This window comes from Neolamprologus brichardi, chromosome 16 (assembly GCF_056152115.1).
Source record: "Neolamprologus brichardi isolate AB-2024 chromosome 16, ASM5615211v1, whole genome shotgun sequence".
NCBI lineage: Eukaryota > Metazoa > Chordata > Actinopteri > Cichliformes > Cichlidae > Neolamprologus > Neolamprologus brichardi.
Window position 1 is genome coordinate 11,646,398 of NC_142119.1, and position 72,089 is coordinate 11,718,486.

The following is a 72,089-nucleotide window of genomic DNA, read 5'->3' on the forward strand; positions in this document are numbered from 1 at the left end:
CAATGACATGGTACAGAAGCAGCTCCCTGATCTTGATCCAATTCCAGGCATTCCCACTGAAAAGAAAGAAAATAGGCCCAGCAAATTTTGAATTTCTTTTGGCATTAACAAGAAAGTGTCAATCACTGTCATCAGTGACCCTGTGACAGACCAATGCAAGCAATAAACCAGTGATTTACAGATGCAACCTTCAGATTCTATCCAGCATGATTTCCTCCCACAATAATTACTCGAACTTTCCCCCAGACAATGTTCAGTTTCCAAACCAGTCTAATTATAGACTGGTTCTCAAAAAGCACCAAGGAAGAACTGGTTCTGCAGAGGCGCCAGTGTTCTGAATCCGACCCTGGCTGTGCCCACTCAAGGCAATACTTGAGATTCTGCATCTCAGAGGCAGGGTGCTAAGAATAGTGTTGGGCTATATTTTTAAGAATACCGCAAAAAGCTGCACAGAGCAGATGAGGGGAGCTAGAAGTCAGACATAGGAAGAGAATCTAGTAAAAGAACCCACACAGAATAATCTGTCTTCACAATGAAGACTGTGGGAGAACTCTCAAATTAAATACACACACCAAGGGCGATGGATTGTAAGGTCCAGGTGAATCAGGAAAATAATGGGGATGGGGAAAAGGAACAAAAGTGGGAAGTAAAAACACAGAAGGCTGCAGGAGAAGTTAACGTTAACTACAAGATGGTCTAAGAACAGATCCAGACACATGATACAGACAACAACAGGAAAAGACTATGGAACTGATGGCAATACCAAAAACACTGGCAACCATCAGTGCTACAACAAAGTCATCTAGTAGATCCTTCTCTCACCCCATCCGGTCACGGCAGATAGCCGCCCCTCCATGAGCCTGGTTCTGCCAAGGTTTCTTCCTGTTAAAAGGGAGTTTTTCCTTCACACTGTCCCAGAGTGCTTGTTCTTAGGGGGTCATATGATTCAATTCAATTCAATTTTATTTATACTTTATACAGCACCAAATCACAACCACAGTCACATCAAGGCTATTGTAGGGTCTACCTTACAACAACAGTGAATAAAACTGAAATGAGTTGAATAGATGCACTAATGGTATAAATGTGAAAATCCTACGTGACTTTCTTCTTGATTTCACAAGAGTCACAAGATACTAGACCTCTGACCTTAACCATGATTTAAATCGTCTGAGACTTTTTGTAGATGCACCTATAATTTGAAAATCCAACATCACCTTTGTCTCGAGTATCATGTTCAAAAAGTTGGGTATCCACACCACCCACCTGGCAGGGTGATGACAAAAGCCTATCAGCCTTTCATGGCTGATGGGTAAAAAGTAAAGTTTAATTTCTTCAGTCATTTTCCTATGAAGTCCTTACGAAATTGAGTTCTGTGCTTTGGCTGTAGTCCTTTATTACCTCGTAAACCTCGCAGTGGATGAAATGTGATGCCGCGATTAGATCTGTGAGAGATGTTTTCCATCAGAGAATTGTTGTTTACCCCTCATTGCCCTGCGGTTCTCACATTATTCATCTCCTGGATATTGCAGAGTTGTAGCATTAGCACATTGATAAATATATTTTCTGTTTGCTGACGATATAATAATTCGTCTCGACGTCTTTCGATCATTGGCTCCATCTCCCCCTTGCACACACACAAAGGTTGCCATGGAGATTTGCGTCTTGCGCTCTGGAGGTTGCCATGGCACCAATGTTTACCGGTGTTTTGTTGGCACGGTGATGTCTCTGCCTCTGCCAGAATGAAACAGTTTAAGTTTATGCCTGTTGAACACTGCTGGATGTTTACCGACTCCTGAAATGGATCGCAATGACTGACATCGAAAGAGAGGAGGATGCGGGTGAGACTGATAGTGAGGGGAGAAAGGCGTGGGTTTATGGATATGATCTGCCTGTTGAAAGCGTCATTGAAGTGGCTATGAGCGCCAATGAGGATACTCAATGGAAAAGAGCAGCATTGTGCTGAGCTATAGCTGTGCATAATAAGGAATATATGATTTTTCAGTTTTATCATAGCATCTTACCATTGGTCTCCCTTTTCAAAGCTGTACACATATTAAAAATCCTGCCCTCTGTGGTGCACATTAAAGGAGAGTCTGAAGAAGGGACACAGAGAACAGACTAGCCATCCGAATCTATTTTAACACTCAACATGACTTCACATTTTTAGATAATAGCACCAAAAGATTTCCTCCCTGTTCAAAGACAGTGTCATAGTTTATTCTGTTTGCAGAGAGCCTGACTGTTCTTCATCCTGGTTTAAATACAAACAATCAGATACTAGAAACACACTCCCGACTCAAAGACTGGAGGGAAAAATAAGGTTAATATATGAAGACTGTGAAATGTTCAGCTCAGTTGCTGTCTGCTGATAAAAGGCAGTTTCTTGAACCTGGTCTCCGGTGCAATGTGATGAAATGCCTTTATCTCTGGCAAACGTATCCTCCTTGAAACCAAGTAGGTTTTTACACAGATGAGGTTTCCTAGGAGACGAGAAAAGAGAAAGTAAATGGCGAGAGGGAAAAAGGCAGCCTCCACTGAGCTGCTATAGTACACTGTCTGACACAGAGGTGATGCCTGTAACGAGTGATATTCTGACCATTATGGCAGAACTTTGACCTCTTTTACATTTTACCCTCACAAGTTTGAACAGCAAATCCTCCCCCAAAAACAACAAGGGTTCAAACCTGTGGGTGAGACCTCCATCCAGTCAATACCCTCCAGCTCTGTAAAGCATTTCATGGACATAATTATCAGAAGTGATGTCAGTGTGATTTAATTAACGTGCTAAAGGAGAGAAGGAATAATAGGAAGAAAAGGCATGTAAAAAAATACAAACTTAACTCATTTTGTATTCAGTTTAATTCAATTTTTCTATATACTGTAGCAGCAAATTACAACAGAGCCTTCAGTAATTGAGAGAAAACCCAAAGAATCAGACAAAGCCCTATAAGCAAGCATTTGGTGACAGAGGGAAAGAAAAACTCCCTTTTAACGAGAAGAATTTATTCAACAGAGCCAGGCTCAGCGAGAGGCAGCCATCTAAGGTGGGAGGGAGACAAGATAGACTGAAATGAGGTGAATGAAGAAGAAACGCTCAGTGCATTGTGGGAATCTTCCAGCATTGTATCGAGGAGAGGCTAGCTGGCTCCACAGAAGAGGTGTCTGAAAGCTGAAGGCTCTGCCTCCCATTCTACCGTTAAACGTTCCCAGGATGTTTAAAAGTAGAATGGGAGGCTGCACTTCACTTTCAGCCAGCAGTCTGAGTGAAGTGCTGTATTGGGGTGATACGGTACTATGAGTTGTTTAAGATAAAGCCGATGAGTTGAAGGTGGTGTGACTTTCATTTGGGTGGGATCCCTTTCTGCAAGCTGCACTACATGAGGGATATCTCCATTACGAGGCAAGATAAAGATCACTATTTTACATGTTTATAGTGAAATAAATGTATATTAAAAAATACTTGTATGTGCATGAATATGTTAAGAAGCATATTTGATTGTTTGTTCTACTTTTTAAAATTTATTTATACAGTAAAACTGTTCATTTTCATTAGTTGCCTCAAAGCAACACTGCGTTGTTAGCCCAATTTTTTTCAGGCAATATAATGCATTTGCATATGAGTCTAGAGATGTGTTTGTGTGCATTTATATGATCATAGTCAATGTTTTTTTACTTTATAATCTACTCATAATTACAGGACATGGATGTAAATACCTTTTATGGAAGGAAACCAAGGAAATGTGCACTTTCTGTCCTCACTTTCTGTCCTCAGAAAGTGAGGACAATGAGCTTTCAGGGGGTGACATTGAAGTAGAGGAGTGGATTCCTGAATGAGGTTTGTGGGACACTTAGGAGCTCAGGGGTCAGTTGGTAAAGTAACTGTGTCTGTGTGTGTGTTAGTGCCCACATAGCAAGCAGGTCTGGCCAGGATCTGGTATCAAGTCGGCACTGCTGGCCGACTTCTGGCATGATAAGACGTATGTCATCCAGATATGGGCCAGGCCTGGCATAGATGGCACTGTCTATGTGATGGCATGCCGATCTGGCTTGATTGTGGCTTGGTTTATGTGGCCCAGGCCTACAGAAAACAGGTCTGGCCCAGATCTGGCATCAAGCTGGCACTTCTGACTGACTGGTGTTTTGGCAGAGTGTATGTCAACCAGATGTGTGCCAGGTCTGGCAATGACGCCATTGTTTATGCGATGGCATGCCATATCTCAGGTGGTAGAACAGGTTACAAACTGATCGGAAGGTTAGTGGTAGTTAGGAAGCACTCAGTTAAGCAAAAGTGGCATGTTGTATAGAGCAGTTTGAGTCATCTGGGAGAGTACAAAAGCGCTATATAAAAATCAGTCCATTCACTGTCTGAACAGAGTTTCGGCATGTTACTTTTGCACTGTTTTGCATGTTCTGGCACATGTTGTTATTGCATGGCTTGATTAAGGTACACATTAGGCTGACATATGGGGCCAGAGCTGAAACCGTTCTGGGCCAGCACAGGGCCCGCAGTGTGTCTACAACTGGCCCGTGGCTGCACACCACCTACACATGGCCCACATACCGCAATGAATGACGGCCCTTTGGTGGCCCAGATCAGGTTTGCCAGAGGTAATCCACACATGGGCCAGCACAGGACCACCAGTGTGTCTGAAACTGGCCTTGTCCTGGCCCATGTGTGGGCCACCACTGGCAAACTAGGTCTGGGCCACCAAAGGGCCGTCATTCTTTGGGGTATGTGGGCCATGTGTAAGCACATTGTGTGGGCCAGATCCGTGCCATACCAATTTTGCTGTGTGTGTGTGTGTGGACGTGTATTACTTATTGTTGTGGGGACACAAATTTGTTTACACACTCCCATTGTGAGGTCTCGCCTATTTATGGGGACAAATTGCAAGGTAAATCATTTAATTTTAGGGTGAAGGCTTGAGTTAGGGTTAGGGTAAGGTTCAGGCAGGGACTTGTGATGGGCAGAGTCAGGATAAGTCTCCAGGAAATGAATGTAAGTTAATGTAATGTCCCCAAAAGTGATGGAAACACAACACACGTGCATGGGGTTATCGTCAAATGTTGGATGTATTTTGGTGTTCTATTGTTCTGTGAAATGTTTACATTGTTTATTTGTTGTTTATTTATTTGTTCATCCTTGTTGTACTAATACAACTTATTATAGAATAACTTGGCATTTTACTACCCTTGTCGCACAGTGTTGTCTTGAAGCAACAAACCAATATCTGTTTTGGGAAGGGGGTGGGGGGGGGGGTGGGGGGGTGTCAGATTTTATGATTGATATATTATTAGAGACCCTAAAGCTCCCCCAAAATAGGGAGAAATATTTTTTTCCCAAAAAATTCAAAAGTCATGCAGTAGAGGGTTAACAAAGACCCCGCAATAACAGTAGTATATTCAGGGAAGACATTGCTTGGGTTTTGACCTCTGATAAGTAGCAGAGATAGTCACATGAAATCTGAGGGTTGAAGAGCCCATTTAAATTGTTTTAAAACGGCAAACAAATCAATTTGAGATGTTTCTTGCTTTTGTCCAGCATAATAATTTTCTATAACAGTACCAGTATTGCACGGATAGTTATATCATAGCCATTAATTCTAAACTCTGATGCAGTCCAATCTGTCAGCATCTTTCTCTTTGCTCTCTTCCCTGTTTGTTGCTGCTCCCAATCTCCCTTCAAACTATAAAACCTGATTGTGTTTAGCGAGCACACACACACACACACACACACACACACATAAAGGATTGGGAGTAAACAGAAGAGGTTTTGGTTTGTGGAGGGGGCTGACGGGTGCCGAGCAAACAGAGCCTCGGCCTCCCTTCCAGGTTTCGATCTTACTCACCTTTCTCATCAGAGAGCTGCTATGAGAACAAACAGACTTCTGTTCTGTTCCTGCTGGCAAAGACACAAACTCCTGCTGCGGTACCGACGCTTGTGAACATGCTGGCCAACCTTTTATTTACGTATGAACCCTGAAATCTCCACCAAAAAAACGTGGAAAAGTAGAGCAGGAAAAAGCAGTCCATGAGTGCACAACTTCAAGTCACATTTTGAAATCAGAATACTTTATTAATCCCTAAGGAAGTTATGTAATGTAATTTAGTAAATGATTTTTCAGCTGTACTGGATTGTACCACCACGGTTTACAGGCCAGTGCTAATAAAAAGGAAAAATGACTTTTATTTTCCTAAAAAAGCCTTCATCCCTATCTGAGTGATATAAAGGCAGATCATTAGGTCTCTGAAGTCAGAAATGATTTTCTCTACTTCAAGTTTGTTATCATAATAATAATAACAATCTAACTATAATGATCATAAAATATATCTGAATGGCTTTTCCCTAAATCCTCCTAGACAAATTAATCTGGATGAAACTTAATTATATAAACTATTTTGGGTACCCGGACAACATCTGTATAGCTTTTAGGAAATATTTTTATAACACTGAAATCCTTTCTTATTAAATATATTATGTCTGGTAAGTGATGTCAGAACGAACAGTGACGTTACATCTAAGTTACGTGTACGTGTTTGTGTGTAAAGAACAAGTCAGGGTGACTACATGTGTAAAAATCACAGTATACTAAATTATTTTTTCTTCTCAGTTTTTCACGTCCAGATAACCAAAATAGTCCTGACAACATCATAAATTATAGGGTTTATCCTTATATTATCCTGGTTTACAGAAGTCAAACCACATAGCATGTCTAAGCTTCTGTGGCATCAAATGTGTTTTCAAATGCTTTTAGATGGAAACCATTTTTTTGTTTTGTTTTGTTTTGTTTGAAGGAAAAGAAAATGGATTCATCCTCAGGGCTAAAACGTGGGTACTGAACTGGTTGTGCAGATTTTAGTACTTCTTGCATGTATTTTTTTCAGTGATGGCAGCACGTGAGGAGGAAAAACAGGAGGCCATCGTTATAGTTAGATGTAACTTAACTAAGCTGACAATTAAAGCCTAATTCATTGAATCTATTAAGACCTTGCATAGGCAAACAACCTAAATTTTCAGTAAACATACCTTTTTTGCCATTTTTACCTTTTTTGTACCATTTTTAATCCATTATGATTTAAAATCTTGATTGATGTTTGCTATAACAGAGTCCCCCATAACCCACCCAGGACCCTAGGCCCGATGGTACAACTTTAATATATCATGTAAGTAATTTTTTAGTTAAGCGTGTCAAAAATGACTGTGACACATCTAAACACTGAAACTAAAGTGGTGAAAGTATCAGTTCTGTACATTCACTTTCTTATGTACGGATCTGAGACAGCAGAACGTATCTAATCTCTATTCCCAGTATATTCACACGATTGTCACAATGAAATGCAAGAGGTTATACATCTGTCATTTGCTTTGGCATTTATTTTAATCCATGCAAGACGGTAGAGGAAGGCGGAAAATCTAAACAAACAGTCTTTTACTTTGCATTGCGTGAAGGTTTGTTAGTTTAAGAAGCGTAGACAAACTTACCTCTAAAATAAGAGAACTGAACTGTGGACAAAACTAAAAGCTAACTCCTCATTTTCATGACTCAGTATTTAGATACACAAGAAAAGAGATCCATCAAGCTTCTGTGATAGCCTTGTTTGAGTGGCTCATTCAGACCTTGACCTTTCCTTGGTGCTCTTGATAGCTGCCACAGCAAAATGACAGCACAATGATAACAAATGACTCGAATTACACTGAGCTCCTCTTCAACTGGCAGGAACGTCAAAGCCTTTGTCACAGACTCAGCTGTAGTTAAACTGACATTTGGCCGCTGCTGTTGACAGAAGGAGCCATCGCACTTTATGGAAAGGCGGGGGGGAAAAAAAAAAAAGCACAATCGCTGTAGTCAGAGATGGCTGGCCTCAGTCTTTGACTTCTTTGTTTACATTCAGCTGAGGAAAAAAAAATTGTGACCGGTTAGAGAATCTAATCAAATGTTTCTAAAGATTCAAAGGAAAACCCTCCAACTGTCAAGTCTATCAAGAACTAGTAAGTCTCGACTGAGCTGTCTTGCTGCATTAGTAAATAGGCGTTTCATGCTGTCTGAATTTCAATGTGCAGTTTAAGAACATTCTCATTTCTTAAATAAGGCTGCAGTGTAAAGCTGTGGCTCTTTTGGCATTAGCTTCATGTTATTAACTGGCTTTTCTAATGTTATATATGTTCCCTTTAGAAATACTTTGCAGAGAACAATACCTTGTGACTGATAGGCTGTTACATACCACCGAACACTGTATTTGGTATACCTTGCTGGTACAGGGCTGGACCCTCTTTTGCCTCCAACACTGCTTTGTTCTTGGCTTAGTTTCAACAAGGTGCTGGAAACATTGCTCAGAAATTTTGGTCCATATGGACTTGATAGCATCACATTGTTGCTGCACATCCATGAACAATTCTTCCAGTTCCATCACAACCTAAAAGTGCTGATTGAGATCTGGTGAGTGTTGAGGCCATTTTGCCATTTTGTCATGTTCACAAAACTAGTTTAAGATGATTTCAGACATGTTATCCTGCTGGAAGAAGCCATCAAAAGATGGGTACACTGTGGTCACAAAGGGATGGACACAGGCTGCAACAATACCCAGGTACTCTGTTGCATTTAAACAATACTCAGCTGGTAATAAGTGGCCCAAAGTATGCAAAGATAATATGACCAAGAAAGTTACAGCACCACTACCTGTCTGAGCAATGGATACAAGGCAGGATGGATCCAGGCTTCCATGTTGTTTGTGCCTAATTCTAACCCTACCACCCTAATGCTGCAGTGGAAATAGAGAGTCATAAGACAAGGCAATCGTTTTCCATCTTCTATTGTCCAGTGTTGGTGAGCCTTTGTGAATTATAGCCTTAGTTTCCTGTTCTTCACGAGAATGGCACATGGTGTGGTCTTCTGCTCCTGTAACAAGTGGCTATTTTAGTTACTGTTGCCTTCCTATCAGCTCAAAGCAGTCTTTCCATTCTCCTCTGACCTCTGACATCAACAAGGCATTTTTGCCTGGAGAACTGCTGCTCTCTGGATATTTTCTCCCTTTCAGATAATTCTCTCTAAATCCTAAGGATGGTTTTGTAAAAAGGATGTGTAGTAGATCAGCAGTTCTTGAAACACTTGGACCAGCCCGTCTGGCACCAACAAACATACCATGTTCAAAGTCACTTAAATCATCTTTCTTCCTTCAGTTTGAACTTCAGGTCATTTTGACCTGCATGGCTAAACGAACTGAGTTGATACCATATGATTTGCTGATTCGATATTTAGGTTAACAATTGGTTGGCCAGGAACAGCTAATAAAATGTCTGAGGAGTGTGGTTTGGATGGACTTGAACTTGTTGGATTCATTCATTGGATTTTTAAATTAGTGTGTATGTGTGTCATTCCTTTATCTGTGACAAATTCCATAATCTTATAACTATAGTTTTCAGTCCTTATTGTATAAGAAGGGGTTTAGAGATCACAGTTATGTCTTACTTTGTATAGAAGGAATGTATTGCCTGAAACTGAACCTGCCTCTGAATGCTACCAACTGTTCTTTCACATAGTTATAAGGCTGTTTGTCTATTTTCAATTGCCAATAAATCATTAAGTTGACCTTTAAGACCTTGGTGGACGTACGCCAAATTGTAATGGATTATTAACATGAGCCCACTCTACACAAAGTTTTATCAGTATTATCTCAAAACTTTTTGATCTGTCATGTTTACAGACAGAATGGCATAATCTCATTCCATTCATAGTAGTACGCAGGAAACATATCAAATGTTTAAGCTGAGAAAACGTACCATTTTAAGAATATTAGAAAGAATTCTAAAATATTATCTGACTGAAAGATCATTAGCCCATTTTATGCATTTTGTGGCAGCCACATGTCTGAATAAAGTTAGGACCAAGAATTGTCCAATTCTTTTCTCATGCGGGATTCTAACTGCTTAACAGTTCTGGGTCACCTATGTTATATGTTTGGTGTCATGATGCTCCCAATATTATGATGAGACTCTTCTACTATGAAGCCATGCTTTTGAAATAGATGCAGTAATCAGTTTAACATGGTCTTGTTGAACTACACAAGACAAAACAAAGTGTGGATAGGAGCACATGCTTCTCTGAAACCTGTACATACCTTTGGCGCTTTTAGACAAATAAGAGCTGATAGCGAGCCGCAAGTTTGTTAAAAGCTTTGCTCTGTAATCCGAAGAGCGCAGAATCCATCTAAGTGTCGATTTGTCTGACCACAGAACAATTTTCCAGTTTGCTGCAGTCTATTTTAACTAACTAAGCTTTATCCGAGAGAACACAGCGTTGTTCCTGGATCATGTTCAAATACGGCTTCATCTTCATAGCTTTAAGTCTCTGTTCGTGGCCAATTACTTCAGATTTTTGGAACTTTTCCTGATTCCGTGCAGTGATTTCCAATACAGAATCACGTCTGTTGTTAATGCAGTGCTGCCTGAAGACCTAAAAGATCTCAAACATCCACCACTGATTTTCAGAAGACAGAGATTTCTCCAGCTTCTCAGAATCTTTTGATGACATTATGTTCTGTAGATGATGAGATACTCAGTCTTTGTATATTTACATTGCTTTTTTTTTTTAACACCACTAACTTTTCCAGCTGTTTCTTTCCCTGCCTTCCAACCTGTATGAGATGTGTTGCTGGCCATCAAATTCAAAATGAGTTTTTTATGTTCTACTGTGTATAAGTTAATAAAATTTTTCACAGTCTCTCAACTTTTTGGTGGTAAAAAAGGGTTAGAGATTTCTGATTTTAGGCAATGGATGGCTTCTCTACATTTTTAGAGAACTTTGATTTCCTGCGTCATGCGCCACACCGCAATGGGTCCAAATTTAGAAGCAGCATTATGGAAATGGAAATATCATTCAGCAAGCATGAGCAGAAAGAGAGGCAAGGACATAAAGACTCAAACCCCAGTGAAAATGTACAAAGTGTGCAAAAATTGAGCAGATCATTGCTTTTAACATGTCTATTCTGGTTTGTACCTGTGCATACTTTGGAACCTGTAGGCATTTATGGGGACTATAATCCACTTATTCAACAGTAGAATGTTTCTCTGGAAACCAAAGCTTTATGCCTTTTGAGTGCAATGATTAAAAATGTTAAACCCCAGCGAACAAACATCTCGGACACGTCGGAAATGACAATAAAAAACGTCAACACGTCGAGTGAGTCGTCTATTTGTACAGATTATCCCTGGATTTTGAAGCTAAGTACAGAGCTGTGTGCTGTTCTGTAAGCCCTGTCACCCTGGGGAGCTCATTACTGGCACTCCAGGCAGGGATTTGAAGCCTGTCAGCCCATACCCTACTGTAATTAATTCTACTCCTTTTGGCTCTTTTTTCTCCTCCATTAATCTGTGTATTTAATTAATGTCTGCTTACTTTTACGGCACAGAGAGTGAGAGACAGAGAAAGGGGTAGAGAAAGGAATGGAAAGAGAAAATGAGATACAAAGTTACAGACCTTTTTTTTATATATGGAAATCCTCTCAATTATCTGAGTAAAGAAGCAGAGACACTCATTTTTGCTCAGTCAAGATCTGGTGGCTCTTTGCTTATATGCTCTATAATCAGTGTTGGGAAGGTTACTTTTAAAATGTATTCCATTACAGATTACAGAATACATGCCCCAAAATGTATTCTGTAACGTATTCCGTTACGTTACTCAATGAGAGTAACGTATTCTGAATACTTTGGATTACTTAATATATTATCATGCTGTTTACAACTACATGAATGTACTATTGCTGTGATTTATTACTGTTACTGAAGGTCTGCGGCACCGAACCGTAGTAAAGGGAACTCTGGCTAATACGGTGGGTTCTGTGTCGGGCTCGTAGCCGAAAACTAGCTTTACTTTGTTGTCTGGGTCAACTTTGCTTGTGAGACAGAGAGAGGCGTTGAAAGGCTGCTCCAACGGAACTTATTGTTTTTGGAGGAAAACACGAACATGGTGTACAGTAGAGTCTTAATAGCTTACTTACAACTGGGCTCGTCAGGCACTCTTTTTGGCTGCAGTGGTTATTATTATATTTACATGCTTCCAGCTCCCGTTTTTGCTCGATGACAGCTCATACTTTTCCTTTTTCTCCCTCCCTCGCTCACAGACACATAACGTGTATGGCAGTCCATTCTCCCTGCAGCACGGACTACACTGCCTATGATGCTACATTCTTTAGAGCTATACCTGTAGCATTCTGCCTATTAGCTTAGCACAACAACAACAAAAAGGCCTCTCTCACCCAGGAACACGCAGAGAGAGAGCGTCACCCTGTAACCATGGCAACCGTAACGCTGCGGCCTGGAACAACAGAACGTAGCTGTCAAACAAAACCCGAACAGTCCTGACCCGCCACAATATGAAACAGGAAAGTACCGCCGTGTAATCCATTTATTTCAACAAAGTAACTGTATTCTAAATACCACCTTTTTAAACGGTAACTGTAACGGAATATAGTTACTCATATTTTGTATTTTAAATACGTAACGGCGGTACATGTATTCCGTTACTCCCCAACACTGTCTATAATTATCACTACTATACTACTAAGTGATTAGTAACATATGACCTGTGAATTTTGGAGACACAGAAGCTAGTTGTCTAGAAAAGTATTTGTTAGTGCCCAAGGCACATGATGTGCTTTGAAACTAAAACTTCAAGGCACTGCTTTATTTCTGTCTAATATTCTGCATAACATTATATTTTTGACAGCACATTTATGGCATCTGGGTCTAGCAAGGGAGCTGCAATTTCTTTGTCACCAATTCACAGAATTTATCAAACACCTTGGCACAATCACTCTTGCTGTTTCTGGGTTAAAGTCCATAAAGTTTCTCTCAAAGGAGATGCCAGTTTCCAAGAGACTCTTTAAGCCCAATCACACAGGCCTAGAGACTGGTTGTCAACTGCCTCGCTACCACCAGTTGCAAGGCAAAAATAAGTATTGCCTGAACAGATGTAGTGGTTGCTGGTGGTTGCTATGAAATTAATTGCTAATTGAGTCATTCTCCGATCAGTGACACTCCCCATATTCACCACGAGTTGCTAGGGAAAAAAACTGCATTCCTCCAACTGGTTTGCAAGTGGTTTTGGAGGTTGTGTGCTGTCGCGAGAGATTGATTGATTGATGAGATTGGTAACACAAAGATCTAGGCCTGACTGACTGAGACCTTAGCTTTGCCATGCACCATTTTAGCATTAGCCATCTTCTCTCAACTTTTTGCACACATGCTGTCAGGCCTGTCAGTTTTCTTCAAGAAAAGAATCTTTCCATTCTTGGAAGACTGAGCAGTTTATCAAAATGAGCTTAAATTTCAGATGTCAAAGAGACATAAAACTGCAAAAGGCAAGAAACTCAAAAAACTTTACCTTTACCACCAAAGTAACTTTCCAGGAAATTATACTTATAAAGTCTGTGCCGTTCCAAAATTCCAGTATTCTCCAGTACATTTATGTTGATTTGAATTTTTGAGTTCTATATGCCTCTCCTTTAAAGTCTCTAGTTAAAATCCTCAGTCCAGATAGTCTTTTATTTGGTGGGGACTACACTTGATTACCAAGACGGGCATGGACAGCTGCTGTCACTGCAGACTATGGTCTTTTTACAGATGGCTGCTAAAACTCACACTCATCAACTGATGACAAAATTAATTTCATACTGACCCAAGTGGACCCCAGTAAATTTGCAGTTGTGGAAACTATAAAAGCCTTCCTGGTCATCTACACTGGTGATTTGCTCTATGCACGTGATCAAGAACCTCCAGCCCCCATCTTTAAGAAAATGGACAGTATAATGAGAGCAGTTCAACAATGAGAACAGGGACTGGTACAGATCATCAACCCTTTTTTATGCTACCTAAGCCACCCTTCTAGTTTCTCTTGGTCTTGCAATTTATAGCCAGAAACTACCCAGAATCTCTCCTGCATCCCTACCAACTTCAACTGCACACTTTCTCAGCCATTGTTTTTTTTTCCACAAACAGAGAACTGATAACACCTGAAACATGACGGCCTGTCTCCCATGCTTCAGATAAGGAGTTTCCTGACTGTGGTGCCCCGTTTGTTGGTGATGGTGGTGGGGGTGAGGGGGTTGTTTGCGCAGCCAGCAGCAAGTCAATTCTCACGAATGTCGTGTACAAATATTTACATTTTATTTAGAGTCTCTTCCGTAAAAGTATGCAGTCACAAAAAAGGTTTTCAACTCAACACTGGCTGTGTCACTAGCACATTATACAGTATGCAGCACTGGGACGAAAGCTAGAGAAGCTTTGATAGACAGTGTCATTACAACAGTGGTCTCAACATTGTACATGGTTATTTGTGTAGAGCTCTACTTATTTTTGGCAAGCTTTATAAAAAACACAGAAAGAAAAAAAACAACAGATTTTGCATAACAAAGATGAGAGAGTTCAGAACTAAGAGGTGCGAGTTTGGTTACTATATGGAGGTACAGGCTCAAGGTAATCGTTAATCAAGACGTAAATCCTTGATGGACCAATCCTAACACTCAGTCAGTGTTCTTGACTGTGACTCATATTTCAGCCAGTTCAGTTTACGGTCCCCATTACGCAGGACACAGTGAATCATGCCCCATCTCCACCGTCCCCCTTCCATCTCTCTACTTTGTGCTTTTAGGGCTAAACATGCTTCACTTTTCTCCCCATAATTTCGCCAGTGCTCTTCTCCTCGACTTTACTTTATCCTGAAATAAAATTAGCATCTAAACCCCACTTGCAGAACCACACACTTCATCATGATACTACCGTTTAGTAGAACAAAAGCACTCTCCCAAAGCACAATGCAATGCAGCTTATTAAATTTACTTTGTTTTGAGTTTTCTCTCACAAACCTAGCTGTTATTTAAGGTGAACCAGTTATACTATTCCCTTTTTTTTTCTTTGAAAGCGGTCGTTACTAACAATGAACACGGCCAAGGTTTCAGATAATGAGGTCAGCATATGTAGAAGGAATCCCTGTGTGTCAAAAGCTCAGGCGTCATGCTACTCTAAATACTCTTTCAGACATTTTATTTTTACTTTTGGTGCTTTTTTAATGTCAGTATGAAGCAGTGTTTCTACGCTCACATCTCAGGCTATGAGGATAGAAGCTCCACCTATCTGCTGTTCATGCTTTCTTTACGAGGGGCAGCCAATCAGAGGAAAGTTGGCTTAAAGAGGTGAACAGAGGAGGAACTGAGGGGCTGCGGAAAGGCCATGTATGAACTCACGAAATGCTACTTGAAATTAAATGAGGTCCACTCTGATGTGCAAAGAAAAGCAGCAGAAAGCATTTGACCAGCAAGCAAGTCACATGCATCCTGTCAAAGTTCCTTTAAAAGAGAGTCTCATAACTTAACAATTCATTTGAAATGCCTCCAGGCACTTATTTGGGTGAGATAGAGGCAAAAGACCTGCTGTGGTGATCCATAAGATTTGAGTGGATTATCTAAATTAACTTAGATTTCAATGATCTGCAGGGAATAAACACTACATGTAAAGACCCACTTGATTAAAAAAATTATTCTGTCTGATTCTGTCCGAAAATAACCTTTTAAACAGCCCGCCACAGTTTGACTTTTACTACCATCTTGTCTGCTGCACACTTTTTGCACAGATTTTAATTCAGGACTCTTTGAGAGACCTTTCTCTCCCACAGGCGGGCACGATGCATTCACACTCCTCACACAAACTGGACTGTGGCGGGTTAAGCATGCTCAAAATTGCCTAACGGGAGTGCATTCTAAGTCAGACATGGACTGTGGATGTCCGTGTCTGACATTCTCAGTTTTGGAAAGGTTGGGACAAGTTGAGTGAATTAGAACAAAGTGAGTATGGCTCAGGTCGAGGCTGATTTATCAATTGATGTTTAGAAGGTCACGTTTGTTACAATAAATTTAATCAGAAAACAATAACATTTTTTAGGAGGCCAAAACTCAAAAGATGATTAAAAACTGACACAAGGGTTTTAAATTTTGCAGAAACTAAATATTCAGTTTAAATCTAATAAATCCATTGATTCATGTTCTACAAAAACACTGCGCGTTTCAGTGTAAAACTGAGTGTACAATCTTCAGTCTCAGATCTTCGAAAATAGAGGACACCAAAATATTTGGATCACTGAAATTTGAAGGACTGCAGTGAGGGAGAAGCTGAAGACAGACCAAAGGTGATGCTCCTTCTTCTTAATGTATAAATAAATAGAACAGATCTGACACGTGAGGATACGAGGATACAATATCTAAAAATGTCTTTTCTTAATAAAAATGTCTGTCTTGGCATTCAATCCACAGATCTTAACCAAATGGTTGCTTAAAAAACTGCTGTGCCATAATAAGAGTACAAAAATACATAACTGTGCAAGACTGAAGCTATTAAAAGAGTCTCTGTGAATACTGCAAGCTCCATACAGCACTGTGTTGTTTGCTGGGGACGTGGGGCCTGTCTGGTGATGTTGCCCTGGGCACGAAGAGCTGAAGGCAACGCTGCAGGAACGACAGCAGTAGTGGCATTCAGAGTGAGCAAACAGCTGATATGCAGCATTTCAAACGTTGCAATTTCAAAAAAAAATTGCTCCTGAAGAGCAAGGTATGCTGGTGTGGGGCAATGCTTGGGTTCAGATGGCGTAGTCGTCCTGAGCAGAGGGGCTGAAAGCGGAGCTCCGCAGGACATCCAAGCAGTTGACCAGGATGAGCGTGCCGGTCAGGTGCTTCCAGCGTTTGGTGATGGGGTTCTTCATCTTGTCCAGGCCCATGTGAAGCTCTTGGATCACATCCCTGTAGCTATCGCCAATCTGAGCTGCCCACGTGACCAGGAAGTCGTATGCCGGCTTCCACATGGCCTGCGGACAAGAAGAGAAACAAACGTGTCATGATCTTCTGGGACACTGACATGTCGGAAAACTGTCACCGGCTGACAGAATGATACAGATGCACTCGGTCCTCTTGTGATTTTGACAGAAGGGAAAAGTGAAACATTTGTATTTCTCAAGATGTGTCACTGTTCCTTTAAAACACAATAATCAGGTCAGGAATCACCTACACTTTCAGCTGCTTAGGTCAGCTGATTTCATCCTCTGAGGAACATGAATGTCTTAATGTTACAGATTCAAACAGACAAGCAAATAACTGAGTGTTCAGTCCTAAAACATAATAAAGCTGATCAGGCTTGTACAGAATGGATTTGTTGTTTTTGCCAGTTGCAACTGAAGTTGTTGTTGTGTGAAATCTTTTTTTGAGATGTTAGGAGACGCATACCTCGCTGTCCACCACCCCGTTCTTGTCACGGTGTGGTGCCTCGTAAGCATCCATTTGTTGGCGCGAAATCTTGATGAGCCTCTCGGCCATCTCCCTCCAGCGGCCGGCTACCTCCACGGCGGTGGTGAGGAGGACAAAGTCCATCACCAGTCGGGCAACAAGACCCTGACAGTCCATCTTCAACAGGGCCTGCAGAGAAAGGAGAGGGAGAAGATTTCAGATGTGGGTTCTAAATAAATTATTCACCTTTGAGTGATGGAGGTCGATTCAGATTCAATTCCTGATTCTGAAGAATTCTGGTTTGGAATCAGTGTTTAATTTCAATTCAATTCAATTTTATTTATATAGTGCCAAATCACAACAACAGTTGCCTTAAGGCGCTTTATACTGTAAGGTAGACCCTACAATAATACACACAACATGAACATACATACAGTGTGTTCACAAAAATTCTGTTTAAGGTGCAAAGTGACCAGACGCCAGACAGAAATCACCCTTTACAAAGATACAATTAATAAATAAATGCACATCTACAGGTTTCAGTCCACTAATATGATACCATGTTTTTTTCCACAGCTGGCCTCTCTAACCCACTGCAAATCTCAGCTTTGTGCAATTTTTACGAGCTTCGTGTTGGATGTAGAAGTAAGAACCTTGTGTTGCTTCAGTAGCATATTTATGACATGAGGAATGCAGCAGCTCAACACTGATACACACAGGATCCAATATGAGATCCAGTACACAACAATGACATGTCTGATGTCCAAAGTGTCCCAACATTTTCTTACAAAATTCCCCAGTCTGGTCAAAAATGTCTCTGGTCTTTTACCACGTTCATGATGTAGTTGGGTCTAAATAAACAGTAATTATCTGACTTTCTTCTAACCAAAAATAGGACAACTGAGGACAGAGAGAATAAAAACTAAGAAAGAAAAATGCATGATGCTAAAGGGACTCCTGTTTGTTTGAATTTAACTGGTTTGGACAGGAGCCCGGCCCCTCCCATCAGCCCCTGCAACCTCTCTGTCTCTGTCAATTCTGCCCAGATGACTGGTGATTGTGGGAAAACTAAAGACTGCGGAGACTCGCTGTGTTCCTACGGCGGAGAGGACCTGCAGCACGTCAGAGCAGATTTGCAAATCCAAATGAATCTCATGCAAATAAGTGCATTCCCACTAATGTGTGCTGACTTTATGAGTACAATTGTGAAGACAGTGTATTCTAGAGGCTTATATCCATTTATGGAGAAATTTTCATAAAATGAGTTGCAAAGTGTTTTTTGAGCTTTATTTTGATAGATACAGTGAAGAAGGGTCAGGAAAGCAGGGGAAGACAGGGTTGGACTCGAACCCGGGCTGGCTGCTCTCAGCAGTGTGGCATGTGGTCGCCACATGGGGTGGGGTGGGGGGGTGTACACCTGGAGTGCTAATCTTCAAGCAGTGCAAGTTAAGAACTAAGTCTGAACTAAGTCTGAATCCTGCCCTTTACAGAAGCTAGAAGGCCCAACAGCACTGATATTAACTTTAGGCCCAACAGTTTGATGGTGCCGTGCTGGTTCCAGGTTTGTGCCAACAACACTGATCTCTTTTTGATAGAAATGCATGGAAACTGTTTCAGACTGTATCACCAAATGAGGAACGAAAACTTTCTATTCCGAGTGTCCTCACAAAGACAGAAGTGCCAGCACACACTCGGATGCAGCCTTTGACTTGCAGGCTCAACAGAGCGTAGGTGAGTTTAAAGCTCCACTTTGGACCTCAGCTGGATGTGCAGGAATGTGTGGAACGACAGGATATTGGGGGGGTGGACGGGAGACTGGGGGAGGGGGTAAGGAATGCAGATGTCATGCTCCAGCAGCCTCTCTCGCTCTGAGAGAAGACCAGAGGATGAGATAGCGGCAGCTGGGGGGCCAATCAGACGGCGTTTTGCTGTTCTGCTGGAATGCTGATCTGTAGCCACATTACATCAAAGACGGAGAAGCAAACTGAGTCGATCAGACATTTCTGGACAAAATCTGCAGCTGAAGTTTGATTTGGACGTTGAGTGACAGACAGAATCACACAATGTTTGTTTGGTATTTTTCTGGATATCTTTGTGAATGTTAAGGGGAAGAGGATTTTAGCAATACAAGCACCTGTTTCCTTGCTAGATAACAACAGGAAATTCCTGCCAAAATAAAGGAGAACACTTCCTGTCTCAACACAACTTTAAGTCTCTAACAATATTAGAATTTGTTTACTGCGGCAGAAACTGTTGGACTGACAAAGTCCAGCAAACATTAGGAAAATAAACACATATTTATTGTATTTCGTAGGTTCAGAGTTTTGGATTTTATTAACAAGGCGAGTTTAACTGAGATGTTATTATTTTGCTGTATACTGGTATTTTAATGTTTAACTTTTTAACGTATTTCCAAAAAAAAAGAGAATAAGCATTCCCACTCTGGACAAGGAACTTTATGAAAGCACACAAGAACAGGAAAGAAACACATGACACAATAAATATAAAAAGAAGTGAGGGGTCACTATAAAGATAAAAATGCAACAGCACAAAAACCAAGAATAATGAGCTAACACACCACCCTGTGTCCTGCCGCAGATCACACAGCCATGCGGTGACCAGGGACAGAGGAATTCCAATGAAGGCTCACGAGTTAGACAAATCTCAGCTTTGGGGTTGCAAGCTTGAAGCAACTACCAGTACAACAGGGTCACAAACAGCCACTTTATTACCAAATATAAGCTACATAGCAATGGCTAAAAAGAAAATGCCTTTACTTGTGGAGAAAGGGTTAAAGGGGTGCTCACACAGGATGACTTGATGCAGTGACGTGGTGACCACACACCATACAAGTCAGCGACATTTAAGCCCCTTTTCAATTAGAACCTACTCAGATCAACTCGCCACGTTTTTCAGGGTTTTCCATTAGGTCACAGTACCTGGGACGAGGTCGTTTTTTAGTACCTGCTCGGCTAGGGTTCCAAGCAATCCAAACAGGTACTAAATTCTGACGTCGTCAGACTGCATGCCACTGATTGGCTGGTCAGTACTGTCACTCGATGAGTCATGAGAGTGTCTCGTTCCCGAAAATCAAAACTGCCAATTTTGAAACTCGACAAGGGAAATGGCTACAAAAAACAACGCTGTGGTCCCCGAGTCTGACGAAAAGCAACAGACTGAGCAGCAGGTATATATTCGCTTCGATATCCACCTTTGTTGTAGCGTTCATCTTGCACATTTATTGTGTCGCGGGACGCACAGACAAGCATGCAAACAAGGTACTCCTGGGTTGTAATGGAAAACCAGTCGATCCGAGTCGAGTAGGTACTAATGGAAAAGAGGCTTTCGCAACTTCAGGGAAAGAAATAACTGCTGTCAGCGCAAAGTGGGCGGCTCCAGAATTAATGTTTTCATAGCTTGAAGTCAAGTAATTGAAGCAACTACCAACAAGAGTAAAGGATACTGCTGATTGACATATGATATATAGATTAGGGGGTTACCTAGGCTGCTTATGTCTGGATTGTCCCCTAGCAACCACATATCAGCTACAAAGCAATGCTGAGTGAGCTAATCACTTGCTGTTCCACAGGGGCATCTGAACTGAATGTGAATGACTGAAGCAGCCTACCTGCTGGTGCTACCTTCCCTACCATTGGCGACCCAGTATGTGTTAGGGTTGGAGGTAGGGTTTCTTTAACAACCACCCCTTTTTAAAAGTCCGAAACTTCATTGAAAATGCAACATCTTCTAGTTTCTGAAAATGTGCCTATTTAGCATGTTGCTAAAACAAAACCCAATAAAACCCTTAACCTAACCCTAGACAGGTCACTGGCCACCTGGTAGACCTTATCACACTTTTCTGGGGTGGCTGTAGCTCAGGTGGTAGAGCAGGTCATCTACTGATCGGAAGGTTGGTGGTTCGATTCCTGGCTTCCCCTAGTCTGCATGCCAAATATCCTTGGGCAAGATACTAACCCCAAATTGCTCTCCGATGCATCCATCGGAGTATGAATGTGTGTGAATGTTATCTAGAAAGCACCTAGAGAAATGTGCTTGTGCGAATGGGTGTGAATGGGTGAATGCACAAGTTGTGTAAAGCGCTTTGAGTGCTCAGAAGAGTAGAAAAGCGCTATATAAGAACCAGTCCATTTTCTAGAGTAGTAGCACAGTGGTGTAATAACTGTCGGCTGTAGCAATGGTCCTTATAATGACCACCCGGTCCATTACAGGCATTATCATGCCTATAATGGACTGAGTGGTCAGTAATCCTTCAGTCTGTTAGGATTTTCTGCTTTACATTTTAAACCTTAAGTGTTATTTTAAGTAAAACTTGAATTTTGCTACTTCAAAGTTTTATGTTGGTAAGCCAAAAACCAGCATTTTAAGTAAACATGCTACAAACCCCATCTTACATGTGATCTGTAATGCTGGTGCAGCTCCTGACACAGTACAGGTACAGGTACAGGCACAGTACTATGAATGTTTTTTCCCTGCAGTAATGAGGTCTATTTCACTGTTTGAGTTTAAAGAAGATGTTCTGTGGATCCACACTTTGGTCTCTTTTTGGAGCGTCTTGGTGGTTGGAAATATTCTCCTTGCTGTAAATTTTTGATGGCGTGTTGTAAAGTATTTATCACAGAGCGTGGCTCACTCACGAGTCACCGAGTCTGATTCTAAACTAATAATTGCACTGCAGAAGGCCGAGCTGGGCACACTGTCATTATTGCCATTTAAAAAGCTTCTATGCAGTGGGATAATACTCTGCCTCTATAGAGGAATCAACTACTGTGCTGCGTTTTTCCAAAATGTCAGCTGCTTTATGTGTTATAGGACTCTCTGAATGTTTGTGTGTGTGTGTGTTAAATGCCACCGAGTTTGTTTCACTAGCTCAGCAATCAGTGCTCTGAAGCCCCGCAGCTCTCCCTGCTGCATAAATGATCTGCTTGTCAAAATGAGAAGAAAATTCCTCCAGACATATTTTCAGAGATAACGGCGATGTGGAAACGAACGAAGCGGGTGGTTGCAGTGTCTGTTGTTACACACCAAAACACACACACAAACACACAGAGAGAGAGGGTGCCTTTAGACTTGTAGAAAACAACCAAACTAAAGCAATGACAATTTTGATAAATGATTTGTTTCTTCCATTGTCCTGTTGCAGTTCTTTTCCGCTCACCTAGAAAACTGACAGTCAATCTCTCCACTTCAATCTCCTCTTTATTATTTTTCTATCCCATCTTCATTTTCCATCTGACTTCCTCCACCTCACCCATTTGCAGCCTCTGTGCTCTATCTTTGGCACACTTCTTTCTTTCTTGTCTGTTCTTTCTCATCTCTTTACCACTTTGCGAGCAGCGGCATCAGCCTCAAAAACCAAAACATTGGAGAGATTAGAGAGCCCAGCTGCTGGTTTTTACCCTGCATCTGAAGTCTCCTAATTCTTAAGTAACTCCCCCCAAAAAGGCAGAATCTCCTGAGAGTAAGCGAGCTGTTGTTCAGACAGTTATTCCAGAAGCAGCAACTCACCACACCCAACCACTGAAGGAGGGGGAGGAAGAGGAAGTGGAGGGAGGAAAAAAAAAGAGGAAGGAGGCCAGGGATGGGGGAAAAAAAACCTAGATTGATCTGTGTACAAAAATGGCATAGCAGAGCGCAAATTGCATATAATGGGCCTCGCCATTTTTCAGAGCCTTCCTCCAGAAATAGGATGTTATTATTATTCCCAAGCTCGATATGCTCCACTGATCTCACTGCAAGTAATTCAGTGGGGTCAGATGTTCAGCTGCAGAGCTGAGTGAGAGCTTTGAAATGAAAATCCCCTTTTAGCTCTGAGATACAACAGAGGTCCCCCGCCCCCCATGTGGTCCCACGCCTCAAGATCTTGTGGAATCTCTACACCGGCATCTGACTGAAAGGAAGAACAGGACGTGGGGTTTCTTTGGTGCTGAACAGAAGACATTCAGCTGAAAGAGCAAAGCTCACAAGGGTGACAGAAGGAAATGTGTTTATTACATACTAAATTTAGTGAGCCAATACAAAATTCTCTTTGTATTTGATGCTTTATGTTGAAACAATGGAAATTTTTCTTTTGATTTTCCTGTTGTTGGGTCAGAATTAGAGCTTAAACGATTAATCCTATGACCTCTAAGTGACCGTAACCCTCATGGTCTTCCAAAGTCTGGAAATCAGGGGGCAAGCAAAGTAATCATTCAAACTGACATGCATCATAATTTAATTATTTTACAAAAGTCCTTGTTGCTTTACATAGAGTTTCAGAGATCAGGTTGATCAGTGATTACTTGCACAGCAGACGGTTCATCTAGTCCAGGGGTCCCCAACTCCAGGCCTTGAGGGCAGGTGTCCTGCAGTTATTAGATGTGTCTGTGATCCAACCCAGCTGATTCAAATGGCTACATTACCTTCTCAACATGTCTTGCAGTTCTCCAGAGGCCTAGTAATGAACTAATCATTTGATTCAGGTGTGTAGACCCATTGTGAGATCTAAAACCTGCAGGACACCGGCCCTCGAGGCCTGGAGTTGGGGACCCCTGATCTAGTCCTTTGACTTTTTGGGGACTTACCTAAGCTGTACTTGGCCTTTTACCAAGAGTCAGGTGGGATAGGCTTCATCCCCACTGGACTACTTAAAAATAGAGACTGATGGATGTTTAGAATATTAATATTATGAGTGACATGATCCATATCCTTGTGGGGATAGGTTAATTGATTAATCTAAAATTACCACTAGGTGTGAATGTGCGAATGAAAGTGAGTGTGAATGGTTGTCTGTCCCTGTGTGTTGGCCCTGCGACAGACTGGCGACCTGTCCAGGGTGTACCCCGCCTCTCGCCCTATGACAGCTGGGATAGGCTCCAGCGCCCCCCGCGACCCTGAAAAAAAGGATAAGCGGAAGCGAATGGATGGATGGATGGATGAGTGACATGAAATTATAAAGGACTGATTGTGGTGGGAATTCAGTATTTTTGTGTACTGTGTGAAAGGAATGAAAGCTAGAAGATGTGTGTGGCATCAAAGACCTTTCACACACCATAAATTGTTTTGAGCAGCCACCTATCCCACATGCTCTCATAAGCCATGAAATTCAGAATCAGAATACTTAAATGTTCGACTTTTTGATCATTTCTCACACCACAGTACGGACGTTGGTTTCTGTTACTCTATGTCAAACAGTAATAGAAACCAGCGTCATGTTTTTGTTACTGAAACTATGATATATCTCTTGACAATGTTGCTGTGAATGGATGTAGAAAAAAAAAAGACCTGAAAAAATCTCTAGATTACCGATAATATCACCATATTGTGATACTTGAATTTTTTCAATACTTTAATTTTTTACTTGAATTCAAAACTTATTTGGTTGTACAGCTTTAATATGTTTTTCAGCCATTATAATTTTACAGTATTAAGAATAACATTTTGCATGGCTTCATTAAATATACTGAAGCCACTTCACTATAACTGATTCTGAATAGTTTTGCACTCTTTCCATTTTTAGATTTGCCTGAGTTTGTATGGAAGTACCCTACTCATCTATGAGGCATTTATCTTGACCAGACTGATATGGTCCAGAGACCTCAATTACTTTGAGCAGGTACAGAGCAACCCTGAATTCTAATATCAGAGATGCATTTGAAAGTCCTGCATATCCACTGACAAGAAAAGCAAACTAACATCAGTGTTACTGAGGAAGCCAGCACTGACCTGCCGCCATCGAGATGGAACCACAGAGATGGAAACACAAAAGCCTAATTAGACTTAAATGATGCCCAGAGGATATCTGGAGAAACGTCAAAAATTGTACACATCATACTGGGAATACCTCACAAAGTTGCAAGGAGATTCTTTGTTTCACTCTTTCAATGAAAATGAACAAGCTGCCACAGAAAAGCTACAGCACACTCACATTAGTGTCCACACTGAAAAGGTCTGTGGAGTTGGTCTTTTCAGTCATTTAAAGACCCATTTTAAGAGCACCACAGGAGGTCCATCACACTCCACTACTTTCTTCAAAGTGATCACTGATGATAACGGCGTGTAACACTGTTACGTTTACTGTTGCATTACTACTGCAAATGACCATCAACAATTGAAGGACTTTGAATTCTAAAGAAACAATCTTGCAAAGTTACCTCTTGATTTTCAATTCAGGTTGTGAAAGCTGATTTTGAGTTGCAATATATCTAAATTATATATTGCCTATTACCTTTCAGCTGATCCCCTATTTCCCAAGAGGCCACCACAGTGGATGTATCCAAATGTTGACTTGCCACATGTTTTTGCTCTTCCTCACATTTTACTCAGGCTTGGGAGAGGCACTAGGACTTACAGCAATGTGAGACCCAGTTAGGCTGGGTTTGTTTGTACCCCTCAGAATCGAGCCAGGGGTCTTTCAGACGTAAGGTTAATGTGTTTAAGTAATAGACTTAGGTGTCTATACATTTCCCTTTAACCATCCAATCCTTGTCATAACATAAAATGACTGCATTTGCAAAAGAATTTTAATAGTTGTAATAATACATGTTTTGTCATTGTCATTTATATTTCTAACACAAATGCTGGCAAATTATCATAAAAATTGGATTTAATCAGTTTCCACCTCTGTGTGGAAGAGAAAGACAGAAAGGCTATGACACTGACTTGTCAGAAAAACATTAAATATTTACAAGTTTATTCCCTCAGATTTTTATGATTTAGCTGCAGAGAGATTTTCCTAACATTTCTACTGCTTTAGCCATTTTCCATTAAAATGCACACTATTACTGTAAAGGCAAATCAATGTTGGCAAACGAGTGGTGTCTGAGTAAGCATCTAGCAGGCAGGTTTACAGTTTAGTGTAAAAACCTGAACGTGCCCAAACATCATGTTGAGGTTACAACAGGCCATGAGCAGATAAGGGGAGAGGAATGGAGTGAATTAAAAAGAGGGGGAGTGCAGGACCGAGAGAGCCTGTTAAAACTTGTCCAGAATTTCTCAATCACACAGCACTCAGTTTAGGGTAAAATAGTGTTGAAATCATGTAATTATCTTATAACATCAATAAATATTGTTCAATTTTTTGATATGGGTGGGTCTCTACTAACCCCTGAGGGAGATGTCTCGCTCTTTGATGTAAGCGTACTGTTATCAGGAAACCTTAATGTGTCTGAAGTATGTGAATCCCTTGCAACACCCTAGAAAAGTAGAATTGCAACTTTAAAAAATAAAATGATTTAGGTTATATGTTAAAATTCAACTTTTCTGCTCTTTTTCTTAAGCTCACAGCAGTAGTATCTCCCAAAACATTAAATCTGAATGCTTGCATGGCATCTACAGCATTTTATTGAACATTAAGAAGTGCTGCTTGATAATAGCTTTGTACAATTTGAAACAAAGCATGAAAAATTAATAGAAACAACTACAGTTTATGACAAGACTTTGAAACTCTCAAGCTGCTGAAATTCCTTTTTAATCAAATTTCTTGGTGAACAGAATGCAACCAAATGACACTGAATGAGTTTGGTGTCCAGCCCGACACTATGAAAGCGTCTGCTGAGGTTTTCCTGCTGCTGTGGGTGAAGCACAGGAAAACACCAGCAGAATCAACACTGAGCTGAAAATGAAACCACGTCACATCATTTTCTCTCTTTGCTTTTCCATAACAGTTTCACAGGGAGGGTCTCACATGCACCGACATGCACACACAGATTAGCTACCAAAACATATAATAAAAAAATCTCAGATTACAACGCACACACAGAGGGAGAGTGACTTCATTCTCTGCTCCTGTATATATTTTCATAGGAAAAAACTATCTGCTGCTACATTATATTAGGCTTCTAATTCTCACTTATAGAACCTTTAACAGAAACTTGATTATACTTGGACCTAATTGCAGATTTCATGAAAGAAAATCAGTTAGAAATCTGTGATTTTACATTGTGTCAGACATTTTTCATTCTACATCTCAATTTTTCCACCCGACATATCTTTGTCACAAAACCCTTAGTGTCATGCTCTCTTGCTCTGGAGAGTGTTCTCGTGTGTGTGCAGGTTGCCGCCCTGGTGCATGGAAGTTAATAAGATTGTGAAGCAGCTGGATGCACACACCTCATGCCCATTCTTTATCACACTTCTGTGTTTTTAAAGGCAGGCTTCTCCCATCCACCTCTCCCAGCAAGTTCAGCTTCAGTAGCTGTAACGTTAGACTCTTCTTTTCATGCTTTGGTTTTTTGGAATTGGACTTTGATTATCAACCTACCTGCCTGCTTATCAGTTAGTTACCCTGCTTTCCTGCAGCAGAACAACATCAGAACTCTGGCTCCTCTAGCTATGCTCACCACACCAACTCTTTCCTTTCTCTGGTCTCCAGAAGCCGATACAGACTTCCAAACCTGACTATTCCCCCAAGTTTTTAGATTATTGATGTAGATGCCTCCCTTACTCAATCAATCTCCCAGAACATTGGCTCAGATGGTAAGCTACATCCTGTCTATCTTCATCTGAAAAGAACGACGATGTTGCCATTAAGCTAGCCCCAGAGGGAGTGGAAACATTGGTTCCTTCTTATTGGCAAAGCACACCTGATCCAGGTAACCAGCAACAGGTAGGGCAGGGATATCTCAAAAACAAGCAGGATGCTGGCCTTCGAGGACTGGAGCTTGAAACCCCAGCTCTAAGAGGTCGAGTCCTTGTCATGCTGGGTAGGGACTGTTTGTGGGTGTTCTAAATTTCCTTTTACCTATTGATCAAAATCCAGGGATATAATACCAGACACATTCCCAAAGAATGTCCCGATGCTCCTCCCATAAATATGGGTGAACTAACATGGAGAGAATGACATGAAGCCACAGTCAACCAAGACAAGACAACATGATCCAGACATAGGAAGAGGCCCTTCTAACTGCCTTTATGTTCCCTCCTCCATACACTCTCAAGTAATCCAATGGGCTCAATGCTGGGAGATTTGCATGCCATCCTCGAGTGAGTTGAACCAGAAACTTTATTAAACAAACATTCTGATGGTCTGCTCTGGAAAGGGAGGTTTATTCTTATGTGTCAGCCTGCTCGGTCTATGCCTTAAATAAATCTTTCCTACAACCCCCATCAGATCTATTATAACCTCTGGACCCTACTAGAGCAGGGCAATATGACCAAAAATATTTATTACGATATACATTTGAAAATTTGCGATAACGATATAACTGACGATATAATTGACACTAGACAAAATACTTTACAACTCCTCAACTTTATTAGTGCAAAAAAAACCCATCAATGTATTTTCACTTAAACAAGCAGCTGTTTTTACGTGCATTAAAGTTATATAAAAACGTAACCGTGCAAATTCCTTGCTGACAGTTTAACCAAAAGGCATTTCCAGTCGAAATTGGCCGACATATCCTCAGCATAACCACGTATAATATCCACAAAACTTAAAAATACGGTAATATTATGTTGTCCGCGAGGCTCCTGCCTACGATAGACTTTCGAGCACCGTGTACATCATAAAATCATTTCGAGGTGAGTAAACACAACCAGAATTCATACATAAGGCACACGGGATTATAAAGGGCACTGTCAATTTTCAAAAAAATCAAAAGATTGATTTTAAGTGTGCCGTATTTTCCAAAAAACACGGTAATAACAACGGCCCGCTAGCATGCTCTACCAAAAATATTGCTTTGTTCTGGATCTGACGGACGAAAGCTAAACCAGTTCCACACCACTGAAGTTGCAGCATTTTTACAAACCAATTCTGGTTCATCTTTTTCATTCAACGATCCGCTTTCGCACTTTCATTCTCCGTCGCTGCCATGTGCGTATGTAAACAAAGGCACTGCGCATGCGTGTTTTACCATATTCTATCGCAATATTTCATTTTCTTATCATTGCCCAACATTATACCAGTATTACAGTGAACAGTATGATATGGCCCAGCCCTAATCCCTACCAACAGACCCTGGCGTTGGAATAGGTTTTGTTACTGTCCTTCTGAAAGGAATACAGTAATCCTTGAAGTCTAAGATTTTCTAAATCTTTCCACTTCAAACCACCTTCTAAATTGCTCACCAGCTTAGAGATAGCTAATTTATTGATCCACCATGTTTTTCACTTCCCAGCATTCCTAATGACACCGGTTCAGACTGCGAGTGTCAGTCATTTAAGGTGTGCAAGGATTTTTGTAAAACGCTGGGTGCTTAGGTTAGCCTTTCCTCTTGGTTTCACCCCAAAGAAATGGCCAGACAAAGCGGTGTAGCTCTGTGCACTGTACAGCCTTCTCCAACCAGTCTACCAGTAGGACCAGTCTACCAGTTGGTCTACCAGCTCACAGTTGCTTTGGATTGAGTGCACATGCAATACACTCACGTCATCAGCAACAGGAATGACAGTCTTTGAAGCATCCCCGTTTCAAACCAAGGAGCAAGAGTTGGCAGGGCCATCAGTCCACCACCACCTACATCACTGCTATAGGATTTGGAATCAGATTAAGGCAGCGCTTCTTTAGACAGAAGAGCAGAACAAACAACTGGCAGACCACAGGAGGACCCTCCTCTCCCAACTATGTGGCAGGTCACAAAGTTTGGCTCTTTACTAGAGACATTCACTCAAAACTGACTAGGAAGATGGCTCCCACATTATCGGACCCTGTTTTATTTTGTTATTGAAAGACTAATAAATCATGCCGATATTCTTAAACTCACAAGGTCTGTGAAATTCTCCCTACTTTCCATGTGTTTGTTAAAACCCGTCACCTCCAGCCCATTTCAGCCAGTAATGTCTGGGTTTTGTCAGAATTGAAGTAATTCTGAGCACAGAAAAGTACAGTCAGATTTTGCTTCAGCGCTCAGTGGATCTGCCTTTGACTACTCCGCCTAGGCTGCACTGTCGAGCGCAGATCCACTGAGCGCAGCGCAAGCTAGCAAGACAGAAGCTAAGCTCGTTGCAACATGGCAAATTGAACCTCCCTCACCCTCATTCAGATCTGGCCTTTGGAACTATTTTGGTTTTCATGTGAAGCATGACCCTGAAGGTAAGATGCGTCATGGACAAAAGTAAAACAGTATGTCGGATGTGCCAGCAATGCTCAATTACATGGTGGGAACTACTGCGTTAGCACCGTTTGCTCGTTAACGTGTTGACACCGTCCAGCCCCACGCACGGTGCAATCCGCAGTAGCTCGTTAACGGAGATTTGCCGCGTTGTGGCGTTAACATCATTTCAGATTAACGCTGACAGCACTAGTGGGAACACAATGAATATGACTGCACATTTACGCCGACATCATCCTAGTGCAAAGACAAGTGGAAGCAGACAAAAACAACAAGCACGCATGCTACAAACTTTACCTGAGTCATTTAGACAGCTGTTAGCACATGATTCTCCTTATGGGGACCTGATATGTTTAATATGCTGCTGAGAATATAGCCCAGAAGAAGTGTATAGTATAGCTTTTATTTTGGAAAGAGCCATTTCTCTGTAATAAACTCTCTTTTCCAAAGATGAGTGATTTCTCATAGTTGCTCATTTTTACTGTTAAAATATCAATCTGTTCATAGACATCATCCACCTGCCTCAGACAAGTTCAAATTGGTCCTATGTGCAGAGTCTGGGTCAAGGAAGACAATGGGGTCGTATGGATTGCAGGCGCCTACTAGTCCACAACTGCATCTTCTGTTTAGTTTGGGAACAATGAGGCAGGAAACATCTGCAGGTTTGAGATCCAACAGACATAACTTGGATCATTTCCATTATCCACAACAACAACAAAACTCTTTTTACATACCAACAAAACTCACATCTGACTGTCCTGCAGGGCCAAACTATTACATGTGTGATGGAAGCTATATTCATTCCACTATTTGTATTTACGCACTGAAAGAATTCCACATAAGATGTATTAAATGAAATAACAGTCTAGCACTTTTTAGAATTTAAAACTTCCCTAAAGCTCAAAGCAGCATCTGAAAGGGTGAAATTGAGCATAATAATAATAAACACACCCCATTAACATCAAGTTTAAGTGTGGTGAGATTTAACCTGTGAGTTTGCCTCATGATGGTGTTTTTACCGTCTACTGGTGGAGTATAAACTGCCCCACAAATAAATGGTTTGTAGACAAAGTAAAGGGAAAGTACATTGATGGTGTAAATGCTTTTCTTTCTTTTTTTTAACATAATGCCACTTTATTTTTCTGTTGCCAACTGAGCTGTCCATAAATCTGAAATCACTGTAGTCCACAGCATGTCTCCGCTTTACTTACTTTAAAACATCTACCATCTATGGTATCGATACCTTGGGAGTACAGCTGAAATAAATATTCAGCTGTACTCCCAAGGTATCGACAGAGACGTCAAGCTTGTCCCTGCCTGTTGATATAAACAAACCTTATGGAAAAAACACTAGAATGCACTGTATTGCTCTCTGAAAATCACTCTCAGCAAACCAAAAATAATTCACTTTAATCCCAGTTTAGTATTCTGACTACTATTAAAACAACAACGAAAAACTTAGCTACACTAAGTTAGTTAGTGTAAGAACACCCTGACCTGATGGTGGCGCCAGAAAATACCCGCGGTTGTCGTAATATTAAAAATAATATTTTAAATTGAAACCAGCTAATTGGTTTGAAGTGTAATAAACACTCAGATAATCCAACATGTTGTGGAAATTAAAAAAATGTAAGAAAAGAATTGATGGATTTATATGAATATGAGCACAGCAGTACAGCCCTACTGGTTTTACTCCTGAATAAAACATCATGTAGATGTATGGGGAATTAGTCTGAGTGACAGACTTCCCTGCTGTTCTGCCTTCCGGTTACCGTTTATAAAAGATCTGCAAGTTACTCACATGGCAGAAGTAAGTCTCAAATTGTTGTCTTGTTTCTGCCTCTCCAGTGTGAAGATTTGCTCAGTTTCTGTTCTAAATTACAGAAAATTTGTTCTGGACTGTTGGTGGACCAAAACATGGCTTATAAAGATGTCACCTTAAGCACAAACTCTGGAACACAGCATACATCAGTGGCCAAGTTACAATATAAGCACATAACATAGTCATCTCATAACATAATACCTTTTGTGCCTCTGCAATACAGGTGCAGCTTAAACTGAAGCTCATAATCGTTGCGAAGGAAGATGTATTGCAGGACTGGATGTGTGCATATATACATACAATGTTCCTTTTCTCTACTAATAATCAAAGCACACTAAAAAAGCATCATACATTTAAACACAAAGGCTGCTCTTTGGTGCAGCCACAGTGCTTTTGATTTGGTTCTCTTTCGTCTAAAAATAGACTTCAAAATGGCACGTCAAATGGCACACAGGCGAATCTTTGGAGAATGTCCCCCCGACACAGAAAATAGCTCAATTTCCAGAGGAGAGGAAGATTTGATCACGCAAAGATTCTGCTTTCGGGGTGGGGGGGGGCAGTGTTTGCACATCGGTCAAACAAGAACATGTACGCTGGTAAAACAACCGTTCGTGATACCGAATCTGAGTGATCATTGCGTGCTTTGATTGTCCTGAGAGTAACCAGTAGTTTATGTGTAATCCAGACAGGAATAACATAAAAACAGGCCTATGTTAAAACTACCCAGCAGGGCATATTTTCAGTCACCACCTTTTATTATGTTCTTTTCCATACTGCAGTTTCTCTGTCTATAAATGTTTCTAACTAGTGTTTACAACCCTGTGTAAATTACAGTGTTTCTGCTCGGCATTACTTCAGCTGTAAGATGTCTGTGACCTCCGAGAAACTCTCAGGAGGATATTGTACCGATACAGAAACAAAGCGTAGAAACAGTGCCTCAAGTCAAAAGGGGACACAGCCCACTAAAAAGGCGGTAATATTTCAGCGGCACACAGACGTGTAAAATGTAAGTCGTAAAATGAAAAATGCCAAATTTTACGGAGCACGGTTCCACAAACAGTGTGTTTAGGCATGTAAGGATGAGGCTCGATATCCAGACAGCCTGAGGCGCTGAGGCGAAAATCCACATTTCCATGACAGAAGATGCATAACCGAGTGCCAGACAGAACTGGTTTGCACATTTACAGTGAACACAGCTCAGCATTTTGGCCTTTCCCCCTCCAAGGAAAAAAAAAAGGCTGAATGCACTGAAAAGAAAAAAACACAATACATAAGCATAATGACCAGGCTTCAGACACATCTGTTTACTTTAGAAGAAAAGCCCCAGTAAAATCCCTAAAAATGTTAAACTTCGCTAAAGCGTTCCACATTTGATATTCTACTTAAAGCCCAACTGAAAAAAGAGACGTAAAGAAAAGGGTTTTTGTTATGAGCTGACAAGCACCTGTGTTTCTTTCTAACTGGCTGAGCTGTATCGCTAACCCTAACCCCTAATGATAACCTAAGAATACGGGATTTGTTTCCCAAGTTGTCACAACCACTGGTCAAAATCATAGTAATTGGAACTGACACAAATGAAAAACAGACATTTTTCACCAAAAAATAGAGTTTGGGTTACTTATCATCAATCACACGCTAGCCTCACAGAATTAATTAATTCAGTATTATTGTATCAGTATATTAAATTTGCCTGTGTTTCCATTCCTGAAATGTCTTAGTGTACATACCAGAGTAAGAGCCAGTTTCATTAAGCTCTCAACACTTTTTTTTCTTTCCTGGTATTTGATTTATTTGCACATAAAGTAAAAAAAATTACAAGTGCAGTCTATGCTATCTATTGGATTTGTACGATCAGCATACTCATGGGGACAAAGTATTCTGCTGCTCTGCATAGCTCCTCGGTCCTGATTAGACCCCGATGCCTACACAGCAGTTATTGACTGCACTCCCAGCAGAATCAGTAGACTGGACCACAGCCTAAATCCTAAGGCAGCTGTGGGAAGATAACACAGCAGAGGGATAATTTTGCTTTAAGAAACAAGTGTCCAACCAAGGGGATAAAGAACAAATAATGCCTCTAATTGGACCAATGAAGGCCATAATGTATCGAAATGAAACTGAAAAGTTAAAACAGAAAAGAACAATTTTCATTTCTTCAAATCAGAAAACGCTATGTCACTGCTACAGAGGAGGATGCCAAGGTAGTAACTTACTGTCAGGAGTTCTTTCTGGAAGGACTTCCTCTCTTTGCTCTCGGCATTGTTGCAGTCTTCCTTCAGCCTCTCCAACACTGATGCAACCCTCTCTGGTTCGCTGTCCAGCTCAGCGCGGCAAAAATGCGTTAAGGGTAGGTTGACATATCCAAGGGCATCTGCGAATGCTCGCCAGTTGCCAATGTTCTCCATCAATATAGTTCTTACAGAGGCGTAAATATATGTGAGGAACTTGCAGGGCTTCAGTATCTGCTCAAGTAACAATGAGGTTGTGAGGTCAGGCCCAGTGAAGTAAATTGGCTTAACTTTGCCAACCACTAGCACATTCTTACAATGAACAAGTCCCATTCTGCCCTGATAATATCCAATATACCATTCTTTTGTCCACAACTGGCCCTTCAGCTTGATCTTCTCCTCACTTAACAGAGCTACAAAATCTCCTTTCCTATATTCAAGCAAATACTGATTTTTTGTTTGTCGTATGACAGTTTTGATTAACTTTCCAAACTTCAGGTTGTTTATTCTCCTGTCCTGAAAAACAGGATACTTAGTGGCAATGGCAAGAGGAGACAAGACAATCTTACCAACTTCCTTCTTCTTCAGGAATCGCCGTTGTGCTGTCTTTGGGCCTGCTTTGGGTGGCGGTGTTGGTGTCTGGACACAAAACTGGGCCAGTATACAATCTTGGTCATCTTTGACCTGGATTCTTAGGGTGAAATCCGACACATCGTCTGCGCGTGATGCAATGACATAGACAAGCCTGCTGACTTTGCCTAGCTTGACTTGGAATCCTCGAACTACCCTGGCCTGCTCACTAGCCTTTACTTCATAATTGGCCATGTTGGAATAAACTCCAACACGAAGGTCCTGCGGTCGGGACAGGATAAACTGGTGTTTGCCCCAGAGCTGGAGAGCAACTGGTGGTGCAGACTGGGCCTGCTTGCCAACCTCACTCACCAACAGTGTCTTTGGCGCACATTCATGGCCGAACATAGCCACCACTGTTTTGAAGGATGGATGGATGTGTTTGGGACCATACACTCCTAAAGTGATCTTCTTAACCACATGCTCCCAAACTGTGGAATTTGGAGATAAGGATTGAGCCTGAGCCACGACACACACGTACATACATGGCTCAAGGTTATCCAGGCACACCTGGACTGTGTCTCCATACATGTATGCCTGAGGAACAGGAGTGTAAGGTCCCTCTTTACAATCACTTCGTACACACAAGACTTCAGTAGTCTGCCTGCTCTCCATTTTTACCACAACAGACACTTTCATCTCCAGGGTAACAGTGGTTTTGGTTTCCATGTTGCTGAGTTTAATCTCCACCACAGGGCTGACAGTGGTACAGCGGTCACTGTTGAGCTCTAGCGGCGGGTCTAGCAGAGCTTTAATTGAGATCTGTTGTGTATCCCCAGGGGCGACATGACCCTCTGGTACATGGATGCTGATGCTGGTGTCCGGAAGCTGGACAGCTCCGCCTGAGCTCTCTAGTCGACATACGATGTTAGTCTCCACCGGCTGCGTTTGGCCCCAGCCTGGGTTCTGGCCAAGGGAATCCAAATCATGGCAGGACCTGGCCAACTTGCGGTGTGTGAGCCATGCAGTCCGGAAATCCTCCCTGCTCTGGAACTGCTCTGGTGCTGGTGCTTTAAGGCCTCCAAAGAAACTAGCAGAGGCCTGAGGAGCATCAGACTGTGCCTGCAGGATGGATAACTCAGACAGACTGTAGGAACGTTTGCTTCTAAAAAACGGGTTGTCTCTGCGCATAACCTGACCGACCCCCACAGCACTTACAGGGTTCAAACTGATAACACCGCTGCCAAAACCATTAATGTCAGCAGTGCTGCTGGTGGACTTGGGCAACGATGGAGTGACGGTATCAAACAGAAGAAGATCAACTGATTTTTCATTACTGTTTTGATCAAGTGAGCTCTGGGGACCCCCGTTTAGAAAGGGATTTGTAGAGGTATGGTTAGTAGCAAAAGGATTTCCATTTTGGAAGGTGGTTGGTTTAAGAATCACTCCTGCCCACTCGCCTAGAAGGTCCATTTCTTTGGCTGCCTCCTCATTACAGTCTCCCACAGTGTCAATCATCCCACTGTCGCTGAAGGACGAGTCTCTGTAGTTAATGGGCTCCACATATGCTGCAGGAATGTAACCCATCTCTTTGTTATTGTGGGCATACCACCACTCTCCTCCTGACGAGTCCAGAACATAGAGGCGATCTCCTTTAGAGAACTTCAGGGTGGTGAAGCTAGACGGGCAGTAGTCCTTAATGGCAACGACTTCCCTGGCAGTGCCAAAGGAGGCAGTTGTGTCCAGTCGTAAGGCACTGGGAGAAGGCACTGGAAAAAAATAAATAAATAAAACATGAAAGTGTGATATTTTTGTGGTGAAATACATCATTATGTATATAAGGCAAGTGCTAGTCATCAACTTTTCAGTGTTTCTATAGAGAAGTAGGGTTAACTTCTAAAATCCTAGAAATAGGGCTTTAACAAATTTTTATTTATTACAAATTATTTCAAGAACTAAATATTTTTGTATTTTTATTATATTCATTTATATTCAGCTATGGAGTGTCACTACCAGATGTGCAGACATCTCTCTCCCTATTTCATGCCCCTGTTTTGTTTTTGTTTTTTTTGTTTTCCTGTGTATCTTACCTACACTTAACAACAATATTTATGGCAGAATGATGGCTCAATGCAGAATGAGTTAGAATGTTCTTTGTGGAGTTGTTTACACAGGATTTTACAGAGAGCTCTACAATTATCAAAGATAGTGCCTATAATCCCTATAAACACAACTACAAAACAGAGTCTGCATCTAAAGAAGTTCACTACTGAGTCTGGGGTTTATTTAAACTTTATTCCGAGTTTTAACAATACTGAAAAATTTACCCTAAAAAGCACTTAAAAGTATTATTTATCAAAGTTTATCTCTGAAAAATTGTAATCAGCTTATTTAAAGTAAAGTACTTCAAACCTGAGAGAAAAGCAGAGAAAAAAGAAATAAATGACTCTTGTGTCATTAATTCCAATACGCTTTTCAGGCCTGCTGACCTTTGACGTCGGTGAGACTGGCTTCTGACACTCCTTCGGTGAGATCGATGAGCGTTCCCTCTGATTTGCAGCGAGGCAGGGAAGCGTTGTTGTTCGTCGTGGCTCTGATTCGATGGGCAGCCATGTTTGGACCAGTGACTGCACACCCAGCGGTGTTTTCGAGCTACTCTAGCGTCCTCTGAGCTAACGGGGAGATCAGATGTCAACAGCCTCCCATGATCACTGTAAGACAGACAATATATTGAGTCAGCAGTTATTAATTATTATTTAGAATATAACAACGCGTCCTCTCATAGTAAGATTTTCAACCATCTTTTAATCTGAATCTTTTTGGTTTTCTGTCTTCTTTAAGACAAACTAAACACCAGTGTGTACAGATATAGTGGATGTTCAAAATTATTTGGATGATTAAAGTCTCCTAAAACTCTTTGATGCTCTTTCAGGAGTTCAGGATATTCATGTACAGATTCAGCCCAGAAAAGAAACATCAGTAGAATACAAAATTAAGCACACGCATGAGTTTTGGCTGCCTGGGCGATGGTAGCAATTAATCTTCATAAATGTTATCTTATTTATTCAGACTAATCTTCTCCTTAGTGATAAGACTATTTCTGTAATAATTAACATACTCGAAAGAAAAAAGAGATTATCTTGTTTTTGAGCTTCTAAAATCTAAAACGCAGAAGGGTTATATTCAGGGGACAAGTCAGCTGCCAGATATGATCAAGTTAAAACACAAAATATTCCCTCATCTTTGGTCAACAGAAGGCACACTCACACTGTTGTCCACTATTAGGTGTGGACAGCTGAAGACAGGAATCTTTAAAAAGTTCCTACAAATATAGTTTCATCTTAAAACTGAAACTATTCTGTAAACAGCATTTCTATACAGGTGGAAACAACAGCAACTGATTCATTCACCTTTGATGCTCCAGCATGTCTGTGGTGCTTCGAAAAAAACGTTTTAAGAGCTCAGTTGCTGTAGTAACTGTGTGTCTGTCTGTGAAGCAGTTTATATTTTCACACAGGAAAATGTGAACGATACAACATACCTTGTGTTCAACATCCTTTAGCGCAATACCAAATATTGAATGAAATGTCTCTTGATATAGTTTTAGGATAGAATAATTGGACTTTTATTTTCTCTTTGTGAGTTACACGTGGCACATATTTCCACACATTGTAATATTTCTTGTTTTTTGTAGATGCATCATGCGACGTTTAGTATAACTTTCTGTCTGCTCTTGCAGTCCTTGCCAGGCATCAGACAAGACTTTAAACCCACTGCAGTCAATATAAACACAAGGCTTAAAGAACAGGAGCGTGAAGAAATGCAAACAGCAGATATGGGTCAGTGGAACATAGCAGTTTGAGAGACACCAGGCATTTCACTGTAATCCATAATTTATAACACAGTCAGCTCAAAGATGGCATAAAGCGCAAGGAGGAAGAGGCCAAGGAAGACTTGCAGCTGTACTGCACTATACAAGCAAACATCCAGTCTTTCACTGGGCTGTGGCGCAGGAGTTGTAGCAGGTCATCTACTACTCTGAAGGTTAGTGGTTCAATCCATGGCTGCTCCAGTCTGTATGCCAAAGAATCCTGATACTGAACTTGCTCTGATGTGTTCATCTGTGTGAGAATGTTAAATAGAAAACACTTAGTTGTAGCTTGTGTAAAGTGCTTCGATTGCTCAAGTACAAAAGCACCATATATGAACCATTTCAGTATTCTGGCTTCAGCTAACTTTGGCAGATGTCAGACACACTTTGTCTATCATTAACATCAATACAATGTTAATATTCATGGCTTTGAATGCCACCTTCATAAAATCTGGTAAAGCCAATTTCCTGTTCTCTGCTTTGTTAACAGTTATCTTAGTTTGAACTATTTTGATTGATCTACTGAATTAAATCAGAATTTCTAATGGAAAACAAATACAGTTTATGGAAACCTATACAATGTGCAATGAAAAAGTTGACTGAGGGCATTTCATCACATAACAGCAGGAGATCCTCTTAGACCGCTGCATGCAACCCTGGTGTGCTTCTAACTCACACACGTACACCAAACATTAGATCAAAAAAATTGCAGCCAAAGTTTTACAGGCTTCTTTGAATCTTATGTGCACCACGTGTGTTACTGCTTAATTAAACTGGGACTCTAAAGTTTGAGCGCTCCAGTTTAAATTTGTTCAATCAGGACATGTATGTTCTTTGCTTTACATCACACTCATTGAAGCATTTAAAGATTCAAGTTCAGTTCATTCTGTTGCTTCACATAAAACATAGATATACAGACTGTTTCAGACACAAAGGGGATAGAAAGAGGTTCAAACAAACAGCTGTTCTGCTTTAGGTTCTGCTTTTAAAGTTTGATTTTAGCTCCAAAACAAGAAGTCACAGCTTTACAGCTTCCCACTGTCAGCTGTTGACATTTAGAACATCAGGGGAAATTACTGTCTTATGCTTTGGAAACCATTAGCAGCCCATTCATTGAAGCAAAATTACTAATTTGGTATATAAAAGCTGCAGCATCAGCTATTTTATAGTATCCCCATAAAACCACATGCAGAGTTTCTGGGTCCTAACAGGCTCAACAAATACCAGCTTATGATTAATCTCTATCCTGCTGGGAGACAAAGATTCACGTTATAGCTGTAGCAATGCATAAAGGTGTGCGTGATTAACCTTCATTACTCTCTAGCACATTAAATATGGTTTTGTTTTGTGCTATAACCCTTAAAACTGTATCTGTGTGCCATGTTCTCATTGTTAACACAGGCTGGGCAATGGAATTTAAGGTACATTAGCAACAAGGGCCATTATCACTACTGTCATAAAAATGACTTTATTGTCTTTAGTTTAAACACTGACACATTCTTGTGGGGCTACTGTTTAGTTAGTGTTTTCAACAAGATAAATACTTGTCAAACAATATGGCCAGTTTGCTGTGGGAAGGTTGTACATGGAAATTCTTAGCATATAGAGCTGCAAATACGGGTAAGCATATTCACCGACTGTAAGTTAATTTGGGATAGATTTTTTTTACTTTTTTTTTTTAAACTAGAATTTTTACCTCTTTTAGTTGTCTGGCCCACAAATGTTATATTCTTTGTTAGCTTAGGCCTCATTTACAATGGTTGGAAACTCCCTAGCAGTCTCTGGAAAAACTGTGCATTCTCCAACCAGTTGGTGAGTGGTTGCTAGAAGCTGTTGGTCATCGCTGAGTCACAATCAGAATTAAAATGCTGCACCAAAACCCTCCCTGAGATTGTTTAAGTCACTAGCAGACTGCATGGAAGATATTGACTTGTTTGCAAACACTCGCTACATACCTAACCTAAGTGAAACTCGAAAAAGTGTGATACAAACTAGAAACAGAGACTCACTTCATTGGTGCAGCAGATACATTTTAAACTTGCAACTTTTAATGAACGGTCTCTGTTCAAACCAGTATTAAGGTCAAGCATATAATAGATACATCGGTCCACTGTGCCTATTTATAACACAGTCACACATGCAGAAGCTGAGTAAGCTCAGTAACAGCAGAGGGAAATATTTCATTTCAAACCAAAATGAAAAATATCAAGGGAAAGCGCTTAAACAGACATTATTAACACATTTACATATAAATACACATTAGCCGCCTAGCTTAATCGTTACTAACATAGAAGGATTGTACTTCATACTATCTTTGGTCGCTAGGAGCTTCTTGGCTTTAAATATATGATCTCCCCTGCTGGTACTGCAGCTTATACATGCATGTTCACTTCATGATTCAGAGAGGCACAGCACGAAATGGAGTGTTTGGAGATATCTTCCATCTAAAGAAATGGCCACCAACTAAAGATTATTATGGTAGTCGACTAATCTGCCAATTTTTCTTCAATTAGTAAATTAGTCAACGATCATTTCAATAACTCTCATCCTGTCGGCAAACCTCCTGTTCTAGGCTCCAGCTCCTCACATGTTCAGGTCTGCCCACCTGTGAATATCACCCTGTTGTCTCGTCTCACAGAAAATTAAAGTAATGACTTAGGAAACATATGAATTTGAAAATAATCAAATGTGTTTTTAACAATACTCAATAGGATCATTAGAAAAAAAATAAATAAATAAAAATATTAACTAATATATACTAATACATTTACGCGGTAATAGTATATGACGTGTCGACAATAAAATTTCACGTCGACTAATTTTCATAGTCGACATCATCGATTATGGCAACGAACTGTTGCAGCCCTACTGGTGACCACTTCACCAAGTGACAGCAAGCAACATCGCACAAACATTTGCCGAGGAATACACATTTTTCACTAATGAATGGTGGTTACTGGGGGATTGACTAGTTTCTAGTGCTGTGTGACTGGAACTTAACAACTGATTTCACTGCAACTGCCAGCAAGCAGTTGAGGAATACTTACGACCCTACCAGGTACACGCCAGCCGGTCTCTAGACTTGTGTGAATGGAATCTTACGCAAGTCTAGCACATTCATTTTTGGCCTCTGCTGGCCAGAATTTTTTAAAAGTCATTTTTCAGGGGAACTGCCAGTAGACCAGCTAAACACTTCAGTATTTTCTCCGGTGTTGGAGATAACCAAGTGCAATGAAATGAAGTGAGTATCAGATTCCCATTCATGAGCATTTTTGCCACCAGTAAAAGTGATATAATATTGCATTCTATGATGATTGTATCATAATTCACTTCTGCTGCCCACAATTGGCCAAAACAACAGCTCTGAGGCAATTTTAATTAAGATGGTTACTCATGTACATTACACCAATATTAAAGCTGTAGCACTAGTTGTAATTGTATTGGTTATAAGAATGCCTCTTATGACTTTACACAAGACTACATGCTCATGTGCCAAAATATAGTCCATGTCTGAGTTTTTTGCTGGATGAAGCGAGTGGGTCCCTTGGGTCATCTGCACGAGCCGTTTTTAGGTTTTCCAACGTTCAGGCCAAAATCCTCTGGTGGGGCACATTTTTGCTTGGCAGCTCTGAGCTGCTGAAACAGCCTAATGAGGCTCTGAGAGGAGCAGAGTGTAGTGACAGCTTTATACAGATTTTAAATCTCCTCTTTTAGTACAGCTTCATGTTTTTGACCATTATTTTTATTATTTTTTTAACTTGTGTCCCCATTTATTGTTTTATCTTATGTCTTATTGGATTTCCAGCCATCCTTAAAGCTCATTTCTGAATATAAACCGCTGCACAAACAGGTTCATGAAGAAAAAAATTAGCTTTAATCCAAAAATATCACTATAATCCACATTAGTCCAGCCCTAAAGACAGTTTTCTCACTATTAACTCAAAACCAATGTTAGTATGCTCTGCTCAATGGCATATTGTCTGGATTTCATCTGAAACGAGTGGGAAGACCTGGGTGAGGTGAGGTCAGATGTAAACTTTGGGTGGTCTGCAGCAGCAGCAGCTATCCAAACCTCAGCCTGACCACCCTGCACTGTTTAACACTGTAAAACAATGGTGGGCGAGGTCCTTCTGGCATGTATATCTGAGAAAGCGCATCAAGAACACTCTATTCATGCAAATCACAACATGCTGCCTGGTAATAAGGCGCTTGGAGAGGCCATAATGAGGCTCAGCCGGCTTCTTTGCTAACGACATGTCAAAAACTCTCCCTCCAGACTTTTTCTAATAACATTTCTGCAAAGTGTAACTGCTTTAACTGACTTCCATAACAGTTTCACACAATTTCATGTTTCTCATTGGGAGGATTGTGTCAAAAAGGAAAGCTGTGGCTGGTATTCTCCTCTAAGCCACAGTAGAACAGACACAGATAAATGCAGAACAAGTGACCAGAGAACACACAGTAACAGTCTTTTATTTTCATCTATTGTGAAGAATTTTATGTAAAGACTTAAAGCCTGACCGTGGAGGCAGTTCAGCTAAGTAAGGCTCTCTGAAAAGAGTAATGCACACAAACCAAGTGTGTGGACAGAAATACTTGAGCAAATAAAGACTTGATGAAGATGTACAGTATATGAGCATAAAGCTGCATAAGTGCAAGGTAATAGAGTTAGTAGAACCAAAATAGGAAAAAGTGGGAGACAGTTTCCAAGAAAATATCAAGCGTATCTGGATCCAGGGACTAATTCATGCTTAGAGTGGAGGTTATTTCCAGCCTTGGTGGGGGTATACAGTCTCAGGCTGTTCTTGACTTTCAACAAATTTGGCAGCTTTGTTCATCTAATTGACATTTAAAATACATTTTCTATTATTGTCTAAAGCTACAGCAAGCATTAAATCATCTATGAAATACATGTGCAAACATTCATTCTCTCAACGTATTTTCTAGTTTCTGGAACCTTTTTCAACTTTCATTTAACCGAAAAGTTTAAACTCCTGACATGAACTTCAGATTGTGTCCTGGGACAAGACAGACAGCATTAACTTACCATGTTTTTAAAGGTGAAAGAAACCGGAGCTCCCTGAGAAAAAACATGCTAAAAACCCATACTCCACACACAGAAGGGCCCTGCAAGGGTTTAAAAAAAACTCTAGCTTTTTGGAATTTAAGAAATTGTGATTGCACAGACCAAATGACCAAAAGAAAGGTTTATCAGGAATACAATGAAACTTTAGTAGCAACTCCAGTTTGGAGTTGAAGAACCTCCTTGGACAAGAACCTCCTTCATTCTGCTAGAACACTTAAGATAGGTCATTGGGGGATCTTCCAGTATGACAATGACCCAAAATATATTTCCAAGGAAACAAAAGAGTGGCTAACGCAAAAAAAATACTTTATGAGTGGCCTAGCCAGTCTACAGACTTCAGTTTTACAGAAAGTCTGTTGAGGGAACTGAAGCTTTAAATTGACTGATATTCTGAATATTATATTATTCTGTCTCTCTCCATTAGAATGAAGCTACCATAAAAATAAGAGACTATTCGTTTCTTTGAAAGTGAGCAGACTTACAAACTCAGCAAGGGATCAACTAATTATTTCCCCCAGTGTAAATGTCCAAAAAGAGACTTCTTGTCGCCTTTAACTACTGTTTGGCTTCTAGCTTTAAAATGTACATCCTTAAAATACATCTTTACAGAGCAACAAGCAATAAACTCTAAATTATTTACACATCCCATTTAACAGGTTCAAAATCGTCCAATAAACTCTGGTGCAGTGGACTGTACTGCAGGCAGCGAGGAGAGATAATTTGGTCATATCTTTTGTTTTGCTGTCTTTCTCTGCGTACTTGTTTAATGGTACTGATCCACTGTCAGCCCAGTTAAAGCCCAGCCGCCCTCAGGCTGTCTGCTGCTCTGTCCTATAAACTGTCTGCAGAAGGAGGGATAAGAGGAGGAGAAGGGGGAGTGGGTGGAGGAAGTGTTAACTGCGTTGCAGCGTAAGACGATTTCTTCCGATGCAAACCAAGGCCATGAATATAGAATTATAATCACATCCGTCATTCTCCAACCTCTGCTCTCATTTCCTGTCAGGGCAGTGAAGTGGTCAATTTAGGCAGGCAGCGGGAACGGCAGATAGTTGACCCTGCTGAGGCACCTTAAGCCGATTTCCACACTTCAGTTCACTGCAGCGGCCGTGGGAGAACATCTCAGCTTGAAGAAAAAGTCAAGTCACTCAGCCTTTCCTTCACGGTCCCTGCAGAGGAAGTGCTCTGCAAAGCTGTCAACCGTGCCACTCCTTTTATTCAGCCGTTCACTTCCTGTAGGGTGGATGTCCCTCAGGAAAATGCTGGTGCCAACTGGTTTTTATTACAGATTCACAGGGAAATCACAAAGAGCCTTTGAACAGCTTATAAGGCACAGTGGGCATCTTCATTATAGAAAACCCCACAGTTTAGAAATAATGTGCTCTCCCTGTGGCTCTTAGTTATGAAATGTTTTGTTTTTCCCAGACTCTCTAACTTTAATGTCTGTATGAGGTTTGTAGCATACAGAAATGTTATTAAAAAAAACAACACGACAACTTTTTTAGTGTCAGCATCCATTTCCTGCACAGCAGTTGGGGTGGAGTTATCATATGCTGTTAAGCAAGCGTCTATACTGCAACATAAACTAATTTCAATCCCGGTACAGTTTGCCTTTATAAATGACCATGCCAGTATGCTAATTATGCATGTGTAATTTTAAATTAGTTTCCTAGATTAGTAGAGCTGTCAGAAATGACAAAGAAACGCAGCAAGTGTTAATGATAACAGTCGAATAAACCACTGGATAAGAGGACAGGTACATTAACTAATATCAACTCCAACACTGCCCGTTTCACTTGGAAACATATAAGTTGGTTCCAAAGGCACCTTCACGTTCACTAGCAACAAAATATCTGCTTCAAAACCATGACAACGAGTGCGTGAGTGACTTTATGAGTGGACTCAGCCTTAAGTAGGCTGATATTTGTTAATTAGCACTAAATGTTAAGCAGACCCAAGGCTAAAGAGACAGGGCTGATTATTGCTTCGATGTTTACTGTCACAAAATATGAATATTTCAGAACGTCTGGGTGCACATATTTACAAGTACCACCGGTAACAGGATCATAGGTGTTGGGTTTTAAAATCCCAACACCAGCCTGTGCGCGGTGAGCTAATTAAACACGACTTCGCCTTGAGCACAAAGCCTGCTAATAAATTAAACATATGACAGATTGTGATTTTACATTAATGACACATTTATTTTATTTTTCAAGTACAAAACCGTAGGAAATTGTTTTTCTGGCCCCAAGTTTTGGGGTGGATTTGAACAGTTGCCAATCAATTCATATTACAGATGAAATGTCCCATTGGACTGGTGAAATGTCTGTATTGTGTACTACTCTGTGACTCTTTAATTCCAGCTTCATAAAACAAATCAAATCCGGTTTTGCTGCTACTAACAGTGAGATTGGATTTAGCATTTTGAATATACTTGGATCACAGATTGTGGCTTGAAACAGACCCTGCCTTCCTGCTTGCTCATCATTTTTTCCCTTTTATGCTGTTACTTTAAAAAGGAGAGTACACCATTTGTAAAGAACATAACTGCAGTGGATAGCCACTAATGATGCTTTGGGCTATAAAACCACCTACTGTACAAGGTTAAAGATGTTTTCCTCACAGCAATAAAAGCAGCCCGATGACCAAATGACAGGCCTCATATTGACCGTCAGCGTAGCCTGGGCCTCTGCTGTGATTTTAAGGGCGACTGCTCCTTAGCAGGAAGTGGCTGAGGAGGAAATGCCTTTGTGATGAGAGGCGGCCAGATCTCTGCTTACTCTCCCTGCCTGTTGCATTTCCTTCAAAGAGCCGCCTTCAATCCATTGATAGCATCTGCTCACTTGCAATCATAGATCCTCAGGACACACCAAAAAGAAGATGGCAGAAAAAATGGCATCATATTATGGTTTCCCTAACACCAAGCTTTTTCTTATTTCGAAATGTTAACAAAACATTCTTGTATAAGTTACTTTCTGACTAAAGACGGACTGAACAGAAACAACAGTGACTCCACCATTGCGTCACATTTAAACCCACTAACACGCACAGCCATCTGAGTGTGTCTCCAGCAAGGGAGGATGAGGCGGCTGACGAGCGCTGGCTGTTAAACAAGCTCTCAGACCTTGAATTAACTTGTGAATTCAGGAGATAATGAGAGAAACCCAGCTGCTGTGTTTGCAGGCAGCAGCCCTGCGAGAGATGCAAGAACACAAACACTCTCATACTGAGTCAACACTGCCGAGGCCTTGAGTGTGCGGAAACAAAGCTCTGGTATTTCATGTCCCGCAGTGAGGCAGATCTCTGGCGCAGGGTATACACAACTGTCAGGGAGACCTGTTTCTGTGCATCTGGAGAGTCATGCTGTCACAACTACACCTTAAAAATATTCAAACTAGGTACTGGAAAACAATTGCAAAAAAAAAAAAAAAAAAGGGGGGGGGGGGGGGCTGAAAAGCGATAAATATAGTGGAGGACATGGGATGCTCTGGTATGGAGTTAATGCCAGTGTTTGCCACCATGGGACATCATACACACACAACAATAAAAAGCAGAGAGTCAAACAACAACTCAACCCTAATTTGTGGCGATTGCATTGGTTGTGTCTCAAGACACTCATGACATCACTATAGCCCATTTATGCTGGCATTTGAAGGCATGAATGACTCATCGAAACAGGAGGCAAAGAAATCGCTGAGTTTGTTTCTCTGAGATTTTCTCCAGAAAAGTCTCCAGAAAAGTGAGCATACAAAACCAGAACCAGTGGGAGATGCTCATTAATCCCAAGACAAAAGAAAGGGCATCTTGGTTCCAGCTGGAATAAACACTGTGTAGCTCTCGATCAACACAGAAGCTAAGAAGCGTTGTCCATTGAGTCGAATGTCTAATGGTGAGTGGTTAAAAAGATTTCCTTAACAGAAAAGGGAAAATAATAATAATAATAATACTTTATTGATCCCCGTGGGGAAATTACTCTGTCTGCATTTAACCCATTAACTCAGTTAAGCAGTGGGCAGCCACTAATCAGGCACCCGGGGAGCAGTGTGTAGGGACGGTACCTTGCTCAGGGGTACCTCAGAGTAGCCATTCGGTGGATTCGACTCCCCGACCTTCCCATCATGGGGCCACCGTGCTACCTACTGAGCTATCCCTGCCAAAAAAAAAAAGAGGAACGCTTGACAAATTTGCGTGTCATCCTTGCGTGTCATCCTTGCTACTGAAGTAACATGTGTCCTTATTTTTTGTCCTTATTTTTAACACAGTTTCACTCAAGTACAGAGTTCTTTGTAGATATGTTATAATTTCCATATTCTCTGAAGAAGAGAAAAAAGAAAAAGAAAAATATGTGCGACATTGTTCACAAGTGGCAATAGATAGTAGCCACAAGGTGATAAAATGTCCAGGCAACCAACCATCAACCATTAAAACAGGATTAAATTCACTCTGAATGAAAACAAATGCAGTTGTCAAATAAATGAAAGAGTAATTCTAAATAGAAAATAGAAACAAGTAAAAAAAAAAGAAGGACAGTTGTTACAAAAAAAATTTTCTCTAATGATTGGCGACCTGTGCAATTAACATTTTACACCTCAATGACAGGCTAAAGTTGCTGACATGGGAAGGCCCAAAGCAAGAGAAAACACCCAGATAGGTGCAGACACCTAGGACAGATGTTTGTTCATGTACAACTTTTTAGTCCATTATGTGTCACTGTTGCATTGGTACCTTTCAGAGTAGTAGTAAAAAAAGTAAATGACCACTAGAATTTACATCACACCAAGAAATCTGCTTAAAGATAAAGTAATAACACTAGTGTAAGCAGTGCTCTGTGCTATTGAAATTAGGACAAAGTGCTGCTATATAGGTAGGGATGGGTTCTCACATAAACTGCAGTAACCGGACCGAAAAGCAGCACACATTTCGGTGCTTTATTTCTGTGCTTTTTTTCCTGAGCTATGATACACTTTAGATTCTAGCCAATCATTTTACCTTTCCAAGGATAGTAGGTGGGCCCAGGTACCTACGTTCTTTTAGAGCAGAGCTACAGATTAAAAATGCCCAAGGCGAAGCGGTCAAAAGTCTGGCTGTACTTCACAGCAAAAGATGCAAACTCAGCAGCCTGCAACAAGTGCTTTAAGGTGATGCTGTGATACTATCAAAGGAGGTAACACCTCAAATCCGATGAAACACCTGGCGACGCATAGCGTTTTTAAAAAAGCCGAGAAATGCACCGTATTTGATAGCTTGCTGCAAGACCTCACACCGAGCACATCTACTGTGGGTGTGGTGCCTGTTATCGGACCCGGAGTTGGCAACATCCCCCAAGAACCCGAAGAGTAGAGTCCTGGCCCCTAGCCCTGCCAGTGTAGCAGAAAGGATGACGGATGATGATGGCAGCAGCAGCCGTTCTTCTCTGGGTGAGTAGCTTAATGTTGTTCGTGTGTAATTTACGCTGAGTAGGCTAACCACGTTATTAAATTAATGCATGTAAGGCGAACTAGCAAACACCGTCGTAGTTACATGCAGCTGTCTTCTTGTTTGATGGCAGATACTCCCTTCACCCTGGCCAAAAAGGCTAAAATGACCAAAGAAAAAGTGGAAAACAGTTAAACATGAGAGGTTTTTGGACAAAGTTTGTGTTTATTCCATTTTTTAAGCACTGCTTCCAGCCAAGAGTGATACCTTATATGCCCTATAGCTACAGAAAAGGCTAACATTGTTATCTTTTTACAAAAAAACAGCTAAACATGAGAGGTTTTTGGATAAATGGCGTGCTGTGGGGAAAAGCCTGTTCTAAGGTTTATTTTTTAGCACCTGACGGCTCTTTTTAGCTTCTCGTCCGTAAACACTCTGCATACTATTCCACGTGATTCAGTTTATTTTGAAAAATCTCAACAGGCTCTTCGGCTTTATTGTGAAAGGTTTATGTGGAAAATAAACAAGCGGACGGTGGAGCCACACGATGGTTTTACCGTCGTTGCTGCTAACGACAATGCATAACGATGAAAAAATATTGCCAGAAACAGTTTATTTTACAACATCACGAAACAAACGATAGCATAATATGAAGCAATAGACTTTTTTCATATCGTCATCCGATATATATTGTTGTATCGAACAGCCCTACTGCTATCTATAGCAATAGTTATAGAAGTTATGTTCCATTGCAGTAATGTTCATTAGCAGATACTGCACAAGCCGACAGTAAACAGTCTGCTTTTGTTTTATTCATTATTCAAAGGCATCAGACACCACAGAGGAAAAACCATGATGATTCTGGCTCCTGATGTGAAAATTGCTGGTATCTAATTTGCCTACGGATTTTCAGGTGGAGCAGAAATGGAAACGGAAATGGAAATACCTGACATTCACTTGTTTTAGTTTAAATTTGTATACGCAATTCCTGGAACCAGGAAGATGACCAGATTACTAGTAAATAAATAGCTGTTAATGGATTTCCTGTTAACCAACGGCTTAATGATCTAATCAGCACTCAGACTCTAACCCTGGTTCAGACTTCTCATTTTGCCAATGCTCCACCACTCCACCAGGTTGAAAGAAATTCAGCCTGGTAGTTTTCTTTCAATCTTGCTGATTAACAGACAAACTGCAGTAAAGCGCTTGTCTGAAAACCGTTTTAGCTATCACCTAAAAACCAAAGAAGGAATCTGCTCAACTCATTGAGCCTGCACTGAGTTAGGTGTCTCATACCATTATTACTCTTGTTTTCTGAACTCTATTAGTTATTTCTGTTTTTTGACTAACAGAACTCTCCAAGTCATAACTCCTGAGCCTTAGGGCCTGAAGTCCACGTGTCTGATTTTAGAAAAACCCACATGAATGCCGAGGACAAAATTTCAGTGCACTTATTCTTTTACACTCAGACACAGACTGTGCTGGCTCACAGACTCTCCTTAGAGTACTGCAATAATGACCAGGGGCAATAAACCGTGCATGTTTGAATATTTTGACTCCAAACTCCTCTGTCTCTGGCAGTCCCGGGTGCATTCTCTTAAATACATATTTACGGATAAAGATTAGTTGTAGATACCAGTTCAGTTTTCTTCTGACACCACAAAAGTATTCTGTGTGATGTGTCACTGCTGCAGCAGATGCCTCTATCATCCAGACTTTTACTTCACTATATAAACACACCAAGGTGGAATGGAGCTGCAGGAAAGAAAAGTATGGAGGAATGCGAGGAATGCCAAGCTTCAAATGAAATCATGCATTATTCTAGTGAAGGAGGAGGGAGAAAAAGAGGAAAATGTATTCTTCTGACGACAAAGATGAGGTTAGAGATCACGCTTTAACTGTCACTCTCTGCCTTTACCAGCAAATTCACTGGGCTGTTTTCAGTGTTACCAGTCTTGTCACGATCCTGAATACAATGGCAGCACACACACCCCCACAAACCCATATACCCTAGCCCCAACACACACACACCCAACACACACACTTCATTCCCTTTTGCTTTCTTTAACAAGTCCACAGACTGAAGCCAATGATATGCAAGCTGTGAAGCTTGAATCTATATTACACATCCTAAAAATCACACTGATGGACACGTCAAACAGTCCATCAGTCCACCATGATCGTTTATTAGTTTGGTCATGTTTCCCACTCACAGTATTAATTGATGATACTGAACAGACCGATCACAATACTTGCAGGCTGCGACAGTTACATTCTACACTGTAGGTTGTGTTGTAGGGTTTCATAGGGGGGTTGTGGTTATGATGGAGCTAAAGTGTAGATTTCCCACTTATTCCATGGTCCCTGGAGAGGTGATACTTTAAGAATTTCAGCTAGAAAACAATGACAAGGAAACTTGCTATTTTCTAACTCTGTTAACTGGCCAGACTGTGTAAAACAGCTAACATAAACAGCAGGCTAAGGTAATACAATAACTAATGTTATGGATGTAGCTTAAAAATAGTTGTAAAAGTCCATGTTAAATAAAAAGTGCTGCTTAGCTGTAGCAGCGGGTCAACTTGTAAACTGCAAAATGGGTGGCTATTAGAATTTCCTTTAACTAAAACGGAATTTAACCAAAATATTGCAAATACTGAATGGTAATTTCTATTTTTTTTTACAGTATTTGTACTATAAATACAAACAGTATAAATACTAAATGTATATATGGTCATTTGATATTAAAAGATATATATGTGTAAATACAATATATACACATATAAATGAAAACAATTGGTGGTCATGATGAGGGACAGTGGCATGCCCTCATTAAGAGGTGTTTCTGACCACCAAGCCCACCTCACAAGTGTCCCTGCTGGTCTGCAAGTGTATATCGGGAAGAAAAGAGGACCAGGTAAGGGACATACCAGGGAAGCTCTGCCATAGGGCCACAGGTCTCTGGTCACTAAATCGCTGCTAGTCAATTCTTGTGTGAAGTCCCATTAAGCCAACAGCAAATGTTTATTGTGAAAAACATTTGTTCATGTTATCGCCTACAAAAAAGAACAGTTTCCAAAACTTTTACAGTCTTAATAACCACTCAGGAAGGCTAGAAAATCAACAAGCCACACAGAATTTGTCACTCTAATGAGGCCCAATTAGCATGTCATTAGACAAAGTACTGTGTAATCTAAACAGATTTACAGGGTGTTTTAGATCTCTGTACACTCGCCATGTACCTCACATGTTGTTGAAATCCTGTCAGAAATGTCACACTCCTCTCAGAACTAACGTCTGACCATCAGACACTGCCATCCTTGGAGTCACCTCTAATGTGCTGCAGTTCTGAATACCAAACAATGTTGCAGGGACACTAATGTTCACACAGACTGTCATACAGCACGGTTTAAAAACCTTGAAGCAAATCAATCTGATAAACACTGTGTTTCCTTCTTGATAACAGGTGGCGATGACTCGCGTGCAGCAGTGGAACACTCACTCTAAGCACCAGCTGATGCTGAGCGTGAAAAGAGGGGAGGTAGTTAGGAAAAGACCGAGCTCCAGTATGACTCACCCCTGATATAAAGGCTGGCTTCAGTCCCTGACAAGTAAAGCTGATGATGGTGGCCATGTGCTGCTGGGTGGGGGATGGAGGTGAGGACCAGCTGCCTGTCTGATGCCAACAGCAGCAGTGCCCATGCTGTCATAACTCATGCTGTAATCAGCTGGAACTGAGCTAGAGCGACACCAGTACGCGCACGTTCACCCCTGAAGGGGAGAGGGAAGGAGGGGAGGGGTGGGGGTGACGCTTATCTGGAATCACATGTATTCATTCACACAATGAAGTCCGTTCAAGTCCAGCTGAAACACAAGACCACACACAAGACCTCCAAGTGACAGAAAGATGGAGTAAGTTTTGCTCCGGGTGAAATGTCCAGAACAAACATACAGACCTATAAACGACATTGAGCCACGTTAACCTCAGTCACGCACCACAAATCAAATTTACACTGCAATCAGCCATATGACTGTTGGTGTATCTGCAGTGTGGCTCACAGAAATGTCTGAGACAAGGAAGGGTAGCCTGGAATGAAATAATAACACACATGGTATGGTTGTTTCAGATTCAGAAGCTGCTGTAGAGGATACTGTTTACTTAGTTTTGTGTAAGCCGCACACTTCAAATACATTACAGAAATATTTATTTTCTGTAATGTTTTTCAGTAATGTCCTTTTTAATTCATAGATTTGTTTTCTATCTCTCAAACTTCTGGTAATATTCTAAATGTCTCTTTTTATACTTAAATATTGTGCATGCATATCTTATTTCTCTGTGTAACAGACCTCCACTATCATCCAAAAACTATTAAAAATACATTAGTGAGCCATAATGTTGCAATGGGTGACAAGTTCATTAATTACGATAAACACACACACACACACACACAGAGTAGTTATTCTGACTTAATCACACATACCCCATCGTGTTGTCACAAAGATGCATTAATCCCTCACTCAAAAAGGTCCCCAGTGAAATGGTACATATTCTCATCAGAGCAACAAAGATCATTTGGCTTTATATATTTATAAAGGCTTTATATTGTGCTCTGAGAAATGTGTATAAGGGGAAGGTGGTAAGCTTGGAGTGGAAAGTTATAGACAGGGCAGTGTAGTCAGTGACTATTTAAAGATGGACTGATACGCTGTTGGATTCTGTGCTTTCATTGTACTTGTTAACTATGGAGAAAAAAAAAAAGAAAACTTCAAACCTTGTAGCAGTCTGAACAATTCAATTCAATTTTATTTATATAGCACCAAATCACAACAACAGCTGCCTCAAAGCACTTTATTTTGTAACATAAAGAGCCTACAATAATACAGAGAAACCCATAACAATGAAACAATCCACTGTGAGCAACCACTTTGGTGACTGTGGGACAGAAAAAAACCCTTTTAGCAGGAAGAAACCTCCAGCAGATCCCAGCTCAGGGAGGGGCACCCATCTGCCCAAATGAATACTGTCTCATAAACTAACAGCAGTCCTAAAAAAAAGTCCATATTTTTGGGCGATTTTTGTTTTAATGCAATATGTAATGCACTTGTAAATAGGGCTGCCACAAACAATTATTTTGATAGTCAACTAGTCACCGATTACTTTTGCGATTAGTCGACTAATCAGATCATGCATCCATTGGACGTAAAACGTGCAGCTTATTGCACCAGCATGAATCTGCTCTTATATAACTATCATTAGCTTACAGCTTTAAGTGTTTAAGGTATGTGCTAACTAAAAATAAAGCCAAGATGATAGTTTATTAAATTTTAATGAAATTTGCAGATTGTTTCAAGTTTAATAAACTCAGCCGTCTGCTCCTTGCTATCTAAAATATAACAGGACACCGGAGTAAATTCTCGAGCATCTCACACTTCTGATAATCAGTTGTCTGCTTGACGTTTATTCAGCTGTGTAAAAACGATAACTTTAATCTCATCCAAACCGATTTACTCGGGAACAAATAAAATACTGTAAAAAGCCAAACAATAACGTTTTTAAGTTATCTAAGTGACTTAGGGCGATCGTGGTTCAAGAGTTGGCAGGTCATCTTGTAATTGGAAGGTTGCCGGTTCGAGCCCCGGCTCGGACAGTCTCGGTCGTTGTGTCCTTTGGCAAGACATTTCACCTACCGCCTACTGGTGTTGACCAGAGGGGCCGATGGCGCGATATGGCAGCCTCGCTTCTGTCAGTCTGCCCCAGGGCAGCTGTGGCTACAACTGTAGCTTGCCTCCACCAGTGTGTGAATGTGAATGAATAGTGGAATTGTAAAGCGCTTTGAGGGCCCCGAAAAGCGCTATATAAATGCAATCCATTATTATTATTATTACTTGTATATCATGTTTAACCTGAGTAGGGAAAGACGGCGGTGGGTTTGAAAACGATTCCGGTGTCCGGTGTTCTGACCGGCTCTAGTGAACCTTGAACCCCGTCTAGCTATCGAACTGGTGGATAACAGATGTCTCCGAAAACGTTGGAGTGCTTTTGAAAATATGTGGTGTCTTGATAAACCGAGCAGATATTTGAAGTTTACACAGCTACATTCTCGCCTGAAAATATGTTAAACGTTTATTTTGTGACCCAGAAAGAATAATAAGAGTAATATTAAAACTAACTATCTGCCACCATTGTTAGAAACTGAGCAGGGTCACGCTATGAATTCTGGGATAGGCTGGGCTACGAAGGACACAGGAAATGAAGGGCGCATTTGTCGGCCGCATTTGTCTTCGAATTTGGACAGTCTTCGTCGTATCGCTGTAACGTAATCAGCCTACAAATGCGGGCACAGGAGGATGCGGTTCCTGAATTTGGACACAGCTACGACACCATACACTGCTTCTTCTTCTTCGAGGTTTAACGGCAGCTGGCATCCTTGTACATGCAGTGCTGCCATCTTCTGTTTCAGTCCGTTATTACACTCTTAAATCCTACTACTTATTCCTGCGTCTTTTGGGATCTTACAAAGCTTCAAACAACGCGTTGACTATTAAATTAGTCGTCGGCGATTTTAATAGTCGACGTAATCTGACTAGTCGACTAATGGTCAGCAAAAAAATTTTCTGGCACAACTTCACCTGCTTCCAAGGTGCATGGAGAGGATAAAATAATTCACAAAGCAGGAACTCCAGCAACACCTGATGAAGGCCACAAGCCGAAACGCGTTGGTCTATTATTAAAGTTGTTCATCTTCCCTCAAGTGTTGCTGGAGTTCCTGCTTTGTGTACTCGACTAATGGTGGTAGCCCTACTTGTATATAAACTTACCCTCTTCCCTTCCTTACACAGAGAACATTACAGCAGGACACAGGAGGCAACTGGCTTTAAAATCCATGTACCAGCAGCTCTAATGCTCACCGATTAACCAAATATGTAAAAAAGAAAACAAGCTTCAGTAACAGAGCTATTCTGCGGACTTCTTTTAATCTGTTGATCTTTTCATGCTCTATTTTTATATCAACTTATCAGCAGGTATGACGCTCAAAGCAACAGAGCTGTGAATGAAATTTGACTATATTTTCATGATGTCAAAAGATGACAAGGAAATCACACTCAGAGTAAAACACAGTTTGCGCTTTGAGACGTGACGTACAAGTGATTACAAAAGAACATTAGAAAGACTGCTCTGAAGTGTTATTTAAATCCAAAGTGGGCGTTAATTCATTTGTAGCGGTTTTTCAACCCAGTAAAAGAATCATCTGATTTCATCTGAAACATGACTCACTGACAAAAAAAAAAAACAGCCTTCCTATTGACAAAAAGGAAAAAGCACTAAAGATGCAAAAAAAAGAGAGTGATTCTACAAAGTGGCATTTGTTAAGAACGTCAAGGAGCCACCACCAGTACACCACACAGACAAAGTGACTCTGGAAATGTAAACAGCTGATCAGACTCTCAGCACAGAGAAGTAAATAGCACACTGTGCCACATCAACCCATTACATGCCAGGTGTGCTTAAACAATCAGCTCAGAGAGCTCAATATTTACACACGCAGTGCATTTATATATGTGCACATCACACACCATGCCACCTTATATGCTCTCATATACTGTGGATACACGGAGAAAATGACAAAAACAAAAACAATTCTCTACAGAGACTTTTGGGATGCATATTTTCCAAAGTTTAATTATTTTATTAACTATTAAAGTATGAGCTAGTAAACTGTAGTTGCTTATTTTTTAGCGCTGAATCTATTTTTCATGTAATTGTCTAAGCTGTTGGAAACAGATCTCTTATTTTTGTGACAATTAAGTCAGTTCAGCTGTCTTGAGTGAGTGATGATCAGTCTGGCTTGCAAATACGTGTTCACTGTCAGTTGACATTTGGCAGTCATTTATTTTAAATATTATTGGGAGTAAACAACTCTTAAATCTGCAGTTAAGATTCATGTCTGTCTGAAACAGTTTGTTATAGCTTTCTTCAAATTTCCTTAAACCCAACTCTCTTCTGATTGGCTGCCCTTCATGAATCGAAAGTTTGAACAGCGGGTGGGTGGGGCTTATGTGCTTACAGCCAAAGTTGTGTGCCTGATGTGTCCCTATCAACTTTCACTAATACTATACAGATTCGAGATCAGAAAAAGCTAGCATGCTGTTTTTGTTGGCATATTAAATTATCTCAAGATTCTTAAGATTAGGCTACTTTTACCTGGGGTGGTAAGGGCTGGGTTCCAGATAACAAATGCCCCAATAAAATATGTGTAAAGTTAGCAATTATTCTACCAGTTATGATCACAAAGTCACCTGTGATGCTAAATAACTTAAGCTAACCCTGGACTCCCCGAGAAGCATTTTATTTGAAGTGCATTTTTGAAAGAACAAGATGACTCCCAAACAGCTTAGACGTGATGCTCAACAAGTGTCGACACATTTTATTTAAGATGATCGGAAATAATGATGACCACAAAAAATGAGTTTACGCTAGTCAGGGCTGAGGACCATCATAGAGACGTATAGAGAACTAAAACAACCACAGCCCATGGCCCGGCCAGCAATTAAAAAGGCACTTTCATATTGTTTTTACTCTTAATACCCAGAAACTACACCCATCCTTTATACTGTACATATATGAATGAACTCCAGTTATTTTCTGTTTTGTTATTACTGCTATAATACTTCAGTCAAACTGTTTTTACTTGTGTAGGATCCACTGCAGGATAGACTTGCATTACTGTATAAATAAAGTACTTTATGAAACACACAAGTGGGGAATTCAGCGCTATGTTATCTAAATTCTGTTAGAATTCAGATAACATAACTCTGCTTTTCAACTAATGTTTTTGTGGGTTGTTCCTTTTTGTTCCATTGGACATCAGACTGAGATTTGCACAGGACATATTTTGCCCGTATGTGTCCTAGAACCTACTAGCTTCACTAGATGCAGATAACAAAAGGGTGACAACATCGAGCAAGTATCTAGAAACTGCCACAGCTTTAAAACCTGTACAAATGAATCCTACTGGTGATGAGCTTTTCTTAAACGCAGCATTTTTACATTTTATACAACAAAATTATACAAACAAAAGAGTTTCTAATGACCCATGGGAGCTCTAGAGTGGGGCTAGTGCTAGGACTGCATTACAGTCAAATGTGTTCTGCGGTGATGGATTTTTCTCCCCTTGGGCCAGTGAAAATTAAGGGGGCCAGTAAAGCTCTGATCTACTGTCTAGGTGGTGAGTAGGTGGAGGAATGATATGTGGGGCACGTTTAGGGTCCTGGAGGTCAGGGACGCTAATGCAGGAGCAAGGGTGATGACCCAGTGTGCATTGTGTGAAAGCTCTGACCCAGAAAACTGCAGCTTGTAGTTATTGTGAGGATGATGATTGTGGTGGAGGTGCTGGTGTCAAATCTTCAGTCGCAATCAGTGTTGTGGTTAATGTGTTGTCATGGAAACCAGTGTGACCCCCCACCACCACCACCCACAGTACACGCACCCACAGCCCTATTTGAGCTAGGAACTAAACATTAGCATACAGTGAGACTATCAAGTTGTAACACTGCTACAGCTCACTATCCGACAGTTATTACAGCTTACCGAGGCTTTAGCTGTGTTTCAGACGGATTTTACACTTGAAGAAGAGTCACGCATGACTTTTAGCAGCGCAAACGAGGCAAAAGAACCGCTACATGAACGGCGGAAAGACCCGTTACTGTAGTTATTAGGCAGGTATGATAGAGTTGCACTCACAGAGAGGAAACAGCGAGACGGCGAGAACAAGCCAAATAAAGCCGTGTAACTGTTTAAGTGAGAGCATTTTGGAATTAAAACCCAGCTAGAAAGTGCCGTTTTCTCCCCTAACAGCCTAAATGTAAGCACCACTCTCCACGCTGAGGTTCATAAAAAAAGAAGAAAAAGTTGCTGCTTTTAAACTACCGCCCTCAGGTAGAGTATCATTGCCTCTTAAAAAATCATTTCTAACTGACGCGGAGGCAAATGAAGACGAAAGAAAGATGGAAGCTTACCTGGCGGGGGAGTATTAATATTGTTTTGTCCCATGAAGAAAAGCGTTTAGAAAAGCCGAGCAGGCGCCCTTTCCGTCGAGCTCTCCCGGTGGCGGCGCTGGATGTGTATGTGCGGTTACACCGAGGACTCCTGGAGGAAAGCAGCCGAGCTCCGGCTGATGTCACCCGGACAGGGAGGGGCCTCACCGGGAGACATTTCCATAAGAACATGATGTCACGATGTTGCTGCTTCAAATGACTCTTCTAGAGCAGCAAGAAGCAACAATGACATCTACAGCCACATTCAGCATTCAGTGTTAAAGTCAATAAACGGCTAAGCCCAAGTGCTTTTTTAACTATTGTTAAAAAACTGATGTGACTGTTGTTGTGTCACTTTATGCTTTTATCTTCATGTCTGATTATGGCTGCAATGATACATCATGACCAGGGAATATTTTACATATCTAAGAATTGTGTGATATTCACATTGTGACTAATATACTCTTCTGTCTGTGACATTTCAGAGTATTACTGTTCAGCAACAGCACTGAATTTGATTTCTTGCTGTTCTGAATTTAAACTGTGCCCAGAAAAATGTTTGATTTATACACAGGTGTTTATTTTTTTCTGCTTAAGTGTTTGGCCAGTTTTTTACAAAGTGCTGTTGCCAAAAACATCCTAAATGAAAAACGAAAAGCTGCATCTCTAGATATGGATTCCAACCACAAAAGCTTCTAAGCCAGTTAGAGTTGAAGGATCACTATTAAATCCAAAGTTGGACTGAGGATTTTTGGGACAACTTCTCTCAGTTTGGGTCACAAACATTCCCTTTTACATCACAGACACTGTTTTTCTTTTTTCCCTAGTTTGATGTGCTTTGCTACTGTGACAACAAATGCCTCAGTTTCATCTCTTGTCAGTATTGTCTTTCTCTGCAACATCCAAAACAAACAAAAACAAAACAGATTCCCGTTAACGACAGCACAATCAAATTTATGCAACAGTTTCTGATAATGTATCAATACACTTATTACAGTATTCAGATTAGTTTTGGCGTTAACACAATCAATATGGCAAAAAAAGAAGCTGTGTTAGCATAACTCTAAGGCTTTGACTTCCTGTTTACTTTCTTTCATTTCAGTGTGTGTCCAGCCACCTCTGCTCAGCCACACATAAATAAATTGTATTAAACCAGATTGTAACATGCAATCTGATAATAAATAAAGCAAACAAGGATTTGTGTATTGAAAGCAAAAGTACAGTGCCTTGCAAAAGTATTCGGCCCCCTTGAACTTCTCCACATTTTGTCACATTACAGCCACAAACATGAATCAATTTTATTGGAATTCCACGTGAAAGACCAACACAAAGTGGTGTACATGTGAGAAGTGGAACAAGAATCATACATGATTCCAAACATTTTTTACAAATAAATAACTGCAAAGTGGGGTGTGCGTGGTTATTCAGCCCCCTGAGTCAATACTTTGTAGAACCACCTTTTGCTGCAATTACAGCTGCCAGTCTTTTAGGGTCTGTCTCTACCAGCTTTGCACATCTAGAGACTGAAATCCTTGCACATTCTTCTTTGCTGTTCACAAACACTTTCCATCTAATCTGACTGAGCTGGAGCTGTTTTGCAGTTTTCAGATCTTGCCACAGATTCTCGTTTGGAATTAGATGTGGACTTTGACTGGGCCATTCTAACACATGGATATGTTTTGTTTTAAACCATTCCATTGTTGCCCTGGCTTTATGTTTAGGGTTGTTGTCCTGCTGGAAGGTGAACCTCCGCCCCAGTCTCAAGTCTTTTGCAGACTCCAAGAGGTTTTCTTCCAAGATTGTCCTGTATTTGGCTCCATCCATCTTCCCATCAACTCTGACCAGCTTCCCTGTCCCTGCTGAAGAGAAGCGCCCCCAGAGGATGATGCTGCCACCACCATATTTGACAGTGGGGATGGTGTGTTCAGAGTGATGTGCAGTGTTAGTTTTCCACCACACATGGCGTTTTGCATTTTGCCTTTTGCCAAAAAGTTCCATTTTGGTCTCATCTGACCAGAGCACCTTCTTCCACATGTTTGCTGTGTCCCCCACATGGCTTGTGGCAAACTGCAAACGGGACTTCTTATGGTTTTCTGTTAACAATGACTTTCTTCTTGCCACTCTTCCATAAAGGCCAACTTTGTGTAGTGCATGACTAATAGTTGTCCTATGGACAGATTCCCCCACCTGAGCTGTAGATCTCTGCAGCTCGTCCAGAGTCACCATAGGCCTCTTGGCTGCATTTCTGATTAGCGCTCTCCTTGTTCGGCCTGTGAGTTTAGGTGGACGGCCTTGTCTTGGTAGGTTTACAGTTGTGCCATACTCCTTCTATTTCTGAATGATCGCTTGAACAGTGCTCTGTGGGATGTTCAAGGCTTGGGAAATCTTGTTGTAGCCTAAGCCTGCTTTAAATTTCTCAATAACTTTATCCCTGACCTGTCTGGTGTGTTCTTTGGACTTCATGGTGTTGTTGCTCCCAATATTCTCTTTGATAACCTCTGAGGCCATCACAGAGCAGCTGTATTTGTACTGACATTAGATTACATACAGGTGCACTCTATTTAGTCATTAGCACTCATCAGGCAATGTCTATGGGCAACTGACTGCACTCAGACCAAAGGGGGCTGAATAATTACGCACACCCCACTTTTCAGTTATTTATTTGTAAATAATGTTTGGAATCATGTATGATTTTCGTTCCACTTCTCACGTGTACACCACTTTTTATTGGTCTTTCACGTGGAATTCCAATAAAATTGATTCATGTTTGTTGCTGTAATGTGACAAAATGTGGAAAAGTTCAAGGGGGCCGAACACTTGCAAACCACTGTAAGAGGAAGCTGGAGATCCATCCACGTGTGATATGGCCTCTTTCTCTCCTATTCTCTCTATCCATCCCTCCTCCTCACTTGCAGGTTGTTTACTATTATTGCCTTGAGGTGACTGTTGTTGTGATTGGAATTGAATTGACCTAATTTGAATTCCTCTTTGTACTTTTGCCAAAAGGCAAGCAAAGTATAAGCTAGACTCAAACAAGACTCAAACTGATCACCTATAACCTATTCAGAGGTTTAAATTAATTCAGATCAATTAAAAAGATTAGAAAAAAATTATATGCATCTAAACATGATAGTAGCAATTAATTGTTGTTCTTTAACTCTGTCAGGGACCTGGATCTGAGCGACCCAGGGTCACTGAGCACTTATGGACTTGCATCACATTATATGTGTTTTTGCTGCTCTGTGCTGCTGTCCCTGTTGTCCACGCTTGTGTGTATATAGGCAGGTGTGTGTGCTTGTGTGGGTATGGCTGTGACAGGCACCTTCAGGCCTGGTGGGTGTGGCCCTGCCAGGTGGTTGGCCACACCTGAAGATCATCACACACCACAGCTGATCAAGCCTCATCGGAGGAGCTACTTAGGAGTGCAGTGGAGCTCTTGCCGACGCTGGATCATTATGTGACTACCCGTCAGTGTTTTCAACATATCACTAAGTGCAATTCTGCCACTGTTGGAAAGTGTCTAACGTTATTTCCCAGGAGGAGCCTGGAAACGAAAGGGCAGCAAGCACGGGGTGCATGGACACTTGGAAACGAGGGCAGGGCACGGACACTGGGAGGAAGACACGGCATGGGAGTCTGGGGAGCACGGGGATTTATTGTTGTGTATTATTTACATCACTGTAAATAAACGTACTGCTTGCATTGAAGAGTCCTGCATTTGGGTGCTCCTTTCCCTCATCCCCATGGGCTGCCAGCACAGCCGTGACAAATTCACCGTCCATAATTGCACTCAAATATGATTTTCACCCTCAATAAACATGAAATAATCATTTTAAGTAGGACGCAACTAAAATATATATACAGACTAGCGGTCAAATGTTTTAGAAAACCCCAGTTTTCCAGGTTATTTATTGCAATTCAAGTCATTTAAGTCCAATGAATAGCTTGAAATGGTAAAAAGGTAAATGGTAAACTGCCAGAGGTTAAAAAAGGGTAAGGTTACCTAAAACAGAAAAATAACATACATTTCAGAATGAACAAGAAGGCCTTTCTCAGGGACCACAAAATGGGTTAACAATTTAAAACTGTTCTGCAGCAATGGAGGTTTAATCAAGCCTTGAAAACTGGTGCTACTAATTCCTACAGGTGTTCCAGCTTTTCTGGACTACTTACAACCCCCGCTGTCTACATAAAAGCAGTGTTGTAATACACTGTGGTACCATACAGTTGTGAGCATCAGTTGAACAGTATTGTACTGCAGAAAGTAGTGGGTTGCCACAAAAATGGTGAGAAAACGGCAATTAACAATGGTAGAAAGACAGATCATCATGACACTTAAAAACGTAGGTCTTTCCTACAAAGAAATTGGAAAGAAAGTCAAGGTGTCAGTGAGTACAGTTTCCTTCACTATATCACAAGGCACTCAGAAACTGGAGCAAACGCTGACAGGAAGAGGTTTGGCAGGTCCAAAGCCACAACTGAATCAGAGGTCAAGTTTCTGAGAGTTAACAACTTGCCTGATAGGCGGCTCACAGGACAACAGCTTCAATCACTGCTTAATAGTGGTCTTAGTAAGAAAGTCTAAGCTTCGACTGTGAAGAGAAGACTTCGAGCTGCAGGTTTGACAGGACTAGTTGCAGCAAGAAAGTCATTACTAAGATGTCAGAATAAGACAAAGAGGCTTGCCCGGACCATGAAACACCACCATTGGACTACTGAAGACTAGTATTAAGGACTGATGAATCAAAATTTGAAATCTTTGGTTCAGGATCTTTTTACACAGTTGAGTAGGCGAAAGGATGGTTCCAGAGTGTGTGCCATCAACTGTCAAACATGGAGGAAAGTGTGGTGGTCTGTGTCTGTTTTACTGGATCCGGGATCAGTGACTTGTACAGAGTGAGAGGCACACTGAACCAAAATGGCTACCACAGCATTCTGCAGCGCCATGCAATACCCTCTAGTATGCGTCTAGTTGGTCAGGGGTTCATCGTACAGCAGGATAATGACCTAAAACACAAGTCCCAGCTATGCCAGAACTACATCAGGAAAAAAGAACAAGATGGTAAGCTTGAAAACATGGAATGGCCAGCACAGATTCAAATAAAAATCAAAAGTCCCATGGTTTAAAAACTTATTGGCGTCATGTTTCGTACAGTGTGCCAGTCCACAGATCACACACAGTCTAGACTGTAAGGTGCACTGCAGCTTGTAGCTTAAGTTCAATTGCATTGCTTTCACATTGTGCATTAGAGGTGAACTGTTCTTCTCCCAGTACAAGAAATCTAAATTAACCAACTCTTGTTAAAATTCAAAGTGAAGATTTTACTGGAGCACTTTCTCCAATAAAAAGTGTCTGTCGATGGTTTTAAGGAGCCACTTGGTGTCATTTGTCAGCCCAGGAGGTTTCCACCTGGCTAAAGCAGGAAAATAGGAAAAATGTCAACATCCATCTGTTTTTGGTAGTGGTGGACAGCTTTTTGGGACATAACTGCCACCTTCTAGATTAGAGTGAAAATCAGATTCCTCTCTGTTCCATAAAAAAAAACCATCAAGCAACAGGAATGTGAAGAACTCAACAAAATTGGAGGGGACAAAAAATATCACCATCTATGACTTTAATTGACATAATGCACAAAACAGACAAGCCTGATTGTTAGCCATATACTGTAGTACCATCACATTGTACAGAATTGTAAGGAAGTCTGACATTGACACTAAGTACAGATACAGATTCCAAAAGCCTGAAAGAATAATTTATGATTGGAGGAGAAAAGGTGAGAAACAGAATCTTTACTTTAACTTCGACAGAGGTTTCTGTCTGGACCAACAGCAGACCAACACTGCCATCCCTAAAATAGTGCTATTACTATTATGCTTTAAAAAATAACTTATTTATTGTCAATATAAGTCTTTCAATTAAAGACAAAGTGGAAATGTAAGGCTCCTGTCTGCAATATATCAAAGTCTGGGTTCCTATCTGTTGCCACATCCTGACAAACGCAGGCAGCCAAAGCATGCTTAGGAAAGTAGATTACATTACACTCAGCACGACAGAGCTGACAGCTGATCTACATAATCGCTAACAACACCTAACAAATTGTGCTATGTTTCACAGACCTGAAAATAAGCGGACTTCTATTTCTGCAAACACACAAACAGCTTCACTATGAGTGAGCAGCAAGAGTCAAACCAAAAAAATCCCTTTAATTATTTCAGTGGTAGAACTGAAAAATGCATTAGCTTTTATTATATACAGAACTTGCTGTGCAAAGGTTTTGGGCACTTTGGATGTTTAAATTCATAGCCGTTACTAATACCATAGAGGAGGTGTCTGATCATTTATTCATTTTATATTGCAAAGTGCACTCAGGTGAAGTAGTGCACTTTCAAAGATACAGGGTGCAATATAACTATTTATTTTCTGATTATTGCAAGTTTGGTTACAAGACCTGTTTGAGGTTTATCCATACACTCATTTATCCCGAACCAAATGGCACAATATGAGTTTTATCTTGTGGTATGTAGAGGTAACTATCCTCGGTCTAAACTTAATACCAAAAGTAAGGAAAACTGTGTTTGGTGGTTTATTTCTTTGTTGTAACAGTGCTTCTTGGCAATAAATCTCATACTGTTGGAAAGCCTGTTTGTTTCCTCTTGGTTTCACATTTGTACGAAAATGCATTTGGGCTTGAGCAGCAGAGTTGAGTATCGGGGTTGTGCAAATGTAAAACTTCCCAAATCTTCTCTGCCAATATGAGCTGAGTGTTAAAGCAGATCAAGAGAAGTTTGCGTTTAAAAAGGAATCCCACAGTTAGTCCTTTCATTTTAACTGAGCACATAAAATGAGGCTGTGGCAACACTTGAGCAGCAGTCATTGTACAGGTTTGTTAATGTCCACCGGGTGACCATGGCTCCATTTAGGGTTAGGGGTCTTAAACGTCTGGAGTCTGACTATTACTAAGAGATGAACATTAAACTAAGTAAGTCATTTAACCCAGTCATTACAAGCAAATTAATCTGCGGTTCACCAGAGTGCAGCACAGCTCAGCTCCTACTCTCCATGAGATGTTAATTCCAGCTGTCGCTCTAGAAGAAATGCTGGAAGTAGCTGAACAAAAGAAGGAAAACCAACCTCTGAGCAACTATTGACATGTAACAAACTTTGTTTACCTCCACTTCCCACCAAACCTGAATTAGAGCTCATTTCCTAACTTGTGTCTGCTGTTCGAATGGTGTCACCAATAGAGATTGTTAAGCCGTCCTTCGGCTTCTTGACAAACTGCAACATCCGTTTGTATTTACTCTTGGCTTCATGTGGGTCAGCTTTTGTCCAGGAAATGAACACTGGGCTGATGGATGGATATGAAAGAGTTGCAGCTCCACATTCACATCCTGTCTCATTACACTGGGCTGTGTAGCCCTACCATATGGCACCTGACTTTAGAGAGTTGTTATTATATTGTTGTGAGATAAAGAGTGCTTTTCTTTTTCCTTGCCATTTATAATTATTTCCTCTATGTCCCTTCCAGGGCTCTGTGGTTTTCTTCAGTCCCTGTCCAGGAAGAAGATTTTGCCTCTGGCTCACCAGCTCTTCACCTGTCAGAACAGTTTCCTGCACAGTAAATAGGGCACAGCAAAGAGGACTTCCTTTATGTGAAATTTACTCTATCAGAGAATTCAGTTTAACTTTTTAGCTGTAAAGTCAAAAAGTAATCTGCCATCTACATCTAATGTTGAAGGCACCTTGTTGTACGTAAGACTGCAGACTATAAAGGAGAAATTCTTCTCTTCAGCTCAATTAGAAAAAAATGACTCTGAAATACTAATATCAGCTGACGTGATGGTAGCATTGGGTTTAAATTCTCACACTAAGTTAAGAGACAAACTAGCACAGCTGTAGGACTGACAGGAGTGCAAGTACATACTCTGGATCAAAGCAGCGATTCCTGTGAGGAAAAACTTAGACAGTAATAACCCTGCAGTTGGGAGGCTGTGTAAAAACTTTAATTGAGACAGGACTCCACAGATGAACTTCTCATCACAGCGGCAAGTACAGCCGGCATGTCTGCATGAAAGGGAACGTTCTGAAAACAGCATCAAATATTTAACGAATCATCTTTGAGCCATCAGTCGTGCTGTTGTCGGGTAAAGGAAGTGTAAACACACTCTGAGACTCCCGTTCACTCACAGCGTGGGTGAAGAACAGGCCTAAAGGCTCTTTTTTTTTTCTCTAAAGATCCGATTAATGTTTTGATTGAAGTCGACCACTCACTGTTGTCAAAACAGAAAGTCTGACTAATTATTAATGTTTGTATTTTTGACAAATTAAGAAAAAAACACCAGCAGATTAGGCTCGAATTTACGAGTCTCTTATTGGGATGACCGACACGAAGAGTCAGGCTGATTTTTATAGAGAGTGTCTCACTTTACCAGTTTTGTTCTGTTGTCACCTATGATCATAAGATCTGGGTAGACACAGAAAGAAAGAGCAACACGTGGATGACCTACATACATTTTTGTTATGTTTCTCTAATTTTGCATCTGTACACTAACACAGGAGATCAGTCATTTACCTGGCAGGAAACATGGCGGCTCGAACGCTAAAAAGTTTGGTCATACTTTACGAGAACGGAAGACAACAGGGTAACTTGCAATACTTGCAAAGCAGATATTTCATTTAAGGGTGGAAACACTACAAATATGCAAAAGCATTTGCTCACAAAACATGCGATGACCTTAAATGAATGTCGTATTTTTAATTCCGCTCCGGACTCGTGAATCTCAACCCAGCAGCAGTGGTAACGTTTGCACGTCCTCTCCCGTTAATGCGGCAGGTAAATAATCAACTAACAGTGCATATTATGTTAGTGCGATCTGCCTTATTACAAAACCTGCCATTACTGTGCATTTTATTTAGGTGACCATGATGAGAGAGACAGACAGAGTCTGGCTGGCGCTCGCTGACAGTTCTCACTGCAGTCTACCGGTAGCGTCTCTTTTCAGGCCAGGATAGATGAAGGTCACCGAGCAGTGACTAAGTTTGTGGTAAAAGCCTTGCACCCATTCGCCACAGCAGATGCCCCGGTTTTCGGTAAGTGAATGTGTTTAATTTTAGGCAGGGACATTACTGGATATTCTTGTGTAATTGCTACAGAATAATTTATGTTATACTTTGTTATTGCTACAGAAGAATATTTATTTTATTATTTTACATTTACAATTTCTTCCCCGGGGACCCTGTGACACCCCATTGAAGAGCCGTAGGCTGTGGATCTCTTAAGATCTCACTGTTGGGTTTGTAAGGCCATGTTGCTCCTAAATTTCTATCTTGTTCAAAGAGAAGATAAAAAACAAAGTTCTAAGCTAATTGACCTTAGTGTTCTCCTTTTTTTAAAAAAAGAATCGATAAGAGAATCGATAAAGAATTGAATTGTTGAGGAGATCACGTGACCCGTCGGCAGGAATGCCAGCATAGTTTTTAGCTCTGCACACATTGTCACTGTTTATCACTATCCTGTCATATAAATTAGTTATCTCGACGCCGATCCCACTATGGACACCTCTTCAACCAGAGACTCACAGAAAAGGGAGGTTGCTCAGTCTCCCTTAAAGAAGAAGTTTAAAGATTCCTCCGTCACTAAGGAAGACCTCGACGAGGCTATTGCTAACGGTGTAAAGCTAGCACTTCAGGAACAACAAAAGTCCCTCGATTCATTGGTTGCCTCGGCAGTCGGGGAAGCTATGGACTCTATCTTGATTCCTGCTTTGCGCGACCTACGCACAGACCTTCAAAAGACCAATGAAGTGGTAAATACTGTTAGTGGGGAAATCGAGAGGGTAGCTGTAATGGCTAAACGCACTCAAGACCGAGAGGACTCAGTGCAAGCCGCCTCGCGTGAGGACAGACGATCGGTTATCGATCTGAAGAAACAACTCGACCTACTCACAACAAAGCTTACAGATCTGGAGGACAGGGGTCGCAGGAATAACATCAGGCTTGTTGGCTTACCTGAAATGCTGGAGGGCTCGGATACAGTTGGCTACATTAAGGCTAATCTCCCCAAGTAGATTCCGTCATTGGAGGGGCTCGACATCGACATCGAACGAGCGCATCGGGTGTACGACGGCCGCGATACTAATACCAAGAAGCCTCGTACCCTAATCTTCAGATTATTACGGTGGCAGGACAGATCGGCAATTCTCAAAGGGGCACGCAAAGCATATCCAGTGAAGCATGCCACCAACACCACTCTTCTTTTCTTCCCTGACTTCAGTCCGACTACAACAGCAAAGAGGAAGAGTTTCTCTCCTGTCATGAAGAAGGCTACGGCTATGGGCCTGGAACCATTCCTCATTTACCCCGCCGTGATGAAGATAGAGCACAGTGGTAAGAAGATGGCATTCGAATCCCCTCAACTGGCAGAAGATTTCATTAACTCCCTGCCGCGAAAGCTGAATCCTGCAACGCCGCAGTGTGTTGATGGAGCCCCCGCTTTTCCTCCCGATCTAAACAGCGCGGCCAACAACGCTGATAATCAGCATGCAGGAGAAGGCAACTTAGTGGACATGAATGACTGAACGCCAGTTAGTTGACCTGTTTTAGTTGCAGCAGGCCTCAACTAGGTTGACGGCAGGATCACTTTCATGGGTTAAGGTTGGTTACATTTACTTTAGCGACTTGCTTCGTCCCTACCGGGGGTACTTTTTATTTATTTATTTATTTTTGTATTTTATCTATTTTTTTTTTTTAATTTATTATTTATTTTACCTTTCTTTGAGCTTATCATGGTCAAACATTTGCTGGCTGTTGTTACTGTACATATGTAAGATACGTTTGTATTATTTTATATTTTTTTAATGCAAATTTTTGTATTTATATTTTATATTCATATTTTTATTTTATTTTTTTTCGCTTTATAATTTAATTTCACTCAGTCGGGAAGGTGTAGGGTATACTTACCCACTTAATTTTCGTTGACTATGTGTGTACGTCTGACCCTCAAGTTTTTTGTGTTGGAGTGGAAGGACCGGTCACGAATCAATCAGAAGTTTGTGTTTTAGCAGACCTATGGAGGGAGCTCTGTGCGGTCTGCACCAGTTTTTGTATATAGTTTTTTCCTCCCCTGTCCCCTCCCTTGCAGACATATCTCTATGCAAAGTTAAAATTCCAGTAGCACTAGTGAAACATTGCAGTACTTGGCAGGGGTATGGTGGCCTTATATTTTACTACACATTAACGTTCCTCTCTTGCTATCTTCACATTGGGACCATTCTTGGACACTCGCCGTACCGATGGTACCATTGATTATTCTGTCACTTAACGTTAATGGTCTTAACTCCGCTATTAAGCGGACACGTGTCCTTGAGTACCTATACCGTAAAAAGGCTGACATTGCTTTAATCCAAGAAACACATCTGAAACAAGGTGATGTGGCACATTTTCAAAACAAACACTACAAACTAATAGCTTCGTCCTCTGCCCCAAACAAAACCAAGGGTGTCTGTATCTTGCTGAAGAGAAAATTCGACCTTACTACCAGGTATAGCTCGAGTGATGAAAACGGCCGGCTGGCACTTGTAACTGGCAGTATCTTAAACCATAAACTGGTATTCGTATCTGTATACTGTTCAAATGAGCCAGACAGGGACTTTTTTACTTATATTGCCAATACACTATTAGAATACAATGATTATTCCATAGTATTGGGTGGAGACTTCAATACCGTCGTCAACCCTGTTTTAGATAAATCTCATCCAGATGCAGTAGTTAATCTCTCATCTTCTCTGTTGAATACACTTATAAAAGATCTTAATCTCATCGACCTTTGGCGGATGCAGAATTTCGACATTAGGGATTATACATTTCTTTTCATAAGACATTCTCTAGGATAGATTACGTTTTTGTTAGTCCTTCCTTAGTTTCAGGTGATACATCTATTTCTATTCAGCCAATCTTGATATCGGATCATTCAGCTTTGTTATGCTCTGTCGATCTGCCCAATTCAAAGAATAGGGCCCCCAGGTGGCGCTTGAATACCTATTAACTCTACCTTTCTCAGCCTGCTTAAGCTCCAGCTGAAGGATTTTTTAGATATCAACGCCAATGAGGATATCGACCCACAAGTCTTATGGGAGACTACAAAATGTTTCATTCGTGGCTTTTCCATCTCATTCTCCTCCATGCTGGCAAAAACAAAACTTGCTCAGGTGTCCAAGTTAGAAAATCAGATGGAATCTTTACAGAATCTGCAAAAACTTAGCCGGTCAGACGATCAGTCCACATTCCTAGCTTCACTAAAAGAAGAATATGATGCAATAACCTTGTCCAAATCAGAGTTCATCTTGCATAGAACTAGACAGAAGTACTATTTTGAATCAGAGCGTCCTAGTCGTTTGTTGGCACTTATGCTTAAAGAATGTGAAACAAGGGCACATATTCCAGCTATAACAGCTGCAAACGGTAAAATTACGACAAATCCTCAGTCCATTAACAGCACTTTCTCGTCATTTTTTGTAAATCTGTATAAATCAGATATCAATTTTGAGGATACTACCTGTAATAGCTTTCTCGAAAATCTGGATCTACCTCATATTCCACAAGCAGATCAGGATGAGCTAGAGGCCCCATTAACTCTAGATGAGCTGCATAGAGCGCTGAAAGACCTTAACAAAGGTAAATCACCTGGACTGGATGGCCTTCCGCCAGAACTATTTCTAGAACTTTGGGATACAATAGGCTCGCTCATGCTTGGCT

The 72,089-nt window shown here is 40.9% G+C and overlaps 1 protein-coding gene across 2 annotated transcripts; it reads right to left on the minus strand.

The window, feature by feature from the left end:
- Positions 1-14,148: 14,148 nt before the first annotated feature.
- On the minus strand, positions 14,149-59,457 carry LOC102779698 (SH3 domain-binding protein 4). Of its 2 annotated transcripts, XM_006806001.3 has the most exons (5): positions 59,318-59,457; positions 37,424-37,645; positions 34,350-36,703; positions 17,266-17,454; positions 14,149-16,850 (listed from the first exon to the last, which is right to left on the minus strand). In XM_006806001.3, exons 2-5 carry the CDS (start codon positions 37,545-37,547, stop codon positions 16,626-16,628), a joined length of 2,892 nt encoding a protein of 963 aa, XP_006806064.2. In that variant the 5' UTR covers positions 37,548-37,645; positions 59,318-59,457; the 3' UTR covers positions 14,149-16,625. The 2 variants fall into 2 exon arrangements, with proteins under 2 accessions (XP_006806064.2, XP_006806065.2); XM_006806002.3 differs by lacking the exons at positions 14,149-16,850; positions 17,266-17,454 and adding an exon at positions 33,919-34,129.
- Positions 59,458-72,089: the final 12,632 nt, after the last annotated feature.

Coding starts and splice junctions, on each gene's coding strand:
- LOC102779698 (XM_006806001.3), bottom strand. CDS start 37,547: ATGGCTGCCCATCGAATCAGAGCCACGACGAACAACAACGCTTCCCTG. Junction 36,704..37,423: donor CAGTCTCACCGACGTCAAAG/GTCAGCAGGCCT, acceptor ATTTTTTTCCAG/TGCCTTCTCCCAGTGCCTTA. Junction 17,455..34,349: donor TCCAGAAAGAACTCCTGACA/GTAAGTTACTAC, acceptor CTTTCTCTGCAG/GCCCTGTTGAAGATGGACTG.